The 69,519-nt window shown below is 36.2% G+C and overlaps 10 protein-coding genes across 17 annotated transcripts in view; 6 read left to right on the plus strand and 4 right to left on the minus strand.

Annotated features, from left to right (window-relative positions):
• LOC110820858 (uncharacterized) overlaps window positions 1-4,017 on the plus strand; it is a 4,565-nt gene extending 548 nt beyond the window's left edge. Inside the window, exons 2-5 of one of the 4 annotated variants that reach the window (XM_088218597.1) lie at window positions 1,416-1,825; window positions 1,933-2,723; window positions 2,996-3,244; window positions 3,660-4,017. In XM_088218597.1, the coding sequence (XP_088074723.1) occupies window positions 1,808-1,825; window positions 1,933-2,723; window positions 2,996-3,244; window positions 3,660-3,798 (1,197 nt within the window). In that variant the 5' untranslated portion in view covers window positions 1,416-1,807 and the 3' untranslated portion in view covers window positions 3,799-4,017. Of the gene's footprint in view, window positions 39-1,415; window positions 2,724-2,995; window positions 3,245-3,659 lie in introns of all 4 variants that reach the window. The other 3 variants (XM_088218595.1, XM_088218594.1, XM_022050472.2) reach the window with 3 other exon arrangements.
• Window positions 4,018-5,828: 1,811 nt separating this feature from the next.
• Window positions 5,829-10,861, plus strand: CPK33 (calcium-dependent protein kinase 33). The gene is made up of 8 exons (XM_022050471.2): window positions 5,829-6,865; window positions 7,996-8,139; window positions 8,322-8,474; window positions 8,809-8,924; window positions 9,087-9,254; window positions 9,345-9,472; window positions 10,296-10,395; window positions 10,470-10,861. Exons 1-8 carry the CDS (start codon window positions 6,169-6,171, stop codon window positions 10,542-10,544), a joined length of 1,581 nt encoding a protein of 526 aa, XP_021906163.1. The 5' UTR covers window positions 5,829-6,168; the 3' UTR covers window positions 10,545-10,861.
• Window positions 10,862-11,526: 665 nt separating this feature from the next.
• On the minus strand, window positions 11,527-12,053 carry LOC110820651 (Translation initiation factor SUI1 family protein). Its single transcript, XM_022050194.2, has one exon. It carries the CDS (start codon window positions 12,051-12,053, stop codon window positions 11,715-11,717), a length of 339 nt encoding a protein of 112 aa, XP_021905886.1. The 3' UTR covers window positions 11,527-11,714.
• On the minus strand, window positions 11,941-20,477 carry AUG4 (HAUS augmin-like complex subunit). The gene is made up of 14 exons (XM_022050193.2): window positions 20,240-20,477; window positions 20,016-20,063; window positions 19,654-19,779; window positions 18,895-19,233; window positions 18,674-18,770; window positions 18,189-18,234; window positions 17,486-17,579; window positions 17,239-17,310; window positions 17,049-17,107; window positions 15,289-15,357; window positions 15,155-15,206; window positions 14,646-14,723; window positions 14,474-14,563; window positions 11,941-12,144 (listed from the first exon to the last, which is right to left on the minus strand). The coding sequence occupies exons 1-13, from the start codon at window positions 20,372-20,374 to the stop codon at window positions 14,486-14,488; spliced, it is 1,293 nt and encodes a 430-aa protein (XP_021905885.1). The 5' UTR covers window positions 20,375-20,477; the 3' UTR covers window positions 11,941-12,144; window positions 14,474-14,485.
• Window positions 20,478-20,617: 140 nt separating this feature from the next.
• Window positions 20,618-23,900, plus strand: LOC110820871 (RNI-like superfamily protein). Its single transcript, XM_022050487.2, has 6 exons — window positions 20,618-20,866; window positions 21,240-21,367; window positions 21,939-22,108; window positions 22,545-22,622; window positions 22,998-23,142; window positions 23,312-23,900. The coding sequence occupies exons 1-6, from the start codon at window positions 20,737-20,739 to the stop codon at window positions 23,729-23,731; spliced, it is 1,071 nt and encodes a 356-aa protein (XP_021906179.2). The 5' UTR covers window positions 20,618-20,736; the 3' UTR covers window positions 23,732-23,900.
• A 1,039-nt stretch (window positions 23,901-24,939) lies between these two features.
• On the minus strand, window positions 24,940-33,147 carry LOC110820756 (aconitate hydratase, cytoplasmic-like). The gene is made up of 20 exons (XM_088218598.1): window positions 32,726-33,147; window positions 31,754-31,858; window positions 31,455-31,615; window positions 31,279-31,371; window positions 30,728-30,913; window positions 30,318-30,479; window positions 29,743-29,887; window positions 29,434-29,576; window positions 29,266-29,322; window positions 29,095-29,174; window positions 28,946-29,021; window positions 28,496-28,681; window positions 28,303-28,370; window positions 28,099-28,217; window positions 27,524-27,645; window positions 27,067-27,165; window positions 26,340-26,819; window positions 26,114-26,212; window positions 25,511-25,753; window positions 24,940-25,277 (listed from the first exon to the last, which is right to left on the minus strand). The coding sequence occupies exons 1-20, from the start codon at window positions 33,141-33,143 to the stop codon at window positions 25,212-25,214; spliced, it is 3,108 nt and encodes a 1,035-aa protein (XP_088074724.1). The 5' UTR covers window positions 33,144-33,147; the 3' UTR covers window positions 24,940-25,211.
• Window positions 33,148-36,319: 3,172 nt separating this feature from the next.
• Window positions 36,320-41,130, minus strand: LOC110820672 (NADH:ubiquinone oxidoreductase, 17.2kDa subunit). Of its 4 annotated transcripts, none has more exons than XM_022050229.2 (11): window positions 40,706-41,130; window positions 40,533-40,553; window positions 39,473-39,529; window positions 39,118-39,170; window positions 38,847-38,898; window positions 38,444-38,509; window positions 38,311-38,370; window positions 37,259-37,301; window positions 36,825-36,866; window positions 36,630-36,689; window positions 36,320-36,534 (listed from the first exon to the last, which is right to left on the minus strand). In XM_022050229.2, exons 1-11 carry the CDS (start codon window positions 40,815-40,817, stop codon window positions 36,447-36,449), a joined length of 654 nt encoding a protein of 217 aa, XP_021905921.1. In that variant the 5' UTR covers window positions 40,818-41,130; the 3' UTR covers window positions 36,320-36,446. The 4 variants fall into 4 exon arrangements, with proteins under 4 accessions (XP_021905921.1, XP_021905923.1, XP_021905922.1 ...); XM_022050231.2 differs by having other exon boundaries at window positions 40,702-41,130; XM_022050230.2 differs by lacking the exon at window positions 40,533-40,553.
• A 9-nt stretch (window positions 41,131-41,139) lies between these two features.
• On the plus strand, window positions 41,140-42,633 carry LOC110820671 (ATP synthase gamma chain, chloroplastic-like). The gene has a single exon (XM_022050228.2). The coding sequence runs from the start codon at window positions 41,309-41,311 to the stop codon at window positions 42,437-42,439; it is 1,131 nt and encodes a 376-aa protein (XP_021905920.1). The 5' UTR covers window positions 41,140-41,308; the 3' UTR covers window positions 42,440-42,633.
• An 818-nt stretch (window positions 42,634-43,451) lies between these two features.
• On the plus strand, window positions 43,452-44,091 carry LOC110820824 (uncharacterized). Its single transcript, XM_022050425.2, has one exon. The coding sequence runs from the start codon at window positions 43,571-43,573 to the stop codon at window positions 43,964-43,966; it is 396 nt and encodes a 131-aa protein (XP_021906117.2). The 5' UTR covers window positions 43,452-43,570; the 3' UTR covers window positions 43,967-44,091.
• A 4,255-nt stretch (window positions 44,092-48,346) lies between these two features.
• LOC110820610 (senescence regulator (Protein of unknown function, DUF584)) lies at window positions 48,347-50,212 on the plus strand. Of its 2 annotated transcripts, none has more exons than XM_088218599.1 (3): window positions 48,347-48,570; window positions 48,914-48,976; window positions 49,172-50,212. In XM_088218599.1, the coding sequence occupies exon 3, from the start codon at window positions 49,192-49,194 to the stop codon at window positions 49,792-49,794; it is 603 nt and encodes a 200-aa protein (XP_088074725.1). In that variant the 5' UTR covers window positions 48,347-48,570; window positions 48,914-48,976; window positions 49,172-49,191; the 3' UTR covers window positions 49,795-50,212. The 2 variants fall into 2 exon arrangements, with proteins under 2 accessions (XP_088074725.1, XP_021905821.2); XM_022050129.2 differs by lacking the exon at window positions 48,347-48,570 and adding an exon at window positions 48,577-48,715.
• The last annotated feature ends 19,307 nt before the right edge of the window (window positions 50,213-69,519 follow it).

A 69,519-nucleotide genomic window follows, 5' to 3' on the forward strand; every position in this document is an offset into this window, starting at 1 on the left:
ATTCAATGCTGTGGTTGTATCTGACTATGTATAAGTAGGTAGGTTTTGGTAACTTGGGGCAATATTAACATGTCTTAATTACTCATTATCCTTAATCTTCATTATCTGGGACTATCCTTTTTGAGTAGCTGTTGTTTAATTTCGATGTTTAGTGTTCAAACTCGTAAACCATGTGTAATTCGATTCTTTAAAAAAAATCTGTTTATATGTTGGTCTACGGAATTAGTTTGGACTGGAGATGGGTAGTAATGACTAATGACTATGGTCACATCCCTGTCTTGCCACATGTGTCTCCTCTATGGAGGCAGTTGCTTTCGTTCTATCACTTTGAGCTTCGGCTCCGATCAAATTAAGGTGGTGAAAAAAATTCCTTTTTAGAAACTTCTCATTCTCATGTTTATAGTTTTTAGAAATACATTAAGAGGGTGATGCCACCTTTATTATCAAACCAAGTGCTAAGTTCAATGAAGAAGTGTGGATTAATAGTTGTTGTAACTTGTAAATTCAGTAGGAGATGTATGACATCTTAGTGAATGTACGAGGTTCTGTATGCAATATCCTGCAAACGTGGTTCTTAGTAGCCATTGGTTCAACACGGAGTTGGTGACATGTGAGGCAAAGTGGTGTCAGGCAAATTACGAATGTGCATGGGGCCAATATGATTTAAGGCTGTTTGCATGGTTATATGATTGGAAGATGTTGGAATTGAACGGTGAAACTCCGGCCATTATGCTGGGAGTGCTAGTAGTTTTAGAAACAGCAAATATATTGACAGTGTTAATTTATTTCCAAAAAAAAAAAATAATATTAACAGTGTAAATTGATTAAACACTACTTATTTTAGCTAAAGGTTGTGACATCCGATGGCAGGTTTCGGTAACTTGAACTATTGAAATTTATGAATATATGTTTGTCAAACCATGGCATTTCTTTCATATAGAGGCGGCAAAGCTTCTTTACTTTTTTCAGAGAGATCATTGAGAAAAATGAGTTCATCAGAATAGGATTCTCGCTCCTGTCTTCTGGTGCCTTTGATCAATAAAGGTTTATTGCCTATGTTTCACAAGAGCCTTACAGTGTAATGGCACTTGTGTGCTTCTTACCCCTTAGGAATCGTCTAGACAATTCTTTTTACATTCATTTGTGCATTTTAGAAACGACAATGGGCGTCTTATGTGTTGAATTTTCTGGATTAAGGATACTTTTGGATGCTTATTGAAAAATATAAATTTTTTATTACAATCCAAGAAAATACTATATATACAAGTTCCCTAAATTTTTCTCTGAGCATAAAATAGAGAATTCTTTTTTCTTGTTACCTATAGTAAAATGACCTGTTTGGCTGGTTGCAGTATGGGTTAAGAACATGAACTATTACTGTAAATGATTTTTTTTTTCCTTTTTTGTTTCTGCAGATTGTGATATTTTCTTTTGGTTCATTTATTATTTATCCGGTTGAAATTGTTTCGGAGGGAATTATCTATGTTCTCCTAAGAAGGAATGGAACTAAAATAAATGAGTCATCTGGAGAAAATGGAGAGTTCTGCTTTGGCTGGAGAATTAGACCTTAACTGCACAGATGATGTAGAAGCAAAGGGTAAAAATCATGTTTATGGAGCGTCTTATACGATTCAAGGAGATTTGGACGAGGAAAGTAATCAGAAATTCACACCATCATCTTCTGATTTCAGACGGGAGCATTCATCATCCTTGTGTGATAAAGACCGATCCATGACACCTGAATTTAACAATGATGGTATGAAGAGGGCCAAATACTATGATGAGGAGAGAAGCTCGTCCCTAGTTAATGGAAATAATAACCAAGGTGAGATGGATGAGTTGCAAGGCAGTTATTTTCATAAATCTTCCTTTCAATATAAGACACAATCTTTCCGAAGTGAAAAGGAAACTGAAGATTATACTCATTCACAGGAATCTCCCCTAACAGCAGATGCCAACCAGGCAGAGGCAACAAAGAGCAAACTTGACTTGGACCCTCGAAAAAAATTCTCCCGAGATTGGAAGGTGAAGAATGATTGTTCCGAGAAATCAGAACACGAGCTTACTAAATCAGTTTGTAATGAAATGGAAGAAGCAGCTGATCACCAAATGGAAACATTGGTTTCTCGCCTGAGGTCACCATCATGCCATAGTCCATCTAAGGATGAAAACTATGGCCGCAAAGGAAATTTATCGACCAAGAGTATAAAACTAGACATGCCCGATTCTGTTTCACATACTCATCAGAATAGCCCCAGGCTATCAACATCACCTGTGGGTAAGCTAGACATGTCAGCTTCACCTGAGGATTCTCCATGCATGGATCAATCTCCAGGTTCCCTTATCCCAATGACTTTACAAAAAAATATTCCAGATTTATCGAATGCACCCATCTCACATGGAAGGAGAAATGGTTCTTCACCTGAAAGATCTGCTCCGGCTAAAGAAATTCCAGTCAAGGACTGTTTATCCCTGCCTGCTGGAGGCATATCTACTTACCCAGGTAAATCTGAGAGAAAGTCTCGTTATAAAGATGATTCTTCCACAAAACGGATATCTCCACCAAGAAGAAACTATTCACCTCAGGATCAACGGCGGCGGAAGAGATCAGCATCACGATCTCCCACACGGGGAAGGGATTTATCTTCTGGATACAGGAGAGGTCATCATGATTCATCTCCTTCAAGATCCTCACATATGAGAGATTATAACAGATCCTCTAGGTAAACATAGTGATCCTTCTTTTAATCTCTCTTTCATGGCCTTTGAAATTAAATCTCTGATTTATTATCTCGGGGGTTCTTTTGCTCTTTCAGATTAGTTTTATATTGTTTTAAGAACAGAAAGCTGTACCTCTTCCATCACATGCTAAACTTTGAATATACCTCAGTTAGCTAAAACCCGAAAAACATGAATGTCATAAATGCGAGTACTTACTCTTCTTTTATACTTGAGTGTCCTACATTGATCATATCGGACTCACTAAAGCTAGTAGCCTTTATTCTTTTGGCTACAGGAGAAGGCTTTCTCCTAGGAGAAGATCTCCTCTGGGACATCACTCTCATCATCACTCACCGAGGCGAAGACCATGGTCACCTCCTCCGAACAGGAGAACCGGCATAGGAAAACCTGGCAAAAATTTATTCATTGCAGGTTTTAGTTTTCTGACAACAGAAAGAGATCTGGAGAGGAAGTTTTCAAGGTTTGGCCGTGTAAGAGATGTCCGCATTGTTCGTGATAAGAGGTAACTGTATGATAGTGCATTTGTTGCTATTCAAAACTCGTGTTCAAATAGATATTCTCGAGTTCTTTTTGCCCCTTGAGCACTCAATCTTTGCTCAAAATCCTACTTTTGGGCACTCAACCGAGCAAAATAGAGAAGTGCACTTTATTGCACTCATATTTAGGTAACCATTTTACATACTTGAGTTAAAAAGATTTTCACACATATATGAGCTTGTGTGTGTATATATGCATATTCAAACGACTATATATATGTGTGTTTTAAAAGATTGTCACAACCATATATGTGTTTGTATAAAAATCAGATTTTTACTGAATGTTTGCTGGGTTAATTCTTGGATTTGGTTTGGAGTTGCCTGCTTCACTTTCATTATTATACAAGTTGGTTATTGGTTACATATTTTTCTGTCTGCAAGGTCGGGGGATTCACGAGGATTCGGATTTTTAACCCTGGAAAGAGACGAAGATGCAGATGCTGCAATCCGAGCACTTGACGAGACTGAGTGGAACGGCCGGATTATCCTTGTGGAGAAGACGAAGTCTATGGGGCGCTGAGCCATTTACTGTTCAACTTTCTCTCGTTAAAACTTGTTTGCTCAGTTGAAACTTCACAGAATCTGACTCAATCAACAGCTTATACTTTTTTTTGCATTGAGAACACAAGCTTATACTTTTTCAAGTGATGATATTTTCTGCATGTATCTATTTTTATTAAACATTAAATAGTTTTTTTTTTATTAAGAACTGTTTAAATAAATAATTATTTTAATCGTAGTTTTGAAATGTACAACACAAGCTATATATACATATATATGTAGTATTATGTAAACATATAATTATTAAATTAGATATATAAAATTGACAAACAAATAAATGCAGTGAAAGTGAAAAATATAATTTGGCCAACAAGAAGATGATATCTAGTTTTTTTGTTCCTTTTTTTTTTTTGTTTGGGTTCTTTTGAAGATGCGCAATAATGTCATATCTTTCATTTGTCATTTTTTAACAAAGAAAAGAGGGACCCAGCTAGAAAGCTTATAATACATATATATATATATATATACACTCACCCACATACATACAAATCAGCCGACCTAAAAGAATTTTTCTTGCGAGCTACGTTTTGCTTCTAAATATTTCTTTTTTCTTTTGTAACGAAAAGTTGTAGAGTCTGATCTAATTATTCCAATTACAAAATTTATATTTTTAATTAACATATTAATAAATTAAATTTTACTGATTTAAATATTATAATATATTATTAATTTTTTCATCATATATTTATAAAAAATAAAATATAAAATATTTTTTTTTCCTTTGGAGATGGATTTGGGATATAATTCTTAACTTCATTTTTATATTTTATAATTTCTACCCAATTTTGCAATCGTAAATTATAGTCGGTATTTTATAATAAAATATCAAACGAATAAATTTAAAAGTCATATATGTATAAATATATATTCAAAAAATAAATACATTTTAAATAAAAACTTTCCCAAAAAATTATAAAATTTTAATTTCTAAAAGAAAAATAGACTGCCTAAAAATTTATAATTATTGAGAAAATGAAAAAAAATAAATTATTGAAAAAATTATTTATTTGGGCCCACTATCTCCCTTCTTGGAAGCCGCCAACTTTAAAACGGTGTCGTTTATTTATTTACTTACTTTCTCTAAAATAAAATTTTCCATTTTGGCAACTCCATTGTCCTTATCTATTTATATAACTGTTTTAATTTTTAAACCATAACGTTAATATTTAATGGGTAAAATTAATATTATAATTTTTTTTGTTTATGTAATAATAAATTTAATTTAAAAATTATTTTTGTAGAAAATAAATGAGAACAACAGTCTAATTTTAACAGAGTAGATAATTATAAAGTTAAAAATATTAGGAACGAATATATAATAATTAAATGATATATATGTGTTTTGTGTATTTACAACCGCGTGAAATAATTATCTAAAAGTGATTAATAATTAAGAAATAAAGTAAAAGTCACTAATTATGATTTGATTAATTAAATGCAAATTAAAAGCTGCCATGAGTGATTGCTTGACGATTTCATTAAAATAAAACGTGTTTCTTGGCTAAGACGAAATTTCAAGCGTCGTCGTACGCGCACGTGTTATTATTTGTAGCCAATGGGACCCACTTTTAGGTACTAATCGAACGCATATTGAAAATTTCAATTCGACGTCGTATTTATTTACAAAATATAAAAAATATTTTTTATAAATATTAAAAATAATGTTAATTTCTTTTCTGAAATCATTAAAAAATTTGATTTTAACAAGCGAAACTTAATAATAAATAATATATTAATTATTAAAATAAAAATATTTTTAAAATGCATGACACGCGTATGTTATCCGTATATACACACAATCAACATCATCTATTATATATTCTAAAAAAAGTATGATGGATTATGTATTAAAATATTTTAGTAATTAATTATAAATATTTTTTTTCAAAAAAAAATTATTTATAAGTAAATATTTAAATATTATTAACAGTTTTGGCGCTGTTTATGGGGGTCAATTAGCTTGGCGGATTCTCTGTTTTGGGTCCTGCAGATTACAACAGTTGACTTTGTTTTCTGATATATCATCTATCTGTGAAGACTTTTTAACCACCTGCTCCTCCAGCTTCCAGTTCAAATATTTTCCTGATCTATTTTCCTTTCCTGATCTTCTCAGATCAAAAACACAACTTCGGTTTTCTTTCCCTTTTTCTCCCTATATGTTCTTCTGAATATCGGGTCTTGTTCCTTTATTTTCCTTTCCTGCAAATTCTCTCACTTTCTACGCCTGGGGTAAATCTGTTCTTCGTCAGAAAAGTGAATTTCTCTTCTGAATTCTGTCGTCTCCATTCAAAGTCAGTGGCTCACTCTGTTGAATCTCGTTAAAACTGAAATGGGTTGTTGTTTTTCCGACGGAAAAGGCTCGGACCGGCCAGAGAATGAGTACAGACCCGTAGCGGGCACCGGCCAGAAGCCATACCAATTCGTGGCTCCACAAACCAAACCCACCAACCACATTCCGGCTGCGGCCCGTCAACATCTGGCGGCTCCTGCGCATAGTCTAATACACGTTCATAGACAAGATACAATACTGGGTAAACAATTTGAAAATGTGAAGCTGTATTATTCCATGGGTAAAGAACTGGGTAGAGGTCAGTTTGGGGTAACTTATCTGTGCACAGAGAATTCCACCGGCAAGAAATATGCCTGCAAGTCAATATCTAAGAGAAAACTTGTTAATAAAAGTGATAAGGAAGATATGAAGAGGGAGATTCAGATTATGCAGCATCTTAGCGGGCAACCAAACATAGTTGAATTCAAGGGTGCTTATGAGGATAGGCAATCTGTGCATCTGGTAATGGAGCTCTGCGCTGGTGGTGAACTTTTTGAGAGGATAATTGCTAAAGGGCATTATAGTGAAAGAGCTGCAGCTTCTATTTGCAGAGCTATTGTGAATGTTGTGCATATATGCCATTTTATGGGTGTGATGCATAGAGATTTGAAGCCTGAGAATTTCTTGTTGTCTAGCAAGGAAGAGAATGCCCTTTTGAAGGCTACCGATTTCGGGCTGTCGGTGTTTATCGAAGAAGGTATAGTTTCTTATGACTTGCTTTTGTTGTTAACCTTGGTTATTTTTGTTAATATTGATTTGAATTGATAGTTTGAACTGGTAGATTGGATTGTTTTGATGTTGGTACGAGGCTAATTTCATGAGTTGTTGAGTTGTTCTCTTAAATTTCCTGGAGATTAATTCGCATAATTGGTTCATAATCACTCTGTGAACATGTTTCTGTGTTGGCTTTTTTACAATCTGTATAAACCTTTTACCTTGTATATTTAGATTCTTGTAAGCTTTTTCCATTTTTTTTAAAAAATACTTTCTGTGTTGGTAGTTGGCTGAAATTCACATGGAAAGTGAAATAATGAAAGAAGAATAAGTCTCTTTATTATTTTTATTATCAGAAAGGAAAGGATAAGCCAATTTATTTTGTTTTTTAAAGAGAGCAAAAACTCAGTGGAGTAGTTGGAAGCAGCACTAGTTGCCAATTTAGATGGTTGGTCAGCTTGTCTGTCAAAGTTTGACCAGTTAAGGGTCCAAAGCTTTCACCTTTTTACTTAGGAGGAGAGTTCTTTGATTAAAAGAACTTAAATCCAGACTTCTTTTAGGTGGATACAGGGTGAGATTCAAGCTCGACTTAGTACCAAATTCCACCAGAGGAGTCTCATACCATCTAAACTTCGTGCTCTTAGCTTTTTACGTGTAGGTAGCCAAGGCAACAAATAAATTTTGATAGGAAAAGTTTTTTGATCCAGTTGTATAATTAAACTGACTGTTTGAGTATGTCTCACATAGATGATGATGCTTGATTAGAATTTTTTTTTCAACTTTTTTTAACGGGTCCCCTTACTGGTTGCAAGTTTGTGTGGATACTACCTCATTATTACTTATTTTGTTGATCTTCAAGCTACTTCCTTGATGGTTACCTAAACATTTCCTGTATAATTTTGTCACCTCCCCTGAGATTCGCAAGACATGACATATTGACAAAATATTGGCTAAGAAATAAAATCAAGAAGTATTCATGTTTGACAAGGAAGTTTTGCTTTTGCAAGTTGGATATAAAGTTGGGCTCATGGTCTACATACAAAATTTGTAGTTAATTAGGAAAACATCAATCTTAAACTTAGACTGAGTTGTTTTTGATTATTTTCTTTCCAGGAAAGGAATACCAGGACATTGTTGGGAGTGCATATTACGTTGCTCCTGAAGTATTACAACGCAAATATGGAAAGGAAATTGACATTTGGAGTGCAGGAGTTATATTGTATATTTTACTAAGTGGTGTACCTCCGTTTTGGGCAGGTAATAACATAGAACTACTTCATGAGTCTTAATAGTTTATCAGTTTCATATTTTTCCTTGCTTTTCTTCTCTCTTTCTTGGTATAAATGTTAACAAAAAGTCTCCATTTCGGAAGATATATCTTTTCATTGATGACTTATCTTCATAAGCCACCAATGCTGATGTTTGGATGGGAATTGCAGAAACAGAAAAGGGGATCTTTGCAGCTATACTAGAAGGAAATATTGACTTTGATAGTGATCCATGGCCAACCATATCAAACAGTGCCAAGGATTTGGTCCGCAGAATGCTGACGCAGGACCCAAAACAGAGGATCACTTCAGCTCAAGTTCTTGGTATGTTAATGATTGCGCCTTACCGTGGAGTAACTTATCGAAAGTTTCCTTCAAGCCTTTCTCAGTGTTGTCTTTAAGCCCCAATAGGGTCTTTCATTTTTCCTTTTAAAGTTCAAACTTGGCCCTGCTGGTTTTCTTGCTGAAATATATTCTGAAGTTCTTGTATGTACATTTATTCAAACAGAGGACAGAACATTATGTATGCCATAGCTTTAACATCTGTCACTTCTGAGTCACCTTGTTGTTAATTGCCTGTTTTTTAATTACTTAACTTACATCACGTGGCAGTGCATTTCTTTTCGAACTAAATTCTAGAGTAATGTGGTTCATTCAGAGCACCCTTGGATTCGAGAAGGTGGAGATGCATCTGACAAACCAATTGACAGTGCTGTTCTTTCTAGGATGAAACAATTCAGAGCAATGAACAAACTAAAGAAACTTGCACTAAAGGTAAGACCAATATCATCATGCTTATCCAGGGAGAAGAAAAAAAGAACAAAGAATCATCAGTGGATGATATTCCATCATGTGAATTAGAATGTACTTCCTTTGTAGGTCTTGATCAAACATGACTGTCCTTCTAAACCTTTTAACTCATGAAAATAATCACAGGTCATCGCAGAAAATCTCTCAACAGAAGAAATTCAAGGGCTCAAGGCAATGTTTACTAACCTGGACACTGATAAAAGTGGCACGATCACCTATGATGAACTGAAGACAGGATTAGCTCGATTAGGATCAAGTCTTACGGAGGCTGAAGTAAAGCAACTCATGGAAGCTGTAAACTACTAATCTCTATATTCCTTAACTTCTGTTTATTACTGTGCTTTCATGTTAACTGAAGACTTGATTTTTGATTTCTGCATTCAGGCTGATGTGGATGGAAACGGGACGATTGACTACATTGAGTTTATCACTGCAACAATGCACAGACACAGGCTAGAAAGAGACGAGCATCTTCACCAAGCTTTCCAACATTTTGATAAGGACAATAGTGGGTAAGTCTTTTTACATCAACCTCATATCGGATAGATCCAATTATAATGATTTACATAAAACTACCAAGTCAACATAGCTTGTATTTTACTGTCAGATCAATTAAAATATTTGGCATCAAATACAATAGTCACTCTAGATTTTTCTCATTCAAACATGCACACTTCCTGTGACATCGAGCTCTACAGAATTAGGGAGTCGACTAATGCTTCCCAATTACAGTTAGGAGTCAAGTTTAAGTTTTCAGATTCTGCTTGTTTCATTCTGAGAAACTTGATTTTATCCAACTTTGCAAAGGCTTCATGAGACTTTTTGGCTCCATGTATTCCTCGTCTCACGGGTGTAGAAGCCGTTAAAACACTTTGCCTCAAATACATGAATTATAGTGCCACTCTGGAACAAGTTTCTGTAACTTCTTTTCATGTAAAGTTGTAAACTGAAAGCAATAGCCAAAGCATATGATTACCATGAAAATTTAAAGAAAGCCATGATCATGATTGACATTTCTTTTTGGGTGCTTATAAGTAATTTTAAGCATCATGGTAAAATTTACCACCTTGATAATGCAATAACCAAGCAGTACTTGTTATGTGCCAGTAAGGAGTTTAGTGCAGGAAAAAGCACCTTAATCAAAATATGTATTGTTCTTTTCTCTACAGGCATGATTATATGCTGTTCTAAATCAGATCTTTTAAGTTGATCAAACCAACTAGTGTTTACACGATTTCTTTTTTTTTTTTTTTTAAAGAAATCTCAGATAACCTCTCAGTCTTAATTCTTGCAGCTTCAAGTATTGGAAATTCTTATATTTGTATTGCTTTTCAGATTCATCACAAGAGATGAGCTAGAAGCAGCCATGAAAGAGTACGGGATGGGCGATGATACTACAATTAAGGAGATAATTTCTGAAGTTGACATAGACAATGTAAGCCGGTTTCTGGTCTCAAAATCTTTGTTCTTCTCATCTCGCAACTCATCTATTTTCTATGCTTTCTACAGGATGGAAAAATTAACTATGAGGAGTTCTGTACAATGATGAGAGGTGGAACCCAACAACAAGCAAGTCTATTCTAGATCATTAGCAGTTGTTAATGATTCCATAGAATTTCCTAAAAAAGCTTACTTTTGTTTGGGTCAATTCTAAAATTTTTCCTTGAATGTTTTATGTGCATAAGTATTGACCCATCTTCGTTTACTTTAGTTTCTTCTTTTTTCGCCGTAATATTATTAATTTTTTGTTTTCCTGCAATCTTTCAGGAGTTCATGTTTTAATGTTAGTTTCATTTGAACAAAGAATTCATTTGCTGGATTTCTGTATGATTCATCACAATGAGGGTTTGCCTGAGATTGAGCTAATTAATTTTATTCACTTCATAATTGGAACTGATTAATTTTATTTGTGGAATTACTATTCAAGAATTTACTGTTAATTTAAAGGAAAATTATTACTTTGCTTCTCAAACTATCAATTAGATCTCAATTTCGTAGGACCAAGAAACTACTCTATATATATATATATATATATATATATGCATATATATTCTTAGATGAGATGGGGATAATTATTTTGAGATGAAATGGAAACTGGCACACAAAATCAAGCAATCCAATTCACATGGTCAAAAAGTAGATATGAACAATTCAAGTCTTTACTATACTAACAATATACACATAAATGCATATATGTACACAGATAACACGCTTCTTTTAGTAACTATCTAACAGTGCGTATATATATACATGCATATATAAACTACTCTTAAAATATTAATTCCACCTTACAGTGTTTTCAATTTTTTTGAACCCGTAGAAACTTGAATCTTTTTTCATGAGGGTGATAACAAAATCCACATTTATATTTACCAGCATATTTCTCTCTCGTAAATATGAAACTTTGGTAAATTTAAAACATACTGCGTCATAATTAAAAAAAAATTATTACCATCACACAATCTTAAGAAGCCATAGTTAAGACTTGAAAAAATCAATATTTACCAAGACAAATTCTTCATTGTTCAATATAAATATCATCACACAATCTTAAGAAGAGCCATAGTTAGACTTGAAAAACAAACTTCTTATTGTCATTTATCAATACTTTAACTTCATTACATTCAAACATAGCTTAGATATAAAATTAGAAGAACATCCAGAGAGAGCAAACAACTTGATCCTCTAGGCAAGGAGCAGTTGAACTATAACATAAAGAAACCACACTTGACAGTTCAAGAAATCAAAGAGGACTTAGAAACCATGAATCTTGATTTGGTCCTTCTTCACAATCCCAGCCTGAACAAGAAAGTGAGAAACGTTCTTCCGCTGGTCACCTTGAAGCTGAATTATCTTACCCAGCTCTTTGTCCTGAACAACATTCCCATTACAGCAGAACTCCTTCTTCAGGTCCTTGAGGATCTTCTCGTAGCTGAATTGCTTCTTCAGACCTTGCACTGTCGTCAGGCTCTTCTTTCCATTCCTCTGTTGTATACGAATATGAACATAACCTTTGGCTCCAGGTGCATCAGTGTCTTTCGCGTCTGCAAATGGGTCGAAGGTAGTTGGGATCTGGACGTCTATGTCAACCATGTACCTTGCTTTGTAGGAACTTGAAAACTGTTAAGACCTGAAGTTTAAACAGCTGCTCTCGCTTGATCCGGTTGTTTGATACGCTCTAGTGCTGCCAAGGACAAGAAATCAAACATTAGCTTCCATATCTAGCTATAAATATGAACCAATTTCAAAATTTAAAGTTGCAAAAAAAGAAAAGCATTATTTATTAGTTTAAGATGCTCACCCCACACAAAAACCCATCACGCTAAATTTGCAGATAAAAAATCACCTCTCCAGTTGTATATAATAAAATTTAAAGGTTTAACCAGACTATACATATATATACATATATTAGTTTAAGATGCTCCCCCCACACAAAAACCCATCACGCTAAATTTGCAAATCAGACATCATCTTCTCACTTGTATGTAATAAAGTTGAAAGGTTTTAACCAGACTATTAATAGATTACATTGTATACAGTTAGTCAAACCCCCATGCAGAAATTGTGCATATGAGACACAGATCTCATCAATGATCCCCACAAATCACTGAAAATGGAAATATCTGATTTAACATTAGATTTTAACTTCTTATCTCACGTTGGAAACTAGAATTTGAAATACAAAGGAAGCATGTTCTAAGTCTGGTTATCATGAATACTAACATCCAACAAACGCAATCAACATGGCGATACGAGGAAGCAGCAATCAAGAAGGAAACCGATTAGCAATCAATAAAATTTTTTTCCCGTTGACCATATTAATATATAGATATTGTATGTACACGTTACAAATCCTAAAAAACGGGATGCAGATGATAAATTTAGGTGACATAAAAAGATATGCCTGGATCATCCAAGCAAGTTTGTCACAAATCAAACAGATAATATTGAGGAATCCTATGAGTTCTACAAACCAGCACAAGGAAAACTCATACACAATTTAAGCAAATAATCCCACACGAAAAATACATGATCAATCAATAGATGAGAATAAATCTCATCCAAAATAAATCACCATCACAAAGCATAGAGATTGGAATGAGAAAAAAAAAAAAAAAAAAAAAAAAAAAAGGCAACCGATTTGAGCTTTCGCATTGAAGAAAAGCGCTGTACGTACCTCAAAGAAAAAGAAAGACCCAATTCAAAGCTCCCGAAGAAATATGATGAGAAGAGGTTAGAAGAAGAGAGGTGTATATATAGAGGCAGGAATGGCGGTCGAGTCTGAGCCACGAGATTTAACCATGGTTAAGCTGAGCTGGGTCCTTGAAGGAAAGGAGTAGGTCGGTTTGTCCACGTGGACGGTGGCGATGAAGAGACGAACGTGATCATAATTATTATTATTATTATTATTCTTTTGTGAAGTAGGAATAATTATCCAAAGGCATTTCTCTTTTCTTACGCGTACGAGCAACGCACTCCTCTTTCATTCAAGTGCTTTGGAATAAATTTTTGATATTTATTTATGTATTTTATATTTATATTAAAAAATTCGGATAATAAAAAATAAAATGACGTACAAAATTAGAAAATAAAAATTTAAAATTAATTGATTGTGAATTTTGAAAATGTACGTGAAAGGATAAAGTGGAATGGGTTGGAGATGATGAAGGATCCAGAAAAGCTAAAAAAGCCGGGCCCCATTTGATAGGGTGTTAAATGGGATGTTGATTTTAGTTTTTGACTCTCTTGAAAATTCTATCCCATGTCTCATGTTTTTGACTTAACCCATCTTATTTGTTTACAGCATATATATAAAATTAAGTCAGGTAATAAAACTACATTAATTAATAAAATATTATTATTAAATTATTTTATTTGTTTTTTCACTGCCTATATTGACTTTCTTTCCATCATATTTTATGACATTGGATATGTACTTTCCGCAGCCTAAAATGTATTTTTTTTTGGGCCAAAATGGTTTTTAACTTCAATATAATAAATTTTACAAGTGCAAACTAGTATTTTATTTATTTATTGGTTAATAATAATAGGCTAAGTAATTAAGCATATCTCCAATAACAATAGGACCATACGACTAGTCAGTGAAAGGAAAACCCATTAGGACTTCAAGCACAATTTAGTCTTGGTTGGTAAATAGACTAAAATTCAATTGAGTTTCCAAAAAGCATATATATAATTGTATGACCATTGAGTGCACGAAAGCTAACACAAACAAAGTTATTCGGGTATTATCCTGTTTCAATTGTTCAGGTATTACTGCCAACCACTCCATTCAAGTAAAAAGAAACTAGACCTAGTTACATCAAGAACCTCCATGCATATACACTGGCTTAACTGGTACCTCTACAAAATAGGGACAGAAAATAAACATACGTACCTTTACAATTTACCATATGATACGGCACACAGCAGGAAACAGGTCCACAGTTCATCCCACATTTGGGCCAAAATACAATGTTAGTAATAATGTAGTTTCAGCTGTTAAAACTAACCCGAACCAAAATTTATGTGCTTGGATGATCTGGCATGCGTTCGAGATCCATTTTAACTTGATGAATTGTCCATTCCATATTTTCCAGTTTCTGTGAAGAAATGCTTGCGTTGAGATTGACAGAGATATGAATGAAGAAAGAACCTTTTGCGAGATTGTGTTTAGGGTTTTACCTGTACAATGTCGTGGTACTGCCTTGCAATTGTGTCAAAGTGGGGATCAACACCTTGGTATTCACGAAGGCGGGTAACCTGATTATTTTATTTTATTTATAAAAAAAATACAGAACACAAGTTGGTCAGTGGAAGAAAACATCAGTAGCTAAAATTATACAGCTTGTTGGACAAAGATTTATTGTTATACTTGCATTGGTAACATTCAGATTTCACCAGATTATTCTAGGACAAACAGTGTCCACTTTGTCCAATATTAGAACATGCAGCATTGACAATGTTAACCAAATCTCATTTGGCGAAAAGAGAAAAGAACATTCTCTTTTCACCATGCTTAAGTCATACGGGACAGTCCCGCTCACTAAAGTTTTTCCAGAACTTTGAAATACTGGAGAATGCTATGACACCTTCTTGACTTTGAAGATTATCATGGTGGAAAGCAAAAAAGAACAACTAGTATACATACTTAATTTCTTAAAGAAAGAGAGCACAAAAATTAAGGACTCAACCGCTTTGTTATAAGCAATAGAAGCTTCCTCTGTAGCCTCAACAAGATACTTCCTGAAAACAAGAGTAAGATTGATCAGAAACCCATATTAATTTTATTGCTATGAATAATCAATTGCTTCTCAACATTGATTACCTTATTTTATGTAGGGCTGGTACTGACTCTTTAGTGTAAGTTTCAAGAAGAAGAACATGTTCCAAAACCCTGAAAAAAATAAATGCACATATCATAAGCTATTATAAAAGATGATAAACCTTGCGTAACCGATATGATCAGCATATAGAACTAATAAGAAAAAGCATGGACTGAAAAACTGTTGCATACAATGGAGAAGATCAGCCTTGCTCAATTGTTTCTTTTTATGATGTATAGAGGGGGTGGGGATTATTGAAGAAATGTGCTTGAAGTAATAGGATGTTTTAAGTTAGTTAAACTAGATAAATTTTGATCTCGAAGATAAGTAGTCAAAATGCTGATTGCAAAAAATAAATAGTTATTTTCTGTGAGAAACTAAAAACATAAATTAATTACAAATATTTTATTATAGAAATTTTAAGTGAATATCAAAAGGGTAGTTAAGTAAATTACAAGAGAAAAAATAAGATCATAAAAAAGTGAGAAAAGGGGTGCTTGTTTCTATCCTCTTAAAGTTACTTTAAAATCCTAACAAGCACCCAGGTTTTCATGTTACCAAATGAAAAGATGGACAAAAAGTGCTTTTAACTGCTCAGCACCAAACAAAGAAATCTCAAACACCTTCACCATTTCTATGAGCAAGTTAAAGTGAAATTTTTGTGCTTTAAGTCCATATAATTTTTAGTCTCAATGAGCTTTATGTTCAGAATGCTTTAAGCCTAAAACATATTCTGATAACTGACTTCTTTACCAAAAAGCTACCAAGTTCTTAGTGAAAATATGAGCTTTAGGCTAAAATTTCAGTAAAATGACTAACATGAAAAATTCGTTACTCTTTGAATTAAGAATTATCCAAGTGTCATTTTGTTCCACAAGTACTTAGAGCAATTCTGTCACAAGAGGATCCTATACTGGATATATTTCAACAATAAGAGATATTTATGTAAGTATGATGTTTATAAGTTATTAAGGTATTTAACTTATTTAGAAATAATTAACTATAGGCTTATTATCAATATAAGTTTTTTATTTTCTATTTAGTTAGGATATAATAGATTATTCAATTAATTAGCTCGTCTTTCTATTTAACAGATTTTTTATTTTGATGCCTATAAATATGGTATCCCACTTTTGATTTGGTAGACTATTCATATGATAATTAATACAAATATTTATTGATTTGTGATATATGAGATCTTTCTCTAAATATTGTGCTCAACTTTTCTTTATCCTATATTAATTTATTATTTAAGAAAAGATAAGAAATAGTGGTAGAGTTGTAATCTTTCTATTTTGATAAGAGATATAGTGATCCAAGATAATGGTTGAAGGGGCTAAAACTCCTTAAGTTAAAGCTTTTTTAAAAAGGGGGTAGTACTCTAAAACTTCTTATTCTGGCTAAAAACTAATGAACTTTTACCACTTTCCATATTCATTCAAATTGTCTATAACCTTCTTTTTTTCTTTACAAAAATGTGCCTTAACCATCTTGATCATTAGAAAAAAAAAATCCAGACACGCACTACCTGTGTGACAAAAATCAAATCATCAAAATTAAGCTAGCATTAAGATGACTCATTAAATGATTGAACTATTTACTTATGTATAAGAGGACTCCTTGACAAAATCTTTTAAATATAATAGATGGTGCGTCCTTTCAGTTATCCAAATACTTTTCTGAACCTGATCCAACTAACTTATTGTCAATGAAGCATCAGTAGCATGAAACAAACTAAAATGAAAAAGATATGGTGACAAACCTTAGTTTTGCGCTCATGGTCTCGCACCTTTTGCACAGCCAAGTTTTATGTAGTTCATCCTACAAGGTATATAGAAGATAGACTTAGAATTCTCTCCAAGAAGAAAAAAGATGAAACCGTAATAGACTTTGATGAAGATATGAAATTAAACTTCTAAACTATTCAAAAAATTCATATTGCCAATGCTTACATATTTATGTTGATGTTGCAACTTCAAATCCTTGACAAGCTTAATAAGCACTCCAAGTATTTGTTCTAGGACCTTCTCACGAGAAAATTCACATGGCATGACAAAGGAAAAGGTATTCAGTTTAGAAGCATGACAATAAACAAAAATTTCTGACCGCAAGAAAATGTTTCTCAAGGACAAATGCAGAGGAGATGCCTAGAGAAGTAAGTAATTGTACAAAAATCAAAAGTTTTTCCTATTCACCTACATTGTAATATTCTGCAAACTTCCTATCTGCAGAGTATAGGTCCTCCCTCAGAGTTGCTTCTTCCCTCTCAATCTCCTCAATAATCAACTTGACCCTGAAAAAGGAAGTATAAATGCGGTCAAATTTTGTATGCACTGGGTGATGCTGAAAACAAATTGAGAAAACAGTTCAGAACACTATAATTTCTCACATCTGATTAAGCCCCACATTCCACAAAAAAGAAGAAATGGATGGATGAATGAGCCAAGCAGAAATACAAAAAATGGCATGTGAAAAACAGTACATGATTATTTTGTTATGAACTGTTATAAAGAGTTTTTGTCAGTAACCTTTCACCTCAGGCAAAGAAAAGACAGCAGATATGTTGTGAGCTTAAAACAGAAAAAAACAAGAAAAGACAAGATTTTCGCTAAATGATTTATTTTCAGGCTACAAACTGTACCATCTTATACTGCAAATACAGGACATAAACACGGCTGCATCTTGAATCAGTCCTCAACTTCTTTTTCCTCTTTTATTAATTCAGGATACCACAAAGACCACATATCAGCATATTTTAGCTTTTCAATAAAAAAGAAAAAATGTAACGACATCATCACACCATAACTGGCTTTATAACTTTACAGCATATCATTTGCAAAGCATATATCATTTTTCCATCTCAAGGAATGCAAGAAAAATGTAAAAGAAAAGTAAATGAAACCTTTCTGGAAGACGAGCACTTGAGTTTTGATTTCCAGATGATGAGTCTGCGATAAAAGAAGGGAGAATAATAAGCACAGAATCATTCTATATAAACAGGGAAGTGTAAATGAGACAATCATTCTTTTAACAAAATGTAGCATAAATGTGACAATCATTCTTTTAACAAAAATGTTTATTGTAGTTATATAATCTATATTTCAAATTAAGTGCCTCTCTTTGAGTTATACAACCTATATTACAAACTAAGTGTACTAAAGCATCCTCCAAAAAGAAGATCACTCTGATTTATGCATTTGCATAGTTAATCTGAACTTTGAATAAGTGATAGCATTAAACATACCAGATCTACAGACAAATGCATGCAGCAGACATGGGAACAATCATAAATATCCTGAATGAAGTTGCTATCACCTAGTGGTGGAATAAATATACACCCAGAGATAATTTAGAGAGAATAAGATAGATGACAGCCAAAATACCTACCAATATCATCAATAATACAATCAGCTAGCTTATCACACTTGGCTTTCATTCGAGCTTCAATCTCACTGGAAAGAGACATCTGGTAGTTGGTCATATCCTAAATCCATGCAATCAGAAAAAATTCACATAAGTTCAAATCATATTCTAGGAAGTAATAGCCATTTATACACTATACATGCTAACAATATTATATTGCAAGCCATCACTGCAGGTAATAGTACCATGGATAAAGGTGATTGTTGGAGCTGAGCTTGCCATAGATAAGAAGGTGTTATTCCAAGAAAGCGATTAGGAACACCACCTACACTGGGTTCCCCATCATTAGAACTAATGCTCGTTCCACCCACAGTGCTATTAGCAGAACTATTTGTATAATTTACAGAGTTTGAGCTTGAACTGATTGTAACATTGGTACTTGTGCTATCAAGAGAGCTTCGTGACATTATACTCCATTTTTCAATTTCTTCCTCATGAATTTCACCATCTTTTGATATAAGAGGAAGCCTCAGTCTCTGAGCAGCTTCTGCAACAACCAACCGGTGCTCTAGAGTCTCATAAACCTGAAAACCATAATACAGAATGGTACCACTAGCTGGATTTACCAAACAACAATAACTAATTGGGAACAAAAAGAAATAAGAAGATTTGACTATCCCAGTAAGTCAGGGTATATTGAATAACCGGCATAGTTTGGATTACTGTCCGTCTTAGTTCCACCACAAGAAGCCATCTTAACAAGCATCCCATGCAGTAAACATAGATTGCAAAAATTTATCTAATAATTTAATCCGTCAGCAAAAGCTAGGACTATTACAAAACAACTATTATATAACATGGCATATTTCTCTACTTCAAATTTTTAAGAACTATAATGAAAGTTATAATTGTCAAGAATCACAATTGACAAATGCATACAGATAATACAGCTTTTTTTTTAGTTGATTGGGAAAGCAAAAATATGGAGGTTTATGGATTAAAACCTGGGGAGAATTCTTCAAGCCAAGTTGCAGATATAGACCCTGCACATCTCGAACTCCTCCATGGTTAGCCACGGAAACAGCCTGTTGATACTCTTCCACCATGGCAATTGCTTCGCAATAAATGGCCTACATTCAACCAAACATACTCATAAGAGTCCAAAGACCATCAATTGTTGAAATTCCAGGTAATTCGTTGTAATATCCAGTAAACTCTCAAATCCGGACCCCTAATAGCACATAACCGGGTTTAAATCACACTACGAAACAATATATCTAAAAGATAGGCGATAAAAGCTACTAAGCAAATCAACAAGCACATAGCGAAAATATGGGGAAAAAAAAAACACAAACAAGAGCATTACCATTGCTTCCAAGTATCGCAATCTCTCTCGTGACATCTCCTCTCTAGCCTGCAATGTCCATAAGTAACAAGTATTAATCTGATTAGGTCAACAAGAAGCCCAATTCTGAGTTTTTTAAATCTTAATAGAACCTGCATTTTACCGCAACCAACAGAAAAGGAACAAGACCTTCGGAAAAATTAGAAAAAATGTAGAAACTAAAAGGACAGAGAAAAAGAGAGTACAAGTTGGAGATCATAGTAAGCGGATTTGGAGACCAAAGATCCATCGGGAGCCAAGCAGTGACGCTCCAGCTGATCGATCACCTGACTAACATCTGCTGGTAGGTTCTGCACTCCTACTTGCAGTCCCTTCACCATCTGCTGGTAACTGATCGCTGATGAAGACGTTGATGACGGTACAAAACGACGTCGCTTCCTCTGCGGGTATGAACTAGAGATTCAAAAACTGAATTCAAGGGCCGGCCTTTTCTCCATTTGAAAAAGTTGAAAGCAGCAGGAAAATGGATGATGTATGATTTTACCAAAATACCCCCGGATTATGGGCATTTTAGTAAATGGACGGATCTCGCTTAAAGCCAATATAAAAAGGACAAATTCGTATTTTCCATGTCGGCTTTCTTCATCGCTAAATCGTTGATAGACTGAGTAGTCTTCGTCTCTCTCGATCTAGCTTCTGTTTTCTTTTGCAAGTGAAAATCTGTTGGAAACTGAAGAATTGGATGGAAAAAGAAAAATCGAGGAAGGATTTAGCGAATTCTCTCGAGAAGCTTGATTTGAATCCCTGTTCCAATTCCAAACCCAAGTCTCTTCCTCTCGTCTCTTCCACATCCTCGTCGTCATCATCGTCCAGTAAGTTTCTCTCTGTTTATGTATACTTGCGTGCTTTGTAGATATGCGAATATATGGTTTTCTATCTTTTTTTAGCTGGACGGAAATTGACCGATGGCTAATGTGGATGTTTTTTGTTAGAATTCATCAGACCTTAAGGTGTTACTTTCCTCACTATATCTTGTTTGTACTTCTTGTTATATTCTTAAGTTTCCTTCAAACCAAACATGCTTTTCTGAATGCGAAAATACCCTGAACATGTGTATGTACATCTGTATAACCCTCATAATTTCTCTTATTTCTCTTTCTCTTTTTGTTTTCCGTAAATCATTGCATAAAATGTTATTGGGGCTTTGGTAGTAAAAATTTTTAAATTGATTTTTGTTGATGACAGGTATTCGAACTGGGAGGACGAAGCCTCCAAATTTAGTGAGTTTATGTCTCGGAGTTGTTGGCAAGCACTTGGAGGATATTATTCCGCACTTAGATGATATTGCAACCGGCTTTCCAGCTGACATTAAGGTTGGGAAATGGAAATTTTTTCTCCATTCTTTAAGGATTTGTGGTTCTGCTAATTAATTTGGTTTCATAGTTTGAAAGAGCATGGAGGTGATTCTCTTATACTTTCATTTTTCTTCATGGTTGTGTTTGGCACTTTTGTGTTAAATATCTCTTATTATCATGTGGGTCAGTGCACCCCAAAATGTTGCTTAGTAACTTGGAGATGGAATTGTAAGAGCTGCAAAAGTTGTGAGCTCTATATGTGTGATTTTCGAAATTGCAAGTAGTTGTTAAGCATCATTTGCCAATCTGGATGACAAAATTTTACCTTGTCCTTAGTATTCAAACAACGCGGAGGAAAAGAATTTTTTTGGGCAAGGAAAAGATTGTTTAAGTCCATTTGACTGTGGCTGATTTGTTTAACTCAGATTGGTTTTTCTAAAGCTCATCTAACCGCCCTGATTGTCATGACCTACATGATATACTGCTATCCGCACTAGCACATGTAAAAATAATATTTCTGTTGTTCTACATGTTTGGGGAACTACTAAGAGTTTATTGAAATTCTTTGAGCCGTTATTTTGTGCAACAGATTGCAGTAGCTGCAATTGCCAGAAGAAGAAAGCTACTGAATGATGACATCATCATCGCTTTAGCCGATAGTTCTTGGGAAATTCTTGATGTGTGTGGTTCAGATGTTTCTGATTCTGGGTTAGCAAAAATGGCAGGAATTTGCAAATCTCTTCGTGCTGTGGATATAAGGTATGATAGTTAGACAGTTTGTTTTGAGGCTACCTAACAGTAAAGTAAACTATAAGATATTTCTAACATGATTAGAGAACCAGTTGATATGGAACCCAACATTGAGGGGAGGACTGTCCATTAGATATGTTCATGTGCATTTTATACAGATTTGTTGCTGTTAATCACACTTGTATTTGCATGTGACATATTACAGGCGTCCATGCACAAACATGTTATTATAGAAACTTGATAATCTAAATCTTCTAAATTGAATATCATTTATGAGACCATAAATAGTGGAACTTTTGTAGGTCAAATATGATATGCCTATGGATGGTTTATATAATTGGAAAACTTGATTATGTTTACTTGTCAACCTTACTGTCACACTGTTCCATCAGATAAAATCTTCAAGTACATGTGCTAACTTTTTGCCCAATTGATTTTTGTGCAGCTCGTGCAATCAAATTACTTCTGTGGCTGTCTCTGAACTCGTCCAACAATGCCATTCATTGGAAACTTTAAGATGCGGGTATCATCTGAAACACATTGTACACGTAAAATTTGCTGCAAAAATTTTTCAGCATGCATCTTACTAGTGTCATCTTCTTCTTCTTCTTCTTCTTCCCACGACATTAGAAAGCCATGGACATCATTTTCTTGCCTCTCGATCTTCCATCAATAGGAAAGTGTAGGAGCGAGACTACCTCTGTGCTAATCAAAGTTCTAGACCTTAGTACATGTTCATGATTAACATTTATATTCACTCAATGTCATGACTTAATGTTAGAGTAGAGAGGCTTGAATGAAGAGAGAACATTTTAGATAAACAAAGGAGAATGACCAGGGCTTTTAACTAGAGGTACAAACTTTATAAACAGGCAATGAACCAAAGTTAATGTTGCAGAGGGTGCCCAAGGAGTGAGTTCACTGCACGTAGTTGCTTGAGCATATTTAAACCGAAGCTGAAAGATGTGGCTGGAGATTCTTGGGAGGAACTTGATGCCACTGACATTGGTCATGGTGCACAATCATTACGCTGGCTAGTTTGGGTATCGATTTATCCTTTATAGTAGATTGCAATTTCTTTTTTGATAACATAATCATGTCACTGCCTTTTTACAATTTGTTTTTGCCCCCCAAATTGGAACTATCCTGAATAAGTTGCTTCCTGCCTACTGTTTGTTAATTTTTCCCCTAATGGACTATATTTTTCCACAGCCAAAGATAGATAAAGATTCAATGGAAATGCTTGCCACAGAATGCCCAAGAATTATAGTAAATCCAAAGCCTTCCCTGTTTGGTTTCAAGGGAACTGAAGTACCCAGAGAAGCATTATCAGATGTTGCATTGGATGATCCTTTTGTGAAAGATATTGATCCAAAAACATGGCTTGTATGTGGCTTTGTACCAAAGGCCATATCCAAATTTCCTTCGAGCCCCAACGAGCTGTCCATGGCAGAAAAATTTAGACTTGCATTTGTGGAAAGGGACACTCGTTTGGCGCCAAAGCGTGCCAAGAATGCAAGGCAACATCAGCGGCGTGCTGAGAGAGAATGGATGATGACAGATACAACAGCCAAGGCAATGGCTTTGGCCTCAAAGTCAAAGGTGATCAAATCACTGCGAAGTAGAAACTAGAGATGGATGCTTCTTTGTAATGTAACCTATGATAAAAAACAAAAAAAAAGGAACCAAAAAAGAGAATACAGATCCTCAAATTTCCTTTCTTTCTTGGATAAGAGGGGTATGCCTGGATCCAAGGTATAGGATCTTTTTATGTTAAAAAATGTGTTTGGGTTCTCGATTCTATTATTGAGTTAGAAGCATTGGATTAAAATTTGAGGAGACAATAGCTGCAAATTGCTACGTACTCCATAGCAAGGCACGGGATTGCTGCAAGTAAGCTTCACTGTTCTTAAATAAAAAATTTTAATAGGGAATTAATCGTAATATACTGGGGGTCAGATTGAAGAACTAAAATAATAAATGTATCGTAGCAATAAGAATTAAGGATAAAATATAATAACCGACATGAATTTCCTTTGTGGTTCTGGCTACATGTGTCATCGGGCAACTGGTTATCGGACTTCTTCATTCCCAATTGGATTGATGCATTATTGAGGCCTAATTATTTAATTGGACAAACTATAGTTTTACTCCGGTGTTTGAGTCTTATAAAAATTTAAGGTTCCTAACATTGTTAATAGTTTTATTATTTGCGATTTGTTTTTTGAATTAATTTTTATTTGCATAACCTTGAATTGCATTTGGAATTCTAAATATATACAAATATTTTTTTAAAAAATCAATGTGAAATAAGAATAAAAAGCAAATTTTAAATACAGAATTCCACCAAAAGAGAGAGAAGATGATTTGAACTGCAATATGGTAACCATTATGCATGATCTGTATTTTCTTTTTCATGGTATTATCGTTTACATTAAAGAAATGTACTTCGTCCAAAGAAAAATTCACTAAACTAAACAAAATGTTCCGTTATAGGTACCTACCAAAGCACATATTCAAATGCCCATTCTTTCTATATCATCATCTTCCCTACCATTCTATCCCACCGCAAGCGAGGCGGATACTACTTCCCACGGTGAGCAGAACATTGCAAAGGGGACATTATCACGAAACACGATTATCAAAGTCGTTTCTCAAAGATTTTCATGGTTTTCATGTTATCTCTATGCACTTTATAATGAGTTTTTAAGATTCAATATTTTGTTTTTAACCAGACTGTAGCTAAATAGAACACCTCAGTACAAATCCACCATTTATGGTTTTGACTTCATTACAGTTTACATTCTAAAATTTTTGTAACAAATTTGAGACCAGAAAAATATATAAAAAATTATTATTATGGAAATACTCTCAGCTTATATATATAATGATCAAAACCAACCTACAGTAATTCACAGTCACCACTGACTTTGTAGATTATTCCCCAAAAAAAAAAAAGCACAATTATGTACTCGCAGGTTCTAATTCTAGACCTCGTCTGGTTCAAAAGAAACGGCAAGCTAAAAATACGTCCGCAAGGGTGCAACATTTTTATTACAGAAATACCTGCCTCCGCACAAAAACAAGGAGATAACAAATACTCACATCGTCACTATTTACTCAAGTTGCGGATGACAAATGGAAGGATGCCACCGTGATCGAAATATGCCAATTCCACCTGCACATTTAGTCATAAACTAAGCTACAATAATCCCAGCTTAAAAGAAAAATGACGCCCTCCAATTTCTAGCAAGGACTATCAATTGTTTTATGCAAAAATACTATATTGTAATTTGAAAAAAAAAATGTCAATGACTAAAAGATACTGCTCATTATTGATATTAAATTCAACTTCACTGTGATATTTTCTTAGAAATGCTAAGAAAGAAAAGAGAAGGCTGAAGCCAATACCTCCGTGTCAAAGCGCACAGTGCATGAGAAGGATTTGCCCGCATTGGTTGTGATGGTAACATCTTGACCAGGCCTTATATCACTGACTCTAGTTGGAAGGTCAATTGTGTATTGCTCGTGACCTGTCAATCCTAGTGTTTCTGCATCTTCGCCAGGCTTGAAACAAAGAGGAATTATTCCCATACCAACTAGATTACTGCGATGGATTCTCTCAAAGCTCTTAGCGATGACTGCTTTCACTCCCTATAATTGAAATAAGAAGGATTTCATAAGCAAATAAACAAATTTTAATTTCATGTCTAGTTGTAAAAAACTAATTTTATCTTTTATTTTCTAAATTGATATGTGGTAGTACCTATAGTTGTTGAAATTAAAAATAGCATTCAAAAAACAGTGAAAAATCTTATGCGCATTTAAAGAACTTCTATCCTTCCCAAACTCGAGCATATTTTCACAATGATCTTTCAGCTCGTCTTGTTTTCAACAAATATAGGTCTTCAGGCATAATATATATATGAATTTAAAAACTAAAAGATTAAGATAGTTACTAGCACTGCCTAAAATATTTGAACAGCTAGAAACTGTGGAACAGGAAAAGAATACCAGAAGCATTGGGCCCTTAGCTGCCCAATCTCGAGAGCTGCCACTGCCATACTCTGCCCCAGCTAAGACAATGGTATCTTGCTCAGCAGCCTTGTACCTCTGCAAGTAAATGATGATACTCATTATTCAGAAAGATAATATGAAAAGGGAAGCAACACTTCATCATGTCTGCTTTGCATAAATTTTTTCATTTTTTTGATGTCTATGCTGAATAACAAGAACTCACCATTGCTGCATCGAAAACATAAAGCTTCTCTCCAGATGGAATGTGGATTGTCTTAGGACCCACTTCTCCATTCAAGAGTTTGTTGACAATTCGGATATTGGCAAAGGTTCCGCGTGCCATCACTTCATCGTTGCCACGACGACTCCCATAAGAATTGAAATCCTTGGGACTTACCCCACGCTCAAGGAGATACTTAGCAGCAGGACTGTCCTTGTGGATACTTCCAGCTGGAGAGATATGATCAGTGGTTATACTGTCACCAAACTTGAGCAAGCAATAGGCATCCTTCACTCCATGAGGACCAGGTGGGTCAACCGACATATTCTTGAAGTACGGAGGTTCATGAATGTAGGTCGAGTTTGGATCCCAAGAATAAAGAGTGGAAGCAGTGGCAGAAAGCTGATTCCACATTTGGTTGCCCTTTGTAATGGCCTCGTAAGTGCTCTTGAACATGTCAGGTAATACATTAGATTGAACGACCTATAACAGAAGTGATGTTAGCTCATTTGACACGTATGAAGTCTGATGAAATGCAGCACAGATTTTAACAAGAGTTAGTGGGCATCAACAAAGATGGAGTAATTTGAATATTTTTTGAAAGTACAATAATTAATTTAATGCAACATTAAAGTAGAGACAAAAACGAACAAAAAGATTTAGCACTGGGAATAAAATATACTTTAGCCAGAATATGTTAAGTATTTTCTCCAACCGTATTACCATTTACCTCAGCAATTTCATCATTGCTTGGCCATATGTCCTTAAAGTATACGCTCTTCCCGTCTTTCCCTGTTCCAATTGGCTCCTTCTCAAAGTCAATGTCAACCTGAAATTAGAACAAGGATTGACAAGTTAAGCACCAATCCAAGGAAAATTCTAGTTCAAAGGAGCCTGAAAATGCTATTCATATATGACAGAACTACTTTCTTCCATAGTTCAAAATTATAACAACCATGACATGCACATCATGTTCAAAACCTGGTTTAGCAGTTTAGGGACACCTAACAAGCTTATCAAAGTAAGGAGCTGTGAGCACGACGTAGAATCACAGAACTGATTCTTACTTCAAATACAGATATCTAACTGGCGGTAGGATCAAGAAACACATTAATCCCACATGTCAAGAGTCTAAAACATATAATGCGCATGTTTATGATGTCACAAGTTTGGTTACATATACTCACTGTGCCAGCAAGGGCATATGCAACAACTAGAGGAGGTGAAGCGAGATAATTGGCTCTGGTAAGTGGGTGAACGCGACCTTCGAAATTCCGGTTTCCAGAAAGCACAGCTGCGGCAATAATATCTGCAGACCAGCAAGAACAATGAATAGTAAAATTAACATAAATATTCATAAGAACTATATTGATACTTGGAACAAATTAAGTAATTTTCTAGAATTCATTTAGAAATCTATATTTAGTTTAAGTAAAATTTTTGTATAAAATGATAAAATTTAACGTTTTATTAACTAATTCTAAATAAAAATAAAATATTACATTTTAATCCACATTTAAAATACATTATCTCAATTCCACCTGAAATTCTATAACGTTAAATTTTAACATTTTTTGATAAAATTTTCATCATGAAACTAAGTTATAGATTTCAAATAAATTCTACAAATATTAGCTATGTATTCCAAATATAGCTTAATTTCTTTTTTTTTTTTCTTTAAAGAGTAACTTAAAAGTAAGCTCCACCAAACATTGACTAATATAAAGCTGAAAAAAGTGTGAAAAGTAATTGAAAAAACTACCGTTTTCCATAATTGTAGAAGCAACTGATTCATCAAGATCTCCAGAATTTCCAATACATGTTGTGCACCCATAACCAACAATGTGAAAGCCCTGTTGATTCAAATACTTTTGCAGCCCACTAAAAGTTCAACAAGACCACATGTAACGTTTCCATGAATGTATGTTAAGAACAACAAACAAGAAACTAAACATTTAGGCCATACCTCTCGAGCAAATATTTTTTGACAACTCCAGAACCTGGAGCTAGACTTGTTTTAATCCATGGCTTAACCTGGCATGTAATGATGTAAGTATGTCAAGTAGTATCCGTCAAAAAATTTAATTCCCTGACAATAGTCCTATAGCTGGGCAATAAAATCAGGATGAGTGTTATCTTCTCCAAAGGCTGAAACTAACCTCCAAACCAAGCTCACAAGCTTTCTTAGCAACAAGGCCAGCCCCAAGCATGACACTTGGGTTTGATGTGTTCGTGCAACTTGTAATAGCTGCAATGACAACACTGCCATGTTTGAGCTCAGCAGGCTGTCCATGGAATGAAAATTTTACAACCTTCTCCTGCATTTCCTTTGGTACAGCAAAACCCTGCTAGAAAGATAAAGGTAATAACAAGCGGACCAATCAAAACATCATTTAACAGTTCAAGTCAATTACCTCTTGGGACAAACTAGGTAGATCGAATACATAAAGCTTATTTATTATTGTTCCTTCGAGAAGCAAATTTTATTTGTCATTAACAAAACAGATCAGAAACATCGTTTCAGGTATTGTTGCCAATTATTACCCGGAACCAATTGATGACTGTCTTTTGTGACAAATAAGAAAACACTAATTAGGAGCGAATCTCGCCTTGAATCCAACTGGATTGTCAAGACATGCATGCCAGTCTGACTTCATGTCCTTCAGAGGAACTCGGTCATGAGGCCTATTAGAAAGTATATGGTAAGCACAGATCAAGACCAAAAAAATGCTACCAATTTGTAAATCGCTAAATGTACCTCTTTGGTCCTGAAACGCATGGTTCAACGTCTGCCAAGTCTAACTGCAGATACGATGTATATACTCTTTCTTGTTGAGGCTGCATCATAGAAATGGTGTATTGACTTCGAAGTAACAATCAAATGTCAAATTACTCTCAACTAATAGGATAATAGAGGTAGAAGCAATACCTCACTGTGGTCAACAAACATTTTGTTTGCACGCAAATATTCTTCAACCATTGCCACCTAAAAATATAGATATAGTCAGACCATCTCGCACAATACAGATCACAGAAGTAAAGAATTTGCTCATGCAGGAGAATGGAAGAACAAGAACAAGCTAAAGAAATAACTCACCGTCTCATCACTTCTTCCTGTTAACTTAAGATACTGCAATGTGACATGATCTACAGGGAAGAAGCCCATTGTTGCACCATATTCAGGAGACATATTAGCAATTGTTGCTCTGTCAGCTAATGACAATTCATCCATACCCTCCCCTATACACATACAGAAGCATGAGATACATGCGATAGGTTTGAGCAGCTTTTTTTGTTAAAGAAGTACTGTTAGAGAGAAAGAAAGATAAAGCACAAAATACTAAGAGGATAATTACATAAGATTAGCAGTTTGAAATATCTGCAGTATCATAACTAGTGAGCTTACCGTAAAACTCAACGAACTTGCCAACAACACCATGCTTCCTCAACATCTGGGTCACAGTCAGAACCAAGTCCGTAGCAGTCACCCCATCTCGTAATTTCCCAGACAATTTAAATCCAACAACACCAGGCAATACCATACTCATGGGCTGTCAAGTTTGCAAAATCTACAGTTAGAGAGAGGAAATTTCATGTATAGATACACGTCTGAGAACAAGCAGACAACTTTTGTTGTGTGGCAATTCAATAAGAGCTGAAAATCTCCTCCAAAACTTCAAAAAAACCTTTAAGACATTCTTTGATTCAATGTAAAAAACCACAGAACAAGCCACATGTTAATAGTGGCTCCTTGATATATTTTTCCTTCACTGGAACGAAAATTTACCGTGAACTGAAATTGTCTCTTATGCCGTTGCAAGCAGAGATGTGAATCACACAAACAAAGATGAGAAACTCTCAAGCTAAGCATATGAATCTTATCATGAATCCAGTAATTTTTTTTTTTTTTTACTTGATGCAAGCTGTTTAAGTAGGCTCCTCACTAGAAGCCAAGAGATTCGAAAAATCAGGGGATTTTACCTGACCAAGCATCGCTGCCTCTGCTTCAATTCCTCCAACTCCCCAGCCAGCAACCCCTAAACCATCAATCATGGTGGTGTGGGAATCAGTACCAACCACACTATCAGGGTAGAGAATTCCATCAGTGTTGAACACAACCCTCCCCAGATATTCAAGGTTAACCTACAAGATATCAGAATAATACTTGCAAGTTATACAACACAAGTATACAAGGATACATAGAGACAGCTTCGACAAACATCATATTGTGCACCAGAAATGTCAGTGTGAGATGCTAATTTTCTGAAACCCCTCTAAGCATCTCATACTTCAAACTTGAGACAAGAGTGAAGAACCTTCCAATGCTTTTAACAAGCATAGAACACAAGCATAGAAAGGAAAGTTATTTCTGGAGCGCCAAGATCCTTTACCTGGTGGACTATTCCAGAACCAGGAGGAACCACAAGCATGTTGTGGAAGGCTGAAGAACCCCATTTAAGGAAAGCAAATCTCTCTTTGTTCCTCTGAAATTCATGTTCCATATTTGCCTGTACTGCATTTTCAGATCTTGCCACATCTACCTGAACTGAGTGATCAATGACAAGGTCCACTGGCACCTGAATGCAAATATACTATGTTAAAACACGTGAATAAAAGAGAAGTATAATAAATGTTGAGGTAGATCTGATGTGAAGACCAAAAGTTCAAATGTGTTATAATCAATAAGAAATCAAATTTTTGATCATCAAACACAGATATCACAGCAATTTCAGAGGTTCCAGGACTTCAATTTAACTGTAAAACAGTTCTATTATTAATTCAGGACAAGTAGTTTGACAGAAGATGACAACTCATCTCCCTACATTTTTCCTTCTTGATAATATAACTGAATCACATTAAATAACTTCAGAATTTGATTAGTGAAATAGTGCACATGGAACAATACAAGAAATTTTAAGCGCATCTGAAGGAATTTTCAAACCAATGGATTAATCTTCTCAGGATTGCTGCCAAGATTCTTCATAGCATCTCGCATACAAGCAAGATCAACCACAGCTGGTACTCCTGTAAAATCCTGGTCAACAAGACATAAAATTTACTGCGCGCACAGACACTGCAAGTTCAAAATTACCATCTTAAGCAACTCATGCTATGAACCTGTAAAAGAACTCGAGCAGGCTTGAAGGGGATCTCAACTTGTTTTGAGGATGTATTTTCCCAGTCAATAATCTTTTCAACATCATCCTTGGTAACTTGGAAGTTGTCACAATTTCGTATTGCAGATTCCAAAAGTATCCTTATAGAATATGGCAATCTATCTGAAACGTGAAAGGAAAAAAACAAATTGATGATGAATTACATAAATGCTCTTTTTGGTAAGAATACAATATACAAGGAAAGAAAAAGTAGAAGGAAATGTGAGCTTCGATTAAGTAAAAGCATGTATATGTACATACCGATTCTTGGATCATTCAAAGCAGGTAAGCTATAGAATTTTCCAAACTCTCCACCACCAGGCCTAGGAAGACAAGTTAGTATTCCCTTGAAAGCATGTTCAGGAGCTGCACAGTGTAGAAGTCATGAGTCATGAGTGACAGTGAATCTTAATTGAATCCAATTCCCATTCATCCATACATATATATGGAAGAAAATGATCTTACAGTGTAGCCATCATGCCTTAAAAATCATACAGTTCTTCATAGCATAGATGATTCCATTAAGAAAAGAAGAGCGGTTTACTTATTTTTGCCATCATTAAGAATTATTTGGTTTATTTTCCTCTATCTTCTCGACAGGAAAATGAAATCTCTTCCAAATAAACTAGTGTTAGAATTCAAGAATAGGAAACATAATAGTTAAAGGATTAAAAAAAAAAACACTAGTCCTCCATTTTCTAGATTTTCTCTCTAGCACAGCAGAAATTTTATCACAACTTGCCACTAACAAGCCTACCAAGAATTTCAAGCTCTCTCTTCATTCCGCAAATTAACCAACCTACATCCAGAAAGCCTCTTCACAGTTCACACTGTAAATCGTATATCATCTTAGATTACTTCTGCACACGACTAGACGCCCTATTTCATAACCATAGATGAACTATCTAAGCATTTAAACTGCACCAATAAGAAAGTTCCTACCACCACATAAAGACATCGAAATTCAACAACAAATTCATAAATGATCATTAAAAGTTCCAACAGTTTATGTTCCATTTCCACAATTATAGCCCTAATAAAAACAAGAAACGAATGTATTGGCATGATATAACGACAGAACAAAACTTTCCAAGCATCAGTAACCACTCTCTCAAAAATCAGCCGCAGCCAATCCAATCCACTTATCAAAGAAAACAAAATATTCACTGATCACCACCAACTGCCTATGAAAACAACCAGTTTCAACCTAAAGAGGAAAATAAAGAAGTATACCCACTGTAGCCATCTTCCGTTTGAATTTCTCAATCACAGGAGAGGTAATCCTGGATTGAGCCCGGAGGCTAACCGGCGGCCGCCAGTGGCTCCAACTCGTTGAGGAGCAACGCAGCAACCGGATAGCCGACGAGAAGCTGCGAGACTGATACTTCTGGTTGACAAACGAAACAGAGAACTGAGAACACGAAGAAGACGGTGAGATTCTAGAAGCATGAGGTGAAAATGAGAGGACTCTGGAAAGAGAAGAAGAAGCAAAGCGAATTCGAGAAGGAGGAGTAGAGATGTTCATAGTTTCCTCTTCGTTCTTTTCCCGTTCACAGAGAGAGAGTTCCAAATTCTGAAACCGAATGGAAATAGAAACTACTAGAGAGAAACGGTAGCAGCCTCCAGTGAGCTCAAGAACGGGCGGTTCCATTATGGTTTCGCGCGTGAGGGATTTCATACACTGGGATTCTTCGTGGATCGTTGGATGGATTTAGGGAGTTGGAAAATGGACGGCGGATGATTTGATTTGACTTTTGACCTTGAGTTTAATTTTATTTCAATTTTAAATATTTGATTAATCAGAATGAACACAGAAACACATTTAACGGCATAATTGTTCATTGTCATGTTAAGAAAAAAAAAAAAAAAAAAAACCTTATGGTAAAATATCATATACCACAATAAATTATTTTTAAAAATAAATTTTAAATTTTTGAATATGCATAAATTAATTAATTGTAATTTTTATATATTCAATATATTCCAATTTATATATTTTTTATTTTTAATAAATAAATAAAAAATATAATTTAAATTAAATATAAAATTAATGTATAAATTATTTTCATTTGATTTTTTATTATAACTAATATAATTGGAATTTATTATATAAAACTGACTTAGTACAAAAATTTAGATTACATAAGATATATATCTACAATATATACCTTTTTTTTTTAATGTCAAGTTACATTCAAAATTATGCTCCCAGAAAAAGTAATTTTAAATTAGAGTTTAATAAGGATGAAGGATACTTTCATAGTTTGTATTAAAGGTATAAATATATATATATATATATTTATTTTTTTACCATTGCAGCAAACAACAATGATATTTTCTATTTCAATTTTTTGTTCAATGATAAAACCACATATTTTGTTTCCTATGTTTTATTTTGTACAAAAACTTGTCCATTAATATATTTTAAAGTATTATTAAATATAATACCATGCTATACTATTAGGATAGGGGCAGAGGGTAAGTCCATAAAGTCACAACTTCTTATTAAGAATGACCTCTTATTATATTTAACTTCTTAATAATTTCTACTATTTAAGGAAATATATATGCAAATAAATATAATTCAAAGTAACATTTGGTAACATTAGAGCAGAAAATTGAATACGTACCACATAATACATGAGCATGTCTTTTATCAAGAAAATTAAAAATATTAAATTTATCATTTTACAAGTATATTATAAATTGATGATAATCAATCTATAATATTTAATTTAATGAGATCAAAAACTTAATTTATTCGTGAGTTATTAAAATTGCAATGATCAATTCGAATAAATATCAATGAATCTATTATATTTTTTTTTTAAAAATAAATATTTTATAACAGTTAAATTTTTTTAATTAAAATAGTCACAATAAATTAAAATTTTAATTTAATTTTTTTATAAAATAAATAATTATATAAAGTATAAGAAAAAAAAATATATTGTTTAAGGTCATAAAAGCTTGTTGTAAATTTTAGTTATATAATATATCGCAAGATGAATATAAAGTTGTTATGATATAAAGACATTATAAAAGAAATAACAAATTAGTTCTAAAAGCTTTGACAATTCTTGTATTTTAATTTTTAATATTTTTTTCGTTACGATTTAATTACCGACATTTTTTATTTATTTTAAATATCTAATTTCTTTTATTTTTTAGTAGATAAAATTAAAATAGTTGAATATTTAAAAAATTAATTCAAAAGATTTTAACTAATTTATTCGAAGGTATAAAACTAATGTGTAAAGATTCAACGTCATAAATTTGTAGATCTGGAACTCCTATCTTCCACTACTACTAAGCAAAATTAAATAAATAAAGCAATGTGCTAAAGTCAATTATGTAACTTATCATTGGCTGAATGGCTAAACCTAATACGGTTAGAGTTTAATAAAAATGTCTGCTTCTGCTTGCTTCGCTCACTTGCATACTGACCACTTTTGTGCTTAGTTGTGTTTTCGCATATATAATTTATTTTAACATATGAAAATGTTGTTTTTATATTACTTATGGTGTCAAGTGACTTATAACAAATGACATGCAACCCCTTCAGAACAAAAGTGAAGAGGCAGCTTAAAAAAAGTGCTTCTAGGAAGTCATCTCTACAGCTCAAAGTGCTTCTAACGAGTCATCTCTTCACTTACATTATGGTCCCTTCAATCTCTAGTATGGTCGCTTGGGTGACACTACTTAATTCCACCTATATAGTTCACATAACAAATTGCATGCAACCCCTTTAGAACAAAAGTGAAGAGGCAACTTCGAAGAAGTGCTTCTAATGAGTCATCTCTTCACTTACATTATGGTCCCTTCAATCTCTAGTATGGTCGTTTGGTGACACACTACTTAATTCCACCTCTGGCTTCACAAAACAAATTGGATGCAACCTGTTTACAACAAAAGTGAAGAAGCAACTTCAAAAAAGTGCTTCTAAGAAGTCATCCCCACAACTCAAAGTGCTTCTAACGAGTCATCCCTTCACTTACATCATGATCCCTTCAATCTCTAATACGGTCGCTTCGGTGACACACTACTTAGTTCCACCTCTAGCTTCACACAACAGAAAATGTTCAACTTCAACAGAAGAGTTCATTAACTCTCTAAAATCAAAACTACCCTTGTCAACTTCCTCAAATGCTATTAAAAAAACTTATAAATTGTTTAACATGACAAGAAACTAAAATCTTTATTACAGAACTTACAAATTCTTATTGACCCAAAAAAAGACTGAAGTAAACACTCTTATTTCAGATGATTAAGGCACTCTCCTTGATAAGAGAGTCAAAGTCTCACTCTGCAGCTATCCATGACTATGCATCATGTTTACTCTAAAAAAAATAAGGAATCCAAAAAGTAGTATAATGTACAAGTAAAAAACGTAATGAAGATAACATTCTGTATAGTTTATAAATCCAATAAGTCTATTATGGGTTCATATATATGTATATATATTGATATATGACTATTGCATCTGAGGCGTGCAGAAAGATCACAAAACATTGTATAGGAAACAGTCATTATGGCTTTTTTTGGGAGAAGAAAATAGAATGAGGTAATTTAGTCCTCGCAGCAAATATTCTCTTTTCATCTATTCATTCCAAGTAATCTTTTACTGTGAAAACTGAATAATGTCAATCCTAATTTCATTTGCTCTCGTCCCTCTTTCTCCAAACAGCACCTAACGGGTACATTTACCTCACATAGACATCAACAAAATATTTTTTTTGAAATTAAGATGTCAAGAAAATATGTAAGTACCAAATACAAACATTATGAAACAAGAACACAAAGAATCAAGTAATTGCATGATCAAAATTTGGCATCAACTCTTGGTAGATTTGTAGAACATATGCAGAAAAATTAAGTTACAGTTTTACATCAACTGACTAGGAGTTTTTGTAGAAACGTTGCTTATGAATTCAAAGCCATCTAGTACAACTCTTCAAACATACAAGAAATAAAGAACTTGCCTGTTTAGTGCCCCAAAACACTGATTGCATAAAAGAATCAATTTATCTTTAAAGTCAAATCTGTCAAGAAGATCAAAAGACGAGGAATTAGCCTTACTACAAGACCTGCAAAGATGAATGATGAGTAACTACTGTCAAGGTATAATAGATATCACGTTGGCGGTTGCCACGTCCCTGGTCTGTAGGATGCACCGGATCCTGTTGGTTCTGCAAGGCTGAAATAACATTTGATAGAAATCGCTTTAGGGTACGCATGCAGCTGAAACTAGAAATGATGTAAATCTCTTGGAATAACTAAGGCATTTAGTTTTTTCTCTTCATATTTTTTCAAGAAAGACAATTGGACTTACTCTGGCAGAGGTTCTGCTCTTTCTGCTTCAGCTTGTTTTGTCCTGCAAGGAAAAAAAAAAATTTGGTTAGAGTGAAGAAAGAACAATTCAGATTTTACAGACCAACTAAGACCATGATCTGGACTTTGCTACTTCAGAACATAGTAAAAAGTTTCTCAAAAACGAATAACAGACCAAGTGGAAATTTGATTTAGCAAGAAATTCACTAAAAGACTCTTTTATGATTATCCAATCTGAAATAATAACCAAACTTGGCAGGGGAAAGGACCAGAGTTGTAAAACTAAGGTTTTAAAATGGACCAGGGGAAAAGGTAGATCCAACATATTAATTTAGAATAGAATATTTGGAGAACAATATGTCTGAGATAGTAAGTCCAATCCACAAGCTCTGTCTCAAAATACACTGATGCACAAATCTTCTAGTTCCAGCTCACCTTATATCATGGCTTGCATTAGATGCTCTGTCAACTTTGTCACCTTGAACAAAGATCATGGTAAATAAGGGAAATCAGCTCCAAAGTCACCAAGTTACCGGCATAAAAAGCAATTATTGCTAAAAAAAGATCTAGTGTCATAAAACCTTTTGCTAGTACAAGAACAGAATTGTCAAACAGAAGGCAATAGTTAGGAACCAGAACTTCACATATTGTAAAATGGGATATCATGCAATGCTCTATTGGAGCAAGTATGTTTGTTGCTTTAGCTACTAGCTCAGTACAACAGATTCAACTGATACAAAAATTCTACCCCTATGCCTGTCATGGTTGCAACTTATCATTTTTTTAATGTCAATTCAACCATATCATGGCACTAATGTTCTTACAGCAATTTTTAAGGATGAACTAAGATTTTTTTTTCCGTGCTGCATTAATATTATTGGTTCAGATATTTATCATTTGGTTTATGCCTGCAACTCAATCTCACAAGAGCATTGCTCAAATAGATGCAGTCAGCAGTGCTTGTACATAACTTCCATTCAAAACTATATAAATCTGGTTTTTCTGTTAAAGATAATCGTAGTTGCTTTAGATGAGGTGTCGTTTCAAAGGCTGTAGCTCTACGGTCAACCATGCAATTCTAGGTACTCGTGATGATATCTTTATCAAGAAGTTTTCTGTGGAAACAGACATCAAACATGTCTTGTAATGCAAAAAAAGCATTTATCAGAACAATTGGGAAAAACTTGGACCAACAAAAACTTTTAAATCTAAAGTAACAACCATGATAACACTTCAGAGGAATCAATAATGAAGACAAATTTTCAGGCAACCAGCTCCAATATCATGATTATGCAACTCTTGTAAATGTGAAAATTAGATAGCAATTTGCCAAGACAGCATGCCACAATGCTGATGTATTTCTTGACAGTTAGCTCAATACTCCATTGCACTTTGAAGCATTAATGATCCTATTCAATGTGGTGACATTTTTCGAGGCCTTACAAGAAATTCTGAAGTACTATACAAAAGAGTGAACATAACAATACCTTCTGCAGCAACAGGAAATTGTCGAATGAAACTTTTTAAGTCTGGGCCTCCAACTTTACCTGTGCAAAACAACATGATTTCGACACATGCAAAACACAAAGTGCAAAAGGAAAGAATCAGCGAAAAACAGACCAGCGGTAACAGGTTTGCTTGCACTGCCTTCTCTAGCTCTCCTTTCTTCTTCTTCTTTCTTAAGAACTTCATAAAAATGAAAAGTCATAACGTATTTGCATAGAGTTCAAGATGGTTAAGACATCACAAACTAAAAGGTCAGAACAGCAGCTTACTAAACAAGAGCCTGTATACAGGGAAAAAATCTGAAAAAGGATGCTACATGTTAAGAAACTATAGTGCCTTAATCTTATTAAGACAGCTCAAGTAGAGAGAAGTTCTAATTAAAACATCATCTTAAAAATAAGGTTATTACCATTCCAAAATTTTTTTAAGAGAAATAAATACACGGGGTTCCAAAGCAAAATCCCAAAGCCAAAAAACAACTTGTGAGGTTATAAAGCTAGTTAGCAAGCAAACATACGAGTAACATTAAGCTTAACACGTTCTCGCCTTGCTTCGAGTTCAGCCATTTCCTGACATGGAAAACAAGAACAATGTTAAACAGCTAAGAACTATTTCAGCAGGAACGAAAACCAAAGTAGTGACATTTAGTAAACAACTGTTATACCAAGATGTAACACAAGGGGACAACTGATCAAAGTGTAAACCTCCCACCACTAGGGAAAGAAATGAAATGACTTTTATTTTTCTTTTGAAAGAAAAAGAGAAGTGAGATAACTTTACTGACTCACCTCTGGGGTAGGAGCCTTTTTCCGCTGCCCATTCAGCCAACATATCCATTCAACTAGAAAAAATTGAGCAAGCAAACTATGAACAGCAAATAAAACTGAGAAATACAGGTAACTTCAAGGAAGCTTTATCATGTTAATATTACTTAAAAACAAAAAAAACTTTATCACGTAAATAAACTTTGACTTGTAGGTTTACTACCATCCTTTAGCTTAAAATGTGACTAAAAACAGCCCAATATACCAAACTGATATAAAAGAAAAAGAATATTTCTTAAGGAATGTTATCGAATGGTGTTGGGAAAGTTAAACATGTATATAAGCTGAAGTCAACTCTTAACTGCATCAAAAAGCTTACCTGGGATAGAGGTTGGGTCATCCTCTCCTTTGAATATCACCCATCGTTTCTCTTTCACTAGAAAAATTATGGACTACACAATGTAAGAGATGCTAAATAGTGTAGCGAGTCATGCAGCACTGTGATAAATATGTAACTGCAGAGAATCTTTTCTCAAGTAGAGGTTTTAAGTTCCTTTTGGTCACAAATGTACTAACTGGATGTCCCAACAAATAATTATCCAAAAAGCACAAAACACCATCTACATCAAACAGAGTATGATACAGAAAAAACCCAATTGATTAGAACGACGACCAAATGCATTAAATATACCTTCTGCAATACTAATAAAGCAAAACCACAATAATCTGTAAATTAGTGAATGAAAAATACCCAAACACAAGAAAGGACTAAAGAACTCTAAGAAAATACACTGCAGTACCCAGACGAGAATGAGCTTTACATCTGCTTTTTGGTTTTCCTGACCCCTCTTCCTTCATTATCAGAGACCACCTAAACTACAGCGACCCAATCAGCTAGACAGAGATAGAACTCAAGAGAACCGTCTGACAAAGTTTCCACCAAATTTTATGTTATGCAATAGGCAAATCTAGGGCCACCAAGAAATGCTCAAAAAAGCAATCGGCACACTAATCACTTGTCCTTTTTGAAATTTTAAACAAAGGAACATATCCAACACCCTGCCCTCCCCTCCTTTCCACTTCCAATTTCACAAGGTCAAGAAAAGGTCACAACAGAACTCAAAACTCAATAAGCATTGACTTGTATAAAACTAGTATAGAAGAGTTGTTAGTAGGCCATTAATACGAGGATGGACCAACCTAGAAAGTGCTCTGCAAAAGCAATATGACCAGTAATTTAATAAGAACTACTAACAACCATTAGTCAGCAGTTACATACTGTTTAATTTTCATACAAAGAGCTCCTATAACAAAAACAAAATGAACATATATCAGATTATAATCAAAATTGCTGATAACAGTCAACTACTCAATTAGAAATTACTAGAATCCTAAAGAACACAATAGCAACACAAGTATACTTCAAAGACAAAGGATACCCATCAATCTCTCCTCCCAATCTGATAAACAAACAATATAATCAACTCATACGGCAACACAACGAAAGATCACTATAGAATCCAGTGAGAAGTATTTCATAAAAAATGTGACAGCAGTGTGAAGAACAACTAAAAGAAACCAGAAGAAAGTAAAAGGAAAAAGACCCACTTACTAACGCCATCAATCTCTTCTTTTCGGGTGAAATATCGATTTCCTGCTTTGTCCACGCCCGCCAGATTCTTGCCGCTGAATAACCCAGCAAGCCTCGAAAATAGCTTCGACATCTTCTTTTCCTTATTACTATCTCTTCTGCAAATTCAATAGAATCTCATAATCATCAAAGCTTGTCATCAAATTCAATTAGAAATGAGCACAGAGGTGAACTGCGAATCGTGATCGCTAATGCTACGATCGCTGGGGAAGGAGACTGCAGGAATCGAGAACTGGGTTTTGCATTGCTTAGGCAGTCTAGCCGTATGGGTTATTATCCGGGTCCGGGTCCGGTTCCGGGTTATGGTTCGGGTTACGATTCGGACAAACCCAAACAGGCCGACCAGACGAAACGGGTTGTAAGACCCTTCTTTTTTCTCCCTCAGCATTTCCTCCGGAACACTATCTTCGCAGCCCTGTACAGACTGAGAATTTGTATGTAAAACCCTACCATCATGAACAGTGGTACAGTCAACAATCGAAGGCAAAACAAGTTTCTTAAACCCTACATTAACCCTATAAACAAATACGAAGCCTCCTCCATACTGTGATCTCTGTAAAAATCATGTCTTTTTCGATTCTAAGCACATGGGTGTTTTCAAAACCCTCAAATTCTTCTGCGGATGTTCTTTCTTTTCGATTTCAGCAAAACCTCTGTCGTTTTTCGTCACCCTTAAACCGAGTCTCCTCCCAAAACTTGCCAGTCAATCCCATTCATTGTCGTTTCGGCGAGCTCCGCGACCGACTCAACACTGTTAAAAGTGCACAGAAAATCACCGAAGCAATGAAGCTTGTAGCTGCCGCGAAGATCCGGCGAGCTCAAGAAGCCGTCATCAATTCAAGACCATTCACTGAATCCCTTGTCGAATTCCTATACTCGATCAATCAACATCTCCAATTAGAAGACATTGAATTTCCTTTAACAGCTGTTAGACCCGTGAAGAAAGTTGCCCTGGTTGTGGTAACCGGCGATAGGGGTCTCTGCGGTGGTTTCAACAATGCGGTGATAAAAAAAGCCAATAACAGAATCAAAGAATTGCAGGAACTAGGTCTAGGATACACTGTGATTAGCGTAGGAAAAAAGGGTAATGCTTATTTTAGGCGCAAGGATAATGTTTTCGTTGATGGATTCGTTGAAGGAGTAGGTTTTCCTACTGCAAAAGAAGCACAAGCAATCGCAGATGATGTCTTTTCACTTTTTATAAGCGAAGAGGTTGACAAAGTTGAGATTGTGTACACCAAGTTTGTTTCACTCGTTAAATCCAATCCAGTAATCCGGACTCTTCTGCCATTATCACTGAAAGGAGAGGCTTTTAATGTGAATGGGAAGTGTGTTGACGCCATGGACGATGAGCTCTTCAGGCTGACATCAAAGGAAGGGAACCTGGATTTGAAGAGGGAGAGAGTGAAAGCTAAAAGAGTGGAGATTTCACCTCTTATGGAATTCGAGCAAGACCCAGTTCAGATTCTTGACGCCATGATGCCATTGTATCTGAACAGTCTGATTCTGCGGGCGTTGCAGGAATCATTGGCGAGTGAGCTCGCGGCAAGGATGAGTGCCATGAGTAATGCAACTGATAATGCAGTGGAGTTGAAGAAGAGTCTCACTATTGCTTTTAATCAACAACGGCAGGCGAAAATTACAGGGGAGATTTTGGAGATTGTTGCTGCAGCTGAGGCACTTGAAAAGCTTTGACCTTTTGATTGATTGTTTATAAACCATGGATTTGATTATGGTGATTGCTCGGTGTATGACTCAGATTGGAGAATTCTCTGGCTGTATTAAAAATGGTTATAATTCTTGTTAACTATATGTGGGTTAATGAGACTCCATACAATCTTCTGTAAACATCTTAGTAGGAATTGTCTGCTCCATTGCTGCTAAAACAATCTCATGTCTCATATGGTTAGATTTCAGTAGAGTAAAAACTAATGGGACTTATTTTAGTTCGTACTTTCTCAAGATACAAGATATTTCTCCTTCAAATTGGAAGAGGATGGAAATAGATATAGAAGCTAAGGTCATTCTTTTATTATCAGTATAAACAATGGAGAAAATTTATACCCAAAAAAAAATATATACATATATCTAACTTTTGTAGGCATTTTGATTTTTGATATTTTAGTTATAATTTAGTTTTTCATTTTTTTATTTTTTAAAATAATTAAATAATGTTATAAAAAAACTTAGTTTTATTAATTAATTAAATTAATAATAATTAAAATATATTTAATATTATAGTTTAATCATTTTAACTTTTTTTTGGTTAAAAAATAGAAAGAAATTAAATGTTTAAAATAAATAAAAGAATATTGAGGACTAAACTATGATAAAAAATATTAAATACTAGATTACAATAAATATGAAATATTACAGGTTAATTTAATAATTTAATTAATTAGTTTAAATATATATATATATATTTATCTGTTGGAAACATGGGCATTCATGGGCTGACTTCGATTAAGCTATTGGGTTCTACACTAGCTTATCTTGGGCCAGCCCGAACCCAGCAGGTCACTTTCGGTGACTTGTACGACGTCGTTTCAAAGCTCCATCCCCCTCCTCTTTATCGCGTCATAACGGTCCACGTGGCGAAATCGGATTGCACGAGCGTATCCCTTACAAGCAACCAATCGTCACGTGCAGACGGTGTTTCCCGCCTTGCCCTTTTCAAAACCCTAAAAAGCCCCCCCATCTATCTCTTCCCTCCCTTCCATTTTCCCTTTGTTTCCCTCCCTCAATTTCCCGCCCCCCAAACACTCCTTATTAAACCTATCCCGTGTCTCTCTTTCCCTGTGCATTTCTCTCTATCTTAACACACAAATGAAGAGCATTTCCAGATCACCTGCGAAGAGACACGATGGCTTCTACAAGTTCCTTAAGCCAGGTGCTCTTGCCCGACTCAGGGACTCGAGAATCATCGCCAGATCTAGCAAAACCAACTGCCTTCCAACGTGCTCCTCTCCCCACCGAATCGACTTACCACTCCCTCAGATGGCAACGCAGGTCCAGACACAGATCCAGACGTTTGATCAGATACCTGATTTCCTCAACAAGATCTATAGTCCTTATTGCATCCGGAGGAAGAGACTTGCGGCGGCTAAGTCGGTGTCCTTGCTCAGTTTGAGTACGTCTAATCCTGTTTTAGAATCTGGTGCTGGTAATAGCAATCATCCGTTGGTTAGTGTGGTGAACAGCGATGTTGTTGTTGCTCATTGAATAAACAGTAGTGGACAATGTCAATTGGATTTCAAATTTTCTCTTGTAGATTCTTTTCTATCTGTGATAATTCGATCTATTTTAGAGAAAGATCAATGATTAATAAGATTTTTGAGTATGATCAATGGTGATCGTACGAGATAAGTACTGACAACCTAGTTAAATTGACTGTCTAATTAACTGACTCCAAAAATGGTCTTTATTAAATTATTTTGTTCACTAAATGTAATAGTAGGATGTGTCAAAGGGGCTTTCATTGCACATAATTATTTTTGTGAATTTGTGATGATGGTACCCTTTTTCCTAAAGGATATTACATATGGAATATGAAAACAGCATTGTAATGTCTGCACTGGTTTGAATTTTCAAATAGAATCGCTTTCTTATCTGATCAAGGTCGGAGAAACTGAAAAGGTTCTTTGATGGTTTGTTTTTGTGGATTCATTCCACATGTGTCATTATTGATCTTGCTTGATCTACTTTTCCATGTTACATGGGAAACTTCTCTATTAAAATCTTATTTCATTTACTCTAATGATCAGGGGATTTAGAATGTTAAGTTCCTATTCAGTATCTAATGAGTTATTTTGCATGTTAAGTAGGCCAATTCACCCTAATGGAATTTATGGATATTAAATATTATACTATAGCTCAATGGGGTCTGTATAGATACTGAGATATTTGCCCTTTTCAATATGATTATGATTGTTGAGCCTTGACCTGTTGATATGATTTAATGTTTGGATAATTTATTTCATGAAAGTTTAGTGAGACAAAGAAAAGATGGAAAAGAACAAAACTATGATCAAAGTACAGCGTGGATGGTGGGTTGGATGTTTTGTGACTGGATGAAGCCATGAAGGTGAGGTTAAGCTTAAGCTACCTATGTTAGCAACATGATATCTATAAGCTTTCGTTTAGTTTTCTTAATATGTTACAGTTTTGGAGTAACTGTTTCATAGACAAGTTTTAGATAGAGTTAAAAACGAATTGCATGACTGAGTTTAATATAGAGTTCCTCTTCTATTTGTTGTTTTGGAGTCAACAAGCATAGATCAGTTCAGGGTAGAGTTAACAACTAAGTGTTAATCAGCCTGACTGATTATATAGACTGAGCTCTTGTTGTGTGGGATACAGGCCTGTAACAAGAATGGCCGATCACTGATAGGAGCTTGAAATAATCTTGAGGGTCCGTAGCTTGTGAGTATGACATTCTTAGCTCTGGGTCTTTCAGGCAGAAGTTAGTGATGATGCAAGAGGTGATATATAAGGTACAAGAAGCAATAAATATGAATAGATGATTGATGCATGGAAATTTTGGTTTCTTATTCTAGTCATCATGCATTCTTTTGCTAGTGCTGTGTAGTAGAACATCTAGTCATCAATTAGAATGACTAGTCATAATTATAAATGCTCTTCACATCAAACATGTGAATGAGGGGCAGGGCAGGACTCATCTTAACTTCCTAATTCAGGAGCAATCAGATAATGCAATTCTATCTCCCTGCTGACCTGTAAAGGAAAAATGGACCGTTTTACTAGCATGTGAATCTATTGTTATACGGATATGCAGGTAATGCCAGCAGTTAGCTGTGTTATACTAATACAATGCAAGACACCTGAGAAAACATTGAAGTATTGGGTACCTATGGACAAGAACCATTGATGCAAAACCGGTCGGTACTGTCCTTTATATTAACTTTGGTTCTGCGATTTCCGTGATAAGTTATTTTTTGGTTTAGTTTTCAAGCTCTGGCTGGCTATAAATACAATTTGCCTCTCTTTGGGCCCCAGACATCTCTCTGGTTTCAACTTTGATGGATCACTTCCCTTTTTCAATTTACTTTCTACTATCTTTTTTCAGCATTAAATGAAACTTTATAGAAAAAGGTGCCAACTTGCCAAGCTGCTAAACTTTCTTAGGTACTGACTTGGGTTTTTACCAATTGCTAGTTAGAGTACTTGAGCTCAACTGTATGTCCTCGTTGTGGAAACTTGATTCTAGTAAAATGGTAAACCACTCATGAGGAATCCACTTATATCAATTTTACATTGATAAATTTATCTGTTGCACCATATAGACTGATGGTGACAGTTGTGAATTTACCCTTTCCTTTTCACTGTTGTGCACTTCCACCACAATCACTGTGAACTGATTCATATAATGGTCTTGAAACTGTCATTCACAACAAGAAAGTGAGATTGAATTATTAACCTATGTGAAAAAGGCTTTTCATCATTTTTCATGACCAAAAAAGGAGCCTAGGATCTATATATAGCCTGCTATGTATGGGTGTCTATGATTTTTTATTTTTGCTCAAGCAATTATAGAATCAGCTGGTACAACTGCTTGCTTCTGAAGAATCATATAGATCAATGGTAGTGCTCGTGAGTAGTGAGCAGTGAGTAACAAAAGTAAACAGAGGTTAGATGACTTAAGATCCATGTCGGCCACCGAGTGAAATGACTTGGCTGCCAAGTTCATGCATTTCATTCTGCATAAAGCCAAAGAATCTTTTCCTTCTTACCTTTCTAACATATGAATCTGGTTTCGCCCTATTAGTGAATATTCTTTTTTTGTTTTTGTTTTTCACAAAGACTTAAAATTGAGATTCTCTTTATTCTTAAAGAAGCAGATTCAGTCATTGAATTAGAGAAAACCCAAAAAATTACCTGATTGGCTTTATTTTCCAGCCAAATTCATTGTATGACGGCTTCCTCATTGTTGCATGTGGACCTTAATTGTCTGATAACAGGATCTTCCAAGCAAGAATTTCACTTTCAATGTGCACGTTTTGTCTTATCTCCATTCATTTTCTTTCTTTTCCTTTTTCTCTCTAATTCACTAAATTAACATCTTCTATCTTCTCTTTGATTATAGTTTCATTATAAAGTCTATTAAATGTCTTACATGTAATAGTTACCAGTTTTGACTGAGGAACCTTTTATCCTCATGTGCTTATATATATATATATATAGTTAATAATAATATATAAGGCAGCTTATATTCTCTTTCTTGGCATTAAGACCATTAGGTATAAGTGGATGTAACAGCATTATTTAATTGCTCAAGTTGACAATCATGCTTATAAAATTCACTTTGCCACTAATTTAATGCAACCTTTACCTTTCAGTTTTTTAGACGAACAAAAATTTTATTCTTTTGGTAATTAAGAATTCTATTTATCTATATACCCATTATAATGCAAATTATATCTTTTATTTGTGTGGTTGAGTTTCACTGCAATGCAATTTTAAATTTTTTAATCTTTTGTCATATTTTTTTAGTATAATATATAAATTTTACATTGAATTAGAATCGAAACTTAAATTTTAATAGTAAACTAGAATTTACATAACTGTTGGTTCAAAATTTCCAGAGCAGACTTGAATATGTATTTATTTCTTAACACTGAATGCATGAAAATTTAAATGCAAAATCAATTTAAAGTATGATAAAGATGAAAAAAGATAAATGATTTGAAAGTAATTATTTTATATAAAATAATAAGAGCTAAATAATTATTATAAGAAATCATGAAATTCAAGTTATAATAATAATATCAAGATCAACTTTTAATTTGCTCTTGTTTAAATTTTTATTTATCCATACTTTGTATTGACAGTTAAGACTAATTATGAAAATAAGGCGTAATTGAAAAACTATCATAATTATTTTTTCATAAATTTATATTTTGCATGTAAATAACTTAATGTTTTATTTTAGAATAAAAATATGGATATGCTTTACAAATACATCATGTGTTATATATATATGAAAACTATTTTTTTTAATAACAAGTTGCAGCTTCCGGAGTATTATTCTCGTACCTTCACAAAAAAACTTTGTGTTTCATTATTTGATTTGTTATGTATTATTTAATTAATAAAATTTGTGAATTTTTCACGATAAAAAAACTAACGAAAACCATAAAGCTGTAAATGAGAAATGTGGCGGAAGCACACGTGTGGCAGTGGCTGCCTGCTATCACTGCTGATTTAAAAACCCATAATCATGCAAGAAGACTACAAACCTGATCTAAGGGAGCAACTACCCAAAAGAGCATATGATACATATACACATATATATATTTACATGATCAACTCATTTTAAGAAAAATTCTCGAAATAAGATGAGTTTATCACTGACCTGATAGCCCTTATAGATAAAATTACAGAGCATCGCCCTTCAGGTTTCACCAGCTACAAACTCACTAATATCAATCTTATCCCATTTCATAAAATTGTCTTTTTGTTTTTAATTCAACTGTCATTATGTTCTCAGGTTAATTTATAAGTACTGGAGTTTTTTCCTTTTTGATTCGGTTAAAAAGTAAATTTCTTGGGTTTAAATTGGCTTTTTAGTGAGTAATTTTCTTCTGGGTTCATTTATAGAAAGGAGGAATGTTATCCAATTTCTGATTCAGCTTAAGTCTATCACTGTAGGATTATCAAGTTAATTAGGGAAGTTAGTAAATTCACCAGCTCATGCTTTAGGTTTTTACCTAATCTTTCATTTTCAAAAGCCAGACTTTTTTGAGGAAGCTAAAGTATATTAGAGAGACACTTAATCACCATTACCAGATCTTAAAGACAAAAGCAAGGTCTGTCCTTATTCTGGTCCTTTGTCCACTGCTCTTTCTCTTTCCCTTTAGCCTTTTTTTTGTTTTGTTTTGTTTTGTTTTTGCTTTTATCAATTCCTCTTCCAAGACCTAAACATCACCTTCTTTTTCTCTCTAGTGTTTTCAGGTAAGAAGCTCTGAGTGTGGAATTTTCAAATCTTCTGCAACTGGGATTCTCTTTCTGTTTCTCTTTTTTGTCACCCACAGATATACCTCTGTATGAAAATAAAAAGACCCAGAAAAGAAGGAAAGAAGAAGAATCCCGCTTCGATTAGTTTCTGTCAATTGATTTTTTTTTTTTTGGGTTTGAATTGTTTTGGTGCAGATATCCCTTGAGAATCTAAAGAAAGCGGTGTCTGACTTTTCCAGGTTCTTAATTCAAGGAAAGGTAGATTCTTGCTTTACCTTCCTCTCTCTTTTTTTTTTTTTTAACAATAATTGCTTTCTGGGTTTGCAATTTGCAAGAGAACCCAATAGAATAATTCATGAAATCTCTGCTTTTCCTCTGTCTCTTTCTATGAATCTGTTGGATTTGGGGAGACTCGTATGGGAATTTGAGTTATTTTCTGAAATCTCAACACAGGATTCTTCAATTCTTCATCAATGGAGAACAGGTATGGTTTGTGGAGGCAGGGAAGTGGGTTGTGGAGATCTTTGAGAGATTGGGATTTCAATGAAGAAGATGTTTGGGGAGTCCTTGAGGAAAATAGGGATACCAGTCCTGAAGCAGGTCAATCCATGGAGTCCCCTTTACCAGTTCCAAAACTTAACATGTCTACTAGTGCTGCAAGAATGATCCCAATAAATTCTACCGGTAACTCAACTAGCCCTCATGAAGGCAAAGGAGTTCTAAAGCAGCAGCAATCAGCACCTGTTAACATTCCTGACTGGTCAAGAATTTATGGTAAGAAGGCATCATCTAAAAATGCTTATTATTGGGTTGATAATGGTGGAGATGATGATCATGATGTTGATGATGATGGTGGTGATGTACGTGATGGAAGATACAGTGATGATGATGATGATGATGAAGATGATGATGGGTATGATTTAAAGTTGCCTCCACATGAGTTTCTTGCTAGGAGGCTGGCCAGGAGTCAGATTTCTTCTTTCTCAGTTTTTGAAGGAGTAGGAAGGACCCTAAAAGGAAGGGACCTTAGCAAAGTGAGGAATGCTGTTTTGACCAAAACTGGTTTCTTAGAATAACATACAAATGATCTCTGTCATTATTAGTATCATAATAATAATTATTAGCATTGTTAGTGTTCATTTTGTCTTGGTAATGTTGTTGAAAGGTGTTTTCATGTAGGTCATAGTTGATAACTTGTTGCCTGGCAGCATATATATATATATATATATGTATATGTATATGTATATGTATATATATATGTTTCTAGTAGAAATGTATTTTGTGGAATTGGGTTTGTGATCTTTCCTTGGTTCTCCAGGTTCATTTGTGATTTTATGTTTAGGTTGTAAAAGGTCCAGCATTCTTGATTCAAAAATCAAAAGAATGAGTTATTTCTTTTGTAGATTTGTGTCTGTATGAATCCTTCTATATATATAAATGAACATATATATGTACGCATATATTAAAGCTGATCATATACTTATATTTCTACCATGTATTATGTCTATATACTTTGTTATTTTTTTTATGATTTTTTATAATTATGATCCAAAATAAATATTATCTTCTATTTATTTATATTTTGGCCATTAAATATTTTTGTTTAGATCAAAAATTAATATACTTTCTTTTTTTATAAAAAATTATAAATTTGAACCAGTTTTTTTTTATAAAAAAATTATTCATATTATACTACTTTTATCGTATTATAATAATTAATGTATGTACGTGACGTAATTAATTATTTATAGAGTAAATTAAAATAATAAAAATTTATGATAATAAGACACGTTAATTTATGTTTTTCATTATTAAATATTTTGAGTTAATATGAAAAATTTAATTAGATATCTTATTATAATTAAATTTATGTTAAAGTTAATAATCAATGATGATGGAATAAAAATTAAAAATAGGAGACTAATGATTGAAGAACTGTATAACACTACACTTCTATGTGAATGATAAGTCAATCTCTCTCCATCAAGATGTTGGATTTGCCAAACCAATTACTATTTTTGGGTCACATTTTGTTTAATTCATCAAGTCACGAACGATTGGAATTGCATGTATAGCATCATTCATACATCAATATATATACATATATATATATATCAACCAATATATACATATACGTACGTAAATATTCCAAATTTCTTAGTACAAGAACATGAATATTTTCTTTTGTATCCAATTTAAAGTTTATCGGTTGACTGATATAACACTCTTATACAAGATTAAACTATTAAAGTTCAAATCCTACCCTTAACTCATATCTTAACCACACAAAAAAAAAAAAAAACAAACAAAGCTTAAATTATATCTAATTTTATTTCGCAAGTAAATTATAGGACATGAGTCAAACTCATTAAAAATAATGTATATATCTATGTTTTTTTTAATAGTATAATTATTGTTTTGAGTATATTCATATATTTATTAAGTAGATAATATAATAAAAATTACACTTGTTGAAGAAAACATACATGAATATTCAAATCGAAAGTCTCTTGTAAATAAAGAAACGTATTAATAATTAAACTAAATAGTATTTTTTTATATCATTTTTAGAAAGACTATGTTTATAATAAATAAAGTTTGTTTATGAAGTTTAAAACTTATCGTTAAATTTAATTTTGTCAACAAAAAAAAACTTGATTTTATTACTTGGAAAAACAAATATTTTATCTTTACTAAATAACATCAAATACAAGTTTTACTAAAATGGTATTTTTCTAAACATATTTTAAATATTTTTTGCACGAGTAACTAACTGATCAAATTACGGTCATTATCAGATTAAACAAACTTGTTTGCGTACTCGAATCAAAAAATGAAAAGTATAATCAAGACAATCCTCTTAAAGAATTTGAAACAAACCCTAATTATGTGGAGAAGAAAATGGGAAGGTAGCCACAGTAGTGATGTTTTTGTAACTAGTTCAATGTAAATGTTTGTATCATACTTGAACACCTCATTCGTCCTGGACCACCTAGGTTGTCACTCATGTGTGTTTGTGTTTGTGTGTTTGGTTTTTTCTGTCTTTGGGTTTTTCTTGGTCAATTTTAGTGCATTGACAACTCACAAGAATTGAATGATGTTCTTCTAAAGGTGACAAAATTAGGAACCCACCAAACAATGTCTAATTTAATTACTAATGACAAAATAGAGGTAATTATAAACACATTATCTGCATTTTTTCTTGAATTGAAATGGCCAAAATAAAAGTAGAGAGAATAAGTTCTAAATTAAGATACTTTTAATTAAGTTCTACATTATAAAGATCTAGAACCTTAAAGGAAATAAATTTATATTTTAAATGTGGAAGTGAATAATAATGTTAAGATTTTTATTTCTTACACAATAAATTGAATTGTCCAATAAGGCTACGTGAATGTCCCTTATACGTAATTTATAAAAAAACAAACGGTAATTAAAGAAAAAAGAATAAATAAGTATCATAGAGATAACTTTCACTAGCACTTGAAGGGAGTTCGGGAGGTGAACTACTCACAACTCTCTTGTTGATCGAAATTTGGATCTTGATCTTCTTGATCTGAAATGATTAATAAAAGGGTGAGTTACACTACCTCAGTAAAAATATCACATTAATCACTGATACAAAAAACTGAAGTTTGGTAAAAATTAAAAAAATAACTAATAGAACCATTGCTTTAAATAAATACATTTAACTTTGAAACTCTTTATTCGGTACTTACCATTGCGGTTTTTTTTCCAAAATTAACCTATGAAGACAATTAACCAAATGACATTTTAATTTTATGCATAGAATCAACAATTCTTTCTTTTTAACCTACTTATTGGGACCCCTGAGATATCCCTCTATTTGTGGACCAGTATCAAGATTTGACAATTAACCCGGCCGTACCCATAGCCAGTCCGATAATGGACGCCAAAAACACCATCGTCTCGATACTCCGTCCGGTATGAGGGTGAACCATATCTCCCAAAACTCATCTGGTATGGCACTTCTTAGTATGTACTGTGTCCATCCACCATTTTCCAGGATGCCCAGTAAGTTTTTATTTATTTAGATTCTCATCATCCAAACAACCACTACAGTATACCAACATCTCATTTTATATTCACAGATTAATTCAAATGACACTTAAGCAAACGATATACTAAAACATAGCCAAATAACCAAATAACCAAATAACCAGAATACTGAATAAATAATGCAAGAGGAACCAAATAACTAAATAATCGAGAAAATCATAAAAACTATTAATTCAATTACGCACAATATAATAGTAAGTAAATATAAGCAGTACAAGAAAATAACTAGGAAATCAGGACAAATGTGAACTAATTGATTCCGGCTCCACTAATAACTTTTAATATTTTTAAGATTTTTTTATTTTTTACAAAATACACAATTATCGAATTAATCCTCAATTTACCATAACAGAGAATAGTGTGAAAGATCCTTACTTGGATCAATATTTTAAAATTTTATGCTATCTACTACGCCTCCTAACAGATCCCGAATTTTTTGAATTTTTCATGCGGGAATCCAAAATACTCGTTACATACCTAAAAATACTCTAAAAATCCAAAATTAGTATTGAAAACCATTTTCAGCCAATTTTAGGATTCTGGCACTGTAGTGCTGCCGTGCTCTTGCGGCGGCTCCCCCACCACAGTGCCGATTCACCTCGGACTGTCTAATTTTGGCCCGTTTTGGCCAATTTTATCACGTATCTTTGCAAAAAAACATGTTAGGGGCCTCGATTGGCAAAAAAATTACGAGAAACCAAACCTATTAGTGGGGGGTCTCCAGGTGCAGCGGCTCCGCTGGTTCTATTTTGCAACTGGGGTTTCTTCTTTGGCTAATATGCATAGAAAAGAACAGTGAACACAATGGTCGAAAAATTATGTGAAACAAAAAACGAAAAGGGGCTTATCGAAGGGGTTTTAGGATTTCAGCCATGGTAGCTCCGTCAGATTTTGCTCGCAGTTTCTAACTCACCTATCGTCTCGTTTGCTTCCATATGGCCACAGATAAATTCAGAATCAAATTCTGAATGAGCAAGGGATAGTTTTATCTTTTTTAACGGTCGGCAGTGGCTTCGGTGTGGCGGTGACCAGGGATCGATCTCTTTTTCCGGCTACTGGTCCTTCTTCTCCGGTGAGGGTAGGTGCGGTTAGGGTTAGGGTTCTCCTGCGAGACGATATTTAAATATCTATTACACATTGATCTAGGTCGTTCGTTCGCATCGACGTGGAGCGAGGAGAGGTGTCTGATTGTTGCCTATTTAGATTGATTGTGTGGGTGAATTTGGACCTTTCATCACAATTGATCTCGTCCGTCCGATCATGCCTAAATGGGGAATGTATCTGAGTCATTCACGCACGTGAGCTTAAATCTGGAATGCCGGATCGTTGGGCACGCGAATCGCCTGTATGGCACCGATATCAGCGTGTTTTGCCATATGATGTGTTCTAGTTCGATGTGGTCACTAACTGGACTGTCCCACACGGCCGAATTTTTTTTTGTATTTTAACCCATTATTTTTAATTTTTCTTTCAAAAATACCCCCCGAATCAAATTTTCAATCTTATTCTCCAAAATTATTTTCAATTTCGTCCATAACTTATTTTTTGCAAAATAATTTAATAAAACTAAATTAAAATAATATTTTTAATTATTTATATATACTTTATAAATAAGAAAATTTATCTCGGGCTAAATTTTAGATTCAGGTATTACAGTTCTCTCCCCTCTAAGAAAAAAATTGGTCCCTCAAATTTATCACCCTCTCACTTAGTCAAACAATTGAGGGTACTGGGCTCTGAAGTCTGATTCTAATTCCCTTATGATATCTTTCTGTGTGTGATTCTGCCATAGGACCCTGACGAAGGAAATTTTTCTGTTGCAAAGTACTATGCTCTTTCAGTCTATAATGTTAACTGGTACCTCCTCATAGGATAGATCCTTCTGAAATGAAAGAACCTCATGGGACAGGATGTGTAAGGGGTTTGGGTTATACTTGCATAACATGGACATGTAAAATACATTATAGATTCTAGACAACTTTGGAGGTAATGTCAGTCTGTAGTTAGTTGTACCAATCCTGTCTAAGATCTCAAATGGTCCAATGAACTAGAAATTTAATTTTCTCATCTTGTCAAACCTACTGATTCCTTTGAAAGGGATGACATTAAGAAACACTTGATCGTCTTTCTCAAATTCCAAATCCCTCATCTGGATATCTGCAGAACTCTTCTGCCTGCTCTGAGCAGTCTGGATGTTCTTTTTTATTTTAACTATCTTGACTGTAGTCTTCTTTACAAGATCCAGGTCAAATAATTTTTTATCATCCATCTCTTGCCAATAGATCGGCGACCTATAGAGTCGATCATATAATGTCTCATACAGAATCATGTCGATGCTTACTTGATAGCTGTTATTGTAATCAAACTCTATCAAATGTAGGTGATCATCACAATGGCCCCTGAAGTCTAAAGTACAAGCTCGGAATATATCCTCTAAGGTGTGAATCGTCTTCTCTAATTCTCCATCAGTCTGAGGATGAAATGCGGTGCTAAGGAACAATTTCGTTCTCATAGCTTGCTGAAAACTAGATCAAAATCAAGAAATAAACCTAGAGTCTCTAATGGATATCACTATCATCGAGACTCCATGTAGCCTGACTATCTTCTGAATATAGATTCTCGCTAGCTCGTCCAATGGGTTGTTTATCTTGATAGACAAGAAGTTAGAGGACTTGGTGAGCTAGTCAATAATTACCCAGATTGCATCATGTCCTGAGCGTGCCTTAAACAACCTTCTTATGAGATCCATTGTGATATGTTCCCACTTCCACTATAGGATCGGTGATGGCTGAAGTAGCTTGTCTAGGCGTTGATATTCTATCTTAACCTATTGACATACCAGACACTTGGAGACAAAGTCAGCTATCTCTTTTTTCATCCTGCTTCACCAAAATTGGGGTCGCGTACTTTGATATATTTTAGTACTTTCGGGATGTATGACGAATTTTAATCTATGAGCCTTTGTCATGATGTTTCTTTTTAGTTTACTGTCATCTAGAACACACATCCTATCTTAAAACTTGAGCAACCCATCGGCAGAGACTCGAAATTCTGAATTTACTCCCTGTTCTGCGTCCTTCTTGAGAGCTGCTATAGTGGAATTGGTTAATTGGACTTTCTTTATTCTCTGGATCAATTCGAGTTGGACAATTAAATGGCCCAAACATGTAATCCTCTTTAAGTCCTAAAGCCATATCTGTTGTGTAGTCTCTATTACCTCGTATTCAGAAATCGTTACGTGAGCTAACATACCTGCATTTTTTCTACTGAGCACATCGGCTACCACATTGCCATTATTTGGATGATATAAAATATTGTAATCGTAGTCCTTGAAGAGTTCTATCAAACGCCTCTAACGCATGTTGAGATCATTCTGAGTGAATATATGGTTCAAACTCTTATGGTCTGTGTAAATCTCAAAAGTCTCTCCATACAAGTACTGGCGTCAAATCTTCAAGGCTGGATAATGGCAACCAATTACAAGTCGTGGGTGAGGTAATTCTTTTCATGACTCTTCAACTACTTGGACCCATAGGTTATGACCTTCTCATGCTGCATCAAAACACAACCCAACCCTGGTAGGAGGCATCACTATACATAGTATATCCCCCTGTCCTACTCGATAAAGTCAACATAGATGCAGTAGTCAACCGCTTATTGAGTTCTTTAAAACTTATTTCCCAATTTGCATTCCATTCAAATTTAACATTTTTCTTTGTGAGCTAGGTCAAAGGAGCAGAAAGCTACGAATCTCCTTAACCAATGTCAATTTATCTCAACTAAGTACTGCCTCAACTTTTTCAGGGTTCACTGATACTTCATCCATTGATATGATGTGCCATAAGAATGTAGTTTACTCAAGTCAGAACCCACACTTACTCAATTTTGCATATAATTTTTTTTTCTAAAAACTTACAAAACCTGAATCAGGTGCTAGGCTTATTCCTCTCCACTCTTTGAATATAACAGGATATCATCGATAAATATAATAACGAATTTGTAACAGCCCCGAAAATTTAGAATGAAATATGTGTATTAAAAATGTCAAATGCGGAAGCGTAATAAAAATTTTGATTAACATCCCTTGCACAAAACCAAAAACGTGCTCAAAATATAAAAGAACAAACTAACTAAAAGAGATACTCAAAAATAAGAACTATAATATAACTACGGAGTTTTTAGGCTTCCCCTTCGCCGTCTTCCTGCGGAACGGGCTCGGGAACAATGTCTTCCTGATCTGAAATGGTTAAATAAGGAATGAGCTACACCAGCCCAGTAAAGACATCACACTATCTCACTGCCACGGAGATAAAGGTGGGTAGAAAACACAAAAAGACCAATGTAGCATAATTTATAACAAATTCATTTATCAGTAATAAAATCCTTTACTATCCACTTACCTCGGTGAGATCCATAAAACAACATATGAAAGCAATAATGTAACGGCCTCGGAAATTTGAAATGAAATATGTGTATTAAAAAGGTCAAATGCGGAAGTGTAATAAAAATTTTGATTAAACATCCCTTACACTAAAACAAAAAACGTGCTCAGAGTATAAAAGAGAAACTCGAAAATAAAAGCTATAAATATGACTACGGAGTCTTCAGGCGTCCCCTTCGCCGTCTTCCTGCGGAACGGGCTCGGGAACAATGTCTTCCTGATCTGAAATAATTAAATAAGGAATGAGCTACACCAGCCCAGTAAAGACATCACATTATCTCACCGTCACAGAGGTAAAGGTGGGTAGAAAACACAAAAGGACCAATGGAGCATAGTTTACAACAAATTCTTTTATCAATAATAAAATCCTTTACTATCCACTTACCTCGGTGAAATTCATAAAAACAATATACGAAAGCAATAACATTATCATCATCATGAAATCATAGGAACTGTATAACATAATACTTATCACGCCTTTTACATCTCAATCATTTCACAACATATTTTTCCTTATTTACCAGCCTACTAGTATCCATGGGGATCCATAGGGGTCCCGCTACCTGTGAACCTTTAACACTTGTAATCAGATTCCAGAGCCGTCCCCATACCCCGTCCGGTATGGGCGCCAAAACTATAAACCTCAATACCCCGTCCGGTATGAGGGTGAAACGGGCCGTCCCCATATCCCGTCCGGTATGGGCGCTAAAACACATAAGGTCTCCATACCCTGTCCGGTATGAGAGACCACAATCCTGGTAGGGTTCCCTACGGACCCGGTCCGTCCACCATCTCTCAGGATATCTAGTCAGGCTGACCACATTATACAATTATCAATTTACATAACCTTTCATTCCCCTTTTCCTCAGTCAGCATCATCAAATCACACACAAACAAGCAACCAGTAATTCATGCCAAACAAGCCAACATACAACATCGGGTTCTCAGTCATTCAACCCATAATCAATAAAACAGTGATTTATGCACACGAAACTATGAAATGAGAACATCATGCATCATACTGCATTTAAAACTGTAAAATAGAACAAACAACAACTAACCGACAAATACACCAGACTCGGGCTCCATTAGCGACCTTAAACAATTTCACACATCTACTGATTCATGAAACACCGTTTTATTATTTATTGAACTTTAATACCGTGATAGGAAATAGGGTGAGGGGTCCTTACTTGTTTCGGGGTCCGAACACGGCTCCACAGTGCGCCTACAGGCTGTCCCTAATTTTTCCTGAATTTTTCCCGGGGAACTAAAATGCACTACTAGTACCTGCACGTGTCCCAAAAAATCCCAAATTAGACCCAGGGCCCCTTTCGGCCAATATCGCAATTCCGGCACGGCAGCTCCGCCGTGCTCCGGCGACGGCAGGCGGCTAGGGTTTTTGTGGTCAGGTGTGGGGGTTCTATTTATACCCTTTTGTCTTTTGATCACAGCCGTCCGTTTTGATTAAATCTGGGCCGTCCGATCGCGTGCACGCGGATCGCCCACGTGGCCCGTTCCCCGGTCGACGTGGTCTTGCCACGCGGCAGGTCCTGGTTGGCCAGGGTTGTTGACTGGGCCGCTGACGTGGCTGCTGACGTGGCGCTGACGGGGCATAATTTTTCTAAATTGCGTTTTGACCCCCGGTTTCTGATTTTCTTTTCAAAAATACCCCCAGAATCCTAATTTTCACCCATTTTTCTCAAAATCAATTTCAATTAAATCCAAATAATATTTTTACCCAATTTTACAATTATTATTATTTTTATTATTATATTAAATTAAATTAAAATAAACAAAATAAAATAAAATTAATAATAATAATAAAAATAATTTAAAATTATTTGGGCGTTACAACTCTCCCCCCCTTAAAGAAATTTGGTCCCCCAAATTTGCCTCTTACTCTTGGTCGAACAAATGGGGATACTGGGCTCTAAATTCTGATTTCAGTTCCCAAGTAGCCTCCCTGGGCGTATGGTTCTGCCACACGACCTTTACAAATGATATTTCTCGGTTGCGGAGTATTCTGCTCTCTCGGTCCGTGATACCGACCGATACTTCTTCATAAGACAAGTCCTCTTGGAGTGGAAGCGGTTCATGAGCCAAGACATGAGAAGGGTCCGGGTTGTACTTATGTAGCATAGATACGTGAAACACGTTATGAACCCGGGAGAGCTCGGGAGGCAGTGCTAGTCTGTAAGCAGCGGTACCAATCTTGTCTAAGATTTCAAAGGGTCCAATATATCGGGGGTTTAATTTTTCCCTCCTGCCGAACCTACTAATTCCCTTGAAAGGAGTGACCTTAAGAAACACACGGTCGCCTCTCTCAAACGCTAGGTCTCTCCTTCGGGTATCTGCATAACTCTTCTGCCTACTCTGAGCTGTCTGAATGTTCTTCTTGATTTTAACTATCTTGGACGTGGTCTCTTCTACCAACTCCGGGCCGAACAATCTTCTATCGCCCACTTCCTCCCAACAAATCGGTGACCTGCACGGGCGCCCATATAGCGCCTCATATGGAGCCATGCCGATGCTTGCTTGGTAGCTGTTGTTGTAGGCAAACTCTATCAGGGGTAGATGGTCGTCCCAATGGCCCCCGGGGTCAAGGACACAAGCTCGGAGCATATCCTCAAGCGTACAAATTGTCCTCTCTGATTGTCCATCAGTTTGGGGGTGGAAGACAGTACTAAGAGATAGCTTTGTTCGCATAGCTTGCTGGAAGCTATTCCAAAACCGAGAAGTGAATCTGGGGTCCCTGTCGGATACCACTGTCACTGGGACTCCATGCAATCTAACTATCTCCCGAATATACATTCTTGCCAACTTGTCCAACGAATCAGTCACTCTGATGGCTAGGAAGTGGGAAGACTTGGTAAGTCGGTCAACGATTACCCATATGGCATCGTGTCCTGAACACGCCTTGGGTAACCCTGATACGAAGTCCATGGTGATATGTTCCCACTTCCATTCTGGGATCGGTAAGGGCTGAAGTAACCCACCTGGGCGCTGATGCTCTGCCTTGACCTGCTGACATACCAAACATTTAGATACAAAGTCAGCTATATCTCTCTTCATCCCATTCCACCAGAACCGGGGTCGCATAGTTTGGTACATTTTGGTACTTCCTGGATGCATGGCAAACTTTGAACTATGGGACTCCGTCATGATGTCTCTTTTTAACTCACTGTTGTCTGGGACACACACTCTGTCCTTGAAACGAATCAATCCGTCGGCAGAGAGCTGGAATTCTGAACTCACTCCCTGTTCTGCATCTTTCTTGCGGGTTACTAGGGCGGGGTCGACTGACTGGGCTTCTTTTATTCTTTGGATTAACTCGGGTTGGACTGCTAGGTGGCCCAAACATGTGGCCCTCTTCAGATCTCGCAGTCGAACCTGCTGTGTGGCCCCAATTGACCTGCATTCTGAAACCATCAAATAGGCTAGGGTGCCTGCACTTTTCCTGCTGAGGGCATCGGCTACTACATTGCCCTTACTTGGATGGTATAGGATATCACAATCATAGTCTTTGAGGAGTTCCATCCACCTTCTCTGACGCATGTTGAGATCCTTCTGAGTGAAGATGTGCTTCAAACTCTTATGATCGGTATAGATCTGAAAGGTCTCTCCATACAAATAATGACACCAGGTTTTCAATGCGTGTATGATTGCGGCGAGCTCCAAGTCATGGGTAGGATAGTTCTTCTCATGATTCTTTAGCTGTCTGGACCCATATGCTATAACCTTTCCATGCTGCATCAGGACACAACCCAGGCCCAGATAGGAGGCATCACTATAAACTGTATACCCTCCTGATCCACTCGGTAGAGCCAGCACGGGTGCAGTAGTCAGTCGTTTCTTCAATTCTGAAAAACTCATTTCGCAGTCCTCATTCCATTCAAACTTTGCATTCTTCTTTGTGAGTCGGGTTAGAGGAGTTGCTAGACTGGAGAATCCTTCGACAAACCGGCAGTAATAACCTGCCATCCCCAGGAAGCTGCGAATTTCCTTAACTGTTGTCAGCCTTTCCCAACCAAGTACCGCTTCAACCTTTTCGGGGTTCACTGATACCCCTTCCTTCGATATAACATGTCCCAGGAAGGCAGTTTGCTCGAGCCAAAATCCACACTTGCTCAACTTTGCATACAACTTCTTTTTCCTGAGGACCTGTAGGACTTGGGCAAGATGATGAGCATGTTCTTCTCTACTTTTTGAGTAGACTAAGATATCATCGATGAACACGATGACAAATTGATCCAAGAACTCTCTGAAGATCCTGTTCATTAGATCCATAAAGATGGCCGGGGCGTTGATTAGCCCAAACGGCATGACCAGGAACTCATAGTGTCCGTACCTAGTTCAGAATGCCGTCTTGGGGATGTCTTCTGTTCTTACCTTTACCTGATGGTAACCTGATCGTAGATCTATTTTAGAAAAGACCCGTGCACCCTGCAACTGATCGAAAAGGTCATCAATCCGGGGAATAGGATATTTATTCTTAATTGTTACCTTGTTTATCCCTCTGTAATCAATGCACAGTCTCAATGTTCCATTTCCCTTCCTTGCAAAAGTAACTCCGGCACCCCAAGGGGAAACACTGTGTCTAATGAAACCACTGTCTTGTAACTCAGTGATCTATTTCCTTAGTTCTTCTATCTCAATACGGCTCATTCGGTAAGGAGCAACCGAGATGGGCTGGGTACCTGGCTGTAAGTCTATGGTGAACTCGACCTCTCTGTCCACTGGTAGACCGGGCAGTTCATCCGAAAATACGTCTGGAAAGTCTCGGACTACCGGAATCTCTTGGATACAAACTTCTTTCTTGGGTTTACCTAGTTAGAGAAAATACAAGATTAAGGCACTGGGAATTAAGAAAACTTGCCATCAGGGGAAATCAGTACTGAATGATTTTATTAACTTGTAAATGGCTCCTCGTTGGGAGGATTAAATACAATCTTTTTGTTAAAGCAGTCTATGGTGGCGTGATATGCCGCTAGCCAATCCATTCCTAGGATTACATCAAAATCCTCCGTGTCTAACCCTATCAGGTCTACCCTCAATTTTCTATCTGCTATCTCCACGGCACATGCCCTGTAGATAACCTCTTCTAGCAATGTCTCCCCCCCAGCGGTAGATACAAGCAACAATGAATCAAGTCTATCAGGTGATACACAAATTTTGGAAGCAAGAACATGTGAAACAAAAGAATGTGATGCACCAGTGTCAAACAAAACATGAGCAATGTGGCCAGAGATAGTATACATACCATGTACCACGTCCGGGTCTGCATCGGCATCCTTCTGGGTAAGGTTGTAAGCTCTGCCCTGGATTGGAGGCCTTCTTTGATTCTGGTTCCTCAGGCATTCCCTTGCATAGTGCTGAGCACTGCCGCATATGCGACAGGTGTTGCTGAGGCGGTAGCAGGGTCGGTCCCCGTGATCCCTGCCGCAGTACTGGCAGATCTTCCCACGTGCTGCCCCCGTAGCCTGAGGAGGGGCCTGGATGGCGGGTCTGGGCCTCTTACTGGGTTGGACAGGTGCGGTAGGTGCTGGCCTGCGGAGCAGGACTGAGGGTCGGGAACTCCCCGCTAGCTGAGGGTGGGTGTTGAAGCTCCTTTCTATGATCTGCGTCTTTGCTAGGACTGCTGAATATGTCTCGAGCTCCATTACCAGTAAGTGCTGTCTGATCTCCGGGCAGAGACCCCACTGGAATTTCCTGGCCTTTCGGCCCTCATCCATCAATGTCTCCGGGGCATATCGGCCCAGCTCCAGGAACTTATGGGCATACTCCGACACTGTCATGTTTCCCTGGACCAATTGAGCAAACTCCATTTCCTTCAGGTGTTGGATGTGTTTAGGGAGATACTCCGCGTGGAAGGCCGCTAAGAACTGCTCCCAAGTAGCTGGTGTAGGTAGGGTGGTCCGCTTGAGCTCCCACTAGCGTACTGCTTCCCCTACCAGTATGTAGGAGGCAATGGCAGCCCTCTGCTCAGGAACTACTCCCAAGGTCTCGAAAGCTCTCTCAGTCTCTGCCAGCCAGTATTGGGCCTCTTCAAAAGAGGATCCCCCTGCAAAAGTAGAAGGGTTCAGTCTTCTGTACCTCTCTATGAAGCCGGGGTCGATCAAGGAAGGAGCGGGGTCCCGAGGTAGAGGGACTAGGGCCGGCTGAGGGTGAACTGGGGGACCCTGTGGTGGCACCTGCTGATGTGGTGGGGGTACTGGAATGTGCTGTAGCGGTGCCTGGTGGTACCGTGGCTGTGGTACCGGGTCGTACCGCGGCTGTGGTGCCGGGTGGTATTGTGGAGGAACAGGCTCCTGCCGGGGTGGCTCGGGATCAGCCTGCTGTAGCGGGGGCTCAACCTGCGATAGCGGAGGAGGTCTGGGTAACTCCCTTCTCTCCTCTCGCCTTTGCTGGGCAGCTACGAGAGCTTCCACCATCTCAAATAGTCTGTCTAAATCCTCCCGAAGCGAATTATCTTGGGCCGCTCGGTTTAGTGGGGGCCTTCCTCTCCTCATTTCCGTGTACCTGCATTCACAAGGAATGGTTGAGTAACGATCTATCGGTGAGTATTTCTCTAAGGCACTATTGTGTAAGGGATGGGTCCGAGGAAACCTGGCTTTGATACCAACTGTAACGGCCCCGGAAATTTGAAATGAAATATGTGTATTAAAAAGGTCAAACGCGGAAGCGTAATAAAAATTTTGATTAAACATCCCTTACACTAAAACAAAAAACGTGCTCAGAGTATAAAAGAACAAACTAACTAAAAGAGAAACTCGAAAATAAAAGCTATAAATATGACTACGGAGTCTTCAGGCGTCCCCTTCGCCGTCTTCCTGCGGAACGGGCTCGGGAACAATGTCTTCCTGATCTGAAATGATTAAATAAGGAATGAGCTACACCAGCCCAGTAAAGACATCACACTATCTCACCGTCACGGAGATAAAGGTGGGTAGAAAACACAAAAGGACCAATGGAGCATAGTTTACAACAAATTCTTTTATCAATAATAAAATCCTTTACTATCCACTTACCTCGGTGAAATTCATAAAAACAATATACGAAAGCAATAACATTATCATCATCATGAAATCATAGGAACTGTATAACATAATACTTATCACGCCTTTTGCATCTCAATCATTTCACAACATATTTTTCCTTATTTACCAGCCTACTAGTATCCATGGGGATCCATAGGGGTCCTGCTACCCGTGAACCTTTAACACTTGTAATCAGATTCCAGGGCCGTCCCCATATCCCGTCCGGTATGGGCACCAAAACTATAAACCTCAATACCCCGTCCGGTATGAGGGTGAAACGGGCCGTCCCCATACCCCGTCCGGTATGGGCGCTAAAACACATAAGGTCTCCATACCCTGTCCGGTATGAGAGACCACAATCCCGGTAGGGTTTCCTACGGACCCGGTCCGTCCACCATCTCTCAGGATATCTAGTCAAGCTGACCACATTATACAATTATCAATTTACATAACATTTCATTCCCTTTTTTCTCAGTCAGCATCATCAAATCACACACAAACAAGCAACCAGTAATTCATGCCAAACAAGCCAACATACAACATCGGGTTCTCAGTTATTCAACCCATAATCAATAAAACAGTGATTTATGCACACGAAACTATGAAATGAGAACATCATGCATCATACTGCATTTAAAACTGTAAAATAGAACAAACAACAACTGACCGACAAATACACCAGACTCGGGCTCCATTAGCGACCTTAAACAATTTCACACATCTACTGATTCATGAAACACCGTTTTATTATTTATTGAACTTTAATACCGTGATAGGAAATAGGGTGAGGGGTCCTTACTTGTTTCGGGGTCCGAACACGGCTCCACAGTGCGCCTACAGGCTGTCCTTAATTTTTCCTGAATTTTTCCCGGGGAACTAAAACGCACTACTAGTACCTGCACGTGTCCCAAAAAATCCCAAATTAGACCTAGGGCCCCTTTCGGCCAATATCGCAATTCCGGCACGGCGGCTCCGCCGTGCTCCGGCGAGGGCAGGCGGCAAGGGTTTTTGTGGTCAGGTGTGGGGGTTCTATTTATACCCTTTTGCCTTTTGATCACAGCCGTCCATTTTGATTAAATCTGGGCCGTCCGTGCGCGATTGAATCTGGGTCGTCCGTGCGCGTGCATCTGGGCCGTCCGTGCGCACGCTTGATCTGGGCAGTCCGTGCGCGCGGGGACGCATCTGGGCCGTTTGATCGCGCGCACGCGGATCGCCCACGTGGCCCGTTCCCCGGTCGACGTGGTCTTGCCACGGGCAGGTCCTGGTTGGCCAGGGCTGCTGACTGGGTCGCTGACATGGTTGCTGACGTGGCGCTGACGGGGCACAATTTTTTTAAATTACGTTTTGACCACCAGTTTCTGATTTTCTTTTCAAAAATACCCCCAGAATCCTAATTTTCACCCCTTTTTCCCAAAATCAAGTTCAATTAAATCCAAATAATATTTTTACCCAATTTTACAATTATTATTATTTTTATTATTATATTAAATTAAATTAAAATAAACAAAATAAAATAAAATAAATAAAAATAAAATTAATAATAATAATAAAAATAATTTAAAATTATTTGGGCGTTACAAATAACATTATCATCATCATGAAATCATATGAACTGTATAACATAATACTTACCACGCCTTTGCATTTCAATCATTAAACAACATATTTTCCTCATTTACCAGCCTACTAGTATCCATGGGGATCCATAGGGGTCCCGCTACCCGTGAACCCTTAACATTTATAACTTGATTCTAGGGCCGTCCCCATACTCCGTCCGGTATGGGCGCCAAAACCATGAACCTCAATACCCCGTCCGGTATGAGGGTGAAACGGGCCGTCCCGATACCCCGTCCGGTATGGGCGCCAAAACACATAAGGTCTCCATACCCGGTCCGGTATGAGAGACCACGTTCCCGGTAGGGTTCCCTACGGATCTGGTCCGTCCACCATCTCCCAGGATATCTAGTCAGGCTGTCCACATTTTCCACTTATCAATTCACATAACCTTTTTTGCCTTTTTCCTTAATCTCAATCATCCAATCATACAAAACATGTAAACCAGTAATTGATACCAAATAAGACAATACAGTACCGGGTTCACTATAATACAAACCATAATAAAAGAAACATAGTTCATGCATACGAGACCATAACATAATTACATCAAACATCATGCTGCATTTAATACTAGAAATTAGATCAAACAATAACAGACCAACACTGTATCAGACTCGGGCTCCATTGGCAACCTTAATCAATTATGCATCTATAAAGTCACAAAGTACAGTTTAATTATTTATTTAGCTTTAATATCGTGATAGGAAATAGGGTGAGGGGTCCTTACTTGTTTCGGGGTCTGAATACGGCTCTACAGTGCGCCTACAGGCTGTCCCTAATTTTTCCTGAATTTTTCTCGGGGAACTGAAACGCACTACTGGTACCTGCACGTGTCCCAAAAAAATCCCAAATTAGACCTAGGGCCCCTTTCGGCCAATATCGCAATTCCGGCACGGTGGCTCCGCCGTGCTTCGGCGATGGCGCCGCCGCTTGCAGCGGCGATTCACCTCGGGTTGGCCATTTTCGGTCGAATTCGGCCACGCTTGCATCAGTCCCTGTGATAGAACAACCCTAGGGCCCTCGGTGGGCCGAAAAATCACGAAAAACTGAAACTTACCGGTGGCGGTGCTCTCGGGTGCGGCGGCTCCTCCGGTGTGAGTCGCGTTTTGATGTTTGGCTCCGATTAACCTGTAGAGAAAAGAACGGTGATCACAGTAGTATAAAATTTGCATCAAACGGAGGCCGGGAAGGGCCTCATCAGAGGCAAAAACTGAGGAGGGGCGCGGCGGCGCCGTTGGGTTTCGGCTGAGTTTTTCGGCCGTTTGGCCGGTGGTTTGGCTCCGGTTTGGCCATAGGCGGACTCAACGTCGAAAAACGAGCAAGGGGGAGAAAAATTACCTCGATCGGTGGTCGAAAACTTCCCCGGTGTGGCGGCGGGTGGCGGCGGCCGGCTCCTCCAGCATCTGGTTCTTCTTCTCCGGTGAGCACTGGCGGCTAGGGTTTCTGTGGTCAGGTGTGGGTGGGGGTATATATACCCTTTGCCTTTTAATCTCGACCATCCATCAAGATTTAATCTGGGCCGTTCGATTGCGATTTAATTGGGATTAAATCTGGACCGTTCATCGAGATGCAATCTGGGCCGTCCGTGCGCGTGAATCTGGACCTTCCGTGTGCACGTTTGATCTGGCCCGTCCGTATGCGTGGTAACGGATCTGGACTGTCCGATCGCGCGCACGCGGATCGCCCACGTGGCCCGTTCCCTGGTCAGCGTTGCCTTGCCATGCGGCGCGTTCTGGTTGGCCGGAGCTGCTGACCGGGCCGCTGACGTAGTGCTGACGTGGCACAACTTTTCTAAATTGCGTTTTGACCCCGGTTTTCGATTTTCTTTTCAAAAACACCCCCATAATCTAAATTTTCACCCCTTTTTCCCAAAATCAATTTCAATTAAATCCAAATAATATTTTTACCCAATTTTATCATTTTTATTATTTATATTTTTATTGAATTAAATTAGATTAAGTTAAATAAAAAATCAAATAAATAAATAAAAATAAAAATAAATAAATAAAATTTTTATTTTTTTATTTGGGTGTTACAGAATTGATTCAAAAATTGTCTGAAAATCTTGTTCATCAAGTCCATAAAAATGACTGGTGTATTGGTTAGTTCAAATAACATGACTAAGAACTTATAGTGTCTGTACCTGATTCTGAAGGTTGTCTTGGGAATATCCTCTGCTCTGATCTTTATTTGATGGTAACCGAATGCAAGCCTATTTTGAAGAAGACCTAGACACCCTGCAACTAATCAAAAAGGTCATCAATTCTGGGGAAAAGTATTTGTTCTTGATCGTAACTCTGTTCAATCTCTTCTAGTTAATACATAATCTTAATGTCTCATCCCATTTTCTTGCAAATGTGACTCCAACACCTCAAGGAGACACACTATGTCGGATGAGCCTACTATCCTGCAACTCATTGATTTATTTTATCAGCTCTTTTATCTCAACACGACTCATGCGGTAAGGGTCAACCAAGATAGGTTGTGTATCAAGCTAAAGATCTACTGTGAACTCAATTTTTCTGTCCACTAGTAGTTTGGGTAGTTCTTCAGAAAACACATCCAAAAAGTCTTAGACTACCGGATCTCTTGAATGCAAACTTTTTTTCTTAGATTTGCCTATATAGAGAAGACAACCAAGTTAAAGCATTATGTAATAAAAGAATTACTATGAGAGAATAATATTCAAAAATTTTATTAACTTGTAAATAACTCTTCGTTAGGAGGGTTGAATACAAATTTCTTGTGAAAACAATCCATGGTGGCATGATACGCCGCTAACTAGTTCATTCCTAAAATTACATTAAAGTCTCCCGTGTCGATCTCTATTAGGTTCACACTTAGTTTTCTATTTGCTATGTTTATATTACAAGCTTTGTATATAACCTCTCCTAGTAGTGTTTTACTTCTATGAGTGGACATAAACAACACAGAATCAAGTCTCTTAGGAAATATATTTAAGTTTTGTGCAAAAGTGTGTAAGATAAACGAATGTAAAACACCAGTATCAATCTAAACATATGTAAGGTGATAACATATAGTGTACTTATCATGTATCATGTCTGAGTTGGCTTCAGCATCCTACTGAGTGAGGTTGTAAGCTCTGTCCTAGATAGAAGGTCTGGTCTGGTCTGATCCTTATTTCAAGGCATTCTCTTGCGTAGTGTTGGGCACTCCCACATATGCGGTAGATATTATTGAGATGATAGTAGGATCGGTCCCCATGATCTTTTCCACAATGCTGGTAAATCCTATCGCGTCTTGTTACTGAAACTTGATGAGGAGCCCAAGTCACTGGTCTAGACCTCTTATTCTACTGAACTGGAACAGTGGGTACTAGTCTGCTGAGAAACCGGGAGTCTGGAATTTTTCACTGCTGGAGGAAAGATATGAAGGTTCCTCTCTACTAGTTGTGCCTTGGTCAGGAGGACTGAGTAGGTACTGAGCTCAAATACATACAACTGCTATCTGATCTCAGGATAGAGACTCCACTTAAACTTTCTTACCTTCATGCCTTCATCCATCATACTCTCGGGGAAATACCGATCCAACTCTAGGAAATTTTGGGTATACTCCGACACAGTCATATTACCCTGGACTAAGTGTGCAAACTCAATTTCTTT

Source organism: Carica papaya, chromosome 4 (assembly GCF_054855325.1).
Source record: "Carica papaya isolate Zhongbai chromosome 4, ASM5485532v1, whole genome shotgun sequence".
Lineage (NCBI taxonomy): Eukaryota > Viridiplantae > Streptophyta > Magnoliopsida > Brassicales > Caricaceae > Carica > Carica papaya.

What these genes read in the sequence shown, in the direction of transcription:
- LOC110820672 (XM_022050229.2), bottom strand. Translation starts at nt 40,817, where the DNA reads ATGTCGAAGCTATTTTCGAGGCTTGCTGGGTTATTCAGCGGCAAGAAT. An exon ending in TTGGGAGGAGAGATTGATGG is followed by an intron (nt 39,530 to 40,532) that starts GTATCCTTTGTC and finishes TAATTTTTCTAG; the next exon opens with TGAAAGAGAAACGATGGGTG. An exon ending in AAAAGGCTCCTACCCCAGAG is followed by an intron (nt 38,899 to 39,117) that starts GTGAGTCAGTAA and finishes TTTCCATGTCAG; the next exon opens with GAAATGGCTGAACTCGAAGC.
- LOC110820671 (XM_022050228.2), top strand. Translation starts at nt 41,309, where the DNA reads ATGTCTTTTTCGATTCTAAGCACATGGGTGTTTTCAAAACCCTCAAAT.
- LOC110820610 (XM_088218599.1), top strand. Translation starts at nt 49,192, where the DNA reads ATGGAGAACAGGTATGGTTTGTGGAGGCAGGGAAGTGGGTTGTGGAGA.
- LOC110820651 (XM_022050194.2), bottom strand. Translation starts at nt 12,053, where the DNA reads ATGGTTGACATAGACGTCCAGATCCCAACTACCTTCGACCCATTTGCA.
- CPK33 (XM_022050471.2), top strand. Translation starts at nt 6,169, where the DNA reads ATGGGTTGTTGTTTTTCCGACGGAAAAGGCTCGGACCGGCCAGAGAAT. An exon ending in GTCGGTGTTTATCGAAGAAG is followed by an intron (nt 6,866 to 7,995) that starts GTATAGTTTCTT and finishes TTTTCTTTCCAG; the next exon opens with GAAAGGAATACCAGGACATT. An exon ending in TAAAGAAACTTGCACTAAAG is followed by an intron (nt 8,925 to 9,086) that starts GTAAGACCAATA and finishes AAATAATCACAG; the next exon opens with GTCATCGCAGAAAATCTCTC.
- LOC110820871 (XM_022050487.2), top strand. Translation starts at nt 20,737, where the DNA reads ATGGAAAAAGAAAAATCGAGGAAGGATTTAGCGAATTCTCTCGAGAAG. An exon ending in TTGGAAACTTTAAGATGCGG is followed by an intron (nt 22,623 to 22,997) that starts GTATCATCTGAA and finishes TTAATGTTGCAG; the next exon opens with AGGGTGCCCAAGGAGTGAGT. An exon ending in CATTACGCTGGCTAGTTTGG is followed by an intron (nt 23,143 to 23,311) that starts GTATCGATTTAT and finishes ATTTTTCCACAG; the next exon opens with CCAAAGATAGATAAAGATTC.
- LOC110820756 (XM_088218598.1), bottom strand. Translation starts at nt 33,143, where the DNA reads ATGGAACCGCCCGTTCTTGAGCTCACTGGAGGCTGCTACCGTTTCTCT. An exon ending in CTGCTCGAGTTCTTTTACAG is followed by an intron (nt 31,372 to 31,454) that starts GTTCATAGCATG and finishes CTTGTTGACCAG; the next exon opens with GATTTTACAGGAGTACCAGC. An exon ending in TTCTACAATTATGGAAAACG is followed by an intron (nt 27,646 to 28,098) that starts GTAGTTTTTTCA and finishes GCTGGTCTGCAG; the next exon opens with ATATTATTGCCGCAGCTGTG.
- AUG4 (XM_022050193.2), bottom strand. Translation starts at nt 20,374, where the DNA reads ATGGTGAAGGGACTGCAAGTAGGAGTGCAGAACCTACCAGCAGATGTT. An exon ending in GCTTGAAGAATTCTCCCCAG is followed by an intron (nt 19,234 to 19,653) that starts GTTTTAATCCAT and finishes TATGGTTTTCAG; the next exon opens with GTTTATGAGACTCTAGAGCA. An exon ending in AGTGCTCGTCTTCCAGAAAG is followed by an intron (nt 17,580 to 18,188) that starts GTTTCATTTACT and finishes TTCCTTTTTCAG; the next exon opens with GGTCAAGTTGATTATTGAGG.
- LOC110820824 (XM_022050425.2), top strand. Translation starts at nt 43,571, where the DNA reads ATGAAGAGCATTTCCAGATCACCTGCGAAGAGACACGATGGCTTCTAC.